Source organism: Anopheles coustani, chromosome X (assembly GCF_943734705.1).
Source record: "Anopheles coustani chromosome X, idAnoCousDA_361_x.2, whole genome shotgun sequence".
Classification (NCBI taxonomy): domain Eukaryota; kingdom Metazoa; phylum Arthropoda; class Insecta; order Diptera; family Culicidae; genus Anopheles; species Anopheles coustani.
The window spans coordinates 8,349,245-8,404,852 of NC_071290.1; the positions used below are offsets into that span (position 1 = coordinate 8,349,245).

General features: G+C 47.3%; 4 protein-coding genes across 6 annotated transcripts; 2 read left to right on the top strand and 2 right to left on the bottom strand.

Annotated features, from left to right (window-relative positions):
- Window positions 1–681: 681 nt before the first annotated feature.
- Window positions 682–4,450, bottom strand: LOC131268709 (rab GTPase-binding effector protein 1). 3 transcript variants are annotated; one of them, XM_058270967.1, is made up of 5 exons: window positions 4,355–4,450; window positions 4,085–4,278; window positions 3,723–4,000; window positions 3,518–3,625; window positions 682–2,803 (listed from the first exon to the last, which is right to left on the bottom strand). In XM_058270967.1, the coding sequence occupies exons 2-5, from the start codon at window positions 4,242–4,244 to the stop codon at window positions 1,421–1,423; spliced, it is 1,929 nt and encodes a 642-aa protein (XP_058126950.1). In that variant the 5' UTR covers window positions 4,245–4,278; window positions 4,355–4,450; the 3' UTR covers window positions 682–1,420. The 3 variants fall into 3 exon arrangements, with proteins under 3 accessions (XP_058126950.1, XP_058126948.1, XP_058126949.1); XM_058270965.1 differs by having other exon boundaries at window positions 3,506–3,625; XM_058270966.1 differs by having other exon boundaries at window positions 3,506–3,625; window positions 4,085–4,275; window positions 4,355–4,422.
- A 399-nt stretch (window positions 4,451–4,849) lies between these two features.
- LOC131269793 (histone deacetylase 4) lies at window positions 4,850–31,298 on the top strand. The gene is made up of 12 exons (XM_058272308.1): window positions 4,850–5,518; window positions 22,254–22,384; window positions 22,553–22,660; window positions 22,746–22,877; window positions 23,095–23,165; window positions 23,244–23,383; window positions 25,131–25,283; window positions 26,661–26,914; window positions 26,994–27,431; window positions 27,522–29,396; window positions 29,912–30,216; window positions 30,297–31,298. Exons 1-12 carry the CDS (start codon window positions 5,500–5,502, stop codon window positions 30,355–30,357), a joined length of 3,687 nt encoding a protein of 1,228 aa, XP_058128291.1. The 5' UTR covers window positions 4,850–5,499; the 3' UTR covers window positions 30,358–31,298.
- Window positions 31,299–37,060: 5,762 nt separating this feature from the next.
- LOC131269582 (exportin-6-A) lies at window positions 37,061–43,703 on the bottom strand. Its single transcript, XM_058272028.1, has 6 exons — window positions 43,491–43,703; window positions 42,162–43,412; window positions 41,653–42,098; window positions 39,840–40,500; window positions 37,808–38,632; window positions 37,061–37,745 (listed from the first exon to the last, which is right to left on the bottom strand). Exons 1-6 carry the CDS (start codon window positions 43,491–43,493, stop codon window positions 37,641–37,643), a joined length of 3,291 nt encoding a protein of 1,096 aa, XP_058128011.1. The 5' UTR covers window positions 43,494–43,703; the 3' UTR covers window positions 37,061–37,640.
- A 1,010-nt stretch (window positions 43,704–44,713) lies between these two features.
- Window positions 44,714–47,729, top strand: LOC131269587 (ubiquitin carboxyl-terminal hydrolase 30 homolog). The gene is made up of 3 exons (XM_058272037.1): window positions 44,714–45,092; window positions 45,249–46,746; window positions 46,849–47,729. The coding sequence occupies exons 1-3, from the start codon at window positions 45,011–45,013 to the stop codon at window positions 46,958–46,960; spliced, it is 1,692 nt and encodes a 563-aa protein (XP_058128020.1). The 5' UTR covers window positions 44,714–45,010; the 3' UTR covers window positions 46,961–47,729.
- Window positions 47,730–55,608: the final 7,879 nt, after the last annotated feature.

The window sequence follows — 55,608 nt, forward strand, 5'->3', positions numbered from 1 at the left end:
AAGATAATAAATTGCTCATGTTCGAAAAGGGCAGAAGGATCCTGGCTCGGGCTGAGCTGCGTTCGCTTAAAGCAAAAAAAAAAACTGTCGTTTGTTTTGGTGACTTCCGTCGTACTTCCGAAAACCGCGAAACATATATAGTAAACTGGCGAAAACTAATCTAAAAGAACAATTTGTTGAACTGTTTTATCTTTATTTACTCCTTTGCAGATTTACGGCGAAGAATTGGTTAACAACAATTGTACTGGAAAATGTGAAAAGGGGAATTAGTGTTTTCGCATACCCAGACAAATGGTATAATTTGTAGAGAAAATTTAAAATTCACCACGTAAAATTTATCATCGCTTTTCAATACCCATAAAGCATCACATACCAAACTATTGGTACTTTTTTGTTATCGATGTCGAGCCTTCTTGTGGGTTTCTTTAAAACAAAGTGACCAACAGTAAATAACTGTCGAAATGCTAAGAACTCATTGGATAGAATGGAAGGTAATCTACAATAAAAAATGCGATTTTGTCAAGTTTGGCATGATCAAGATAAATTTAAAATGCTTCAGAAAAGCCCAACTCTAAACGCGTCATGAGTTTAAATAAAACGTATGACTTATCTCCAGGTACGCGTCTTGGGTTTTAAACATAAAGCTAAAGAGGGGAAAGTAACACAAGGTGATACACGAGCTATGTCTCACGGATGAAATAAACTGTCTTTATTGGGCGACTTATATAAAAATATAATTTTGTTCTTCACGGGACTAAGCGTACAGTGTTTTTGTTCCCCCGCAGTTGTGTTGCAGATTAGCCGCAATCCGCCTTTTAATCATACACAAATATTGTTACTGGTGTGAAAAGTAATTTAAGAATCGTCAAAAGCGGTGCCTTTTGTGAACAGCATACTCAGATGCTAGAAATGTAAATCTTAGAAGTATATGCAAAAGCAACTGGCTAACGTTAGATAGCCAAATATTGAAATAGTACGTAATACATAGCATAGAAAATTATTGCACTTGTCATCATCAACTGTTGGGATGAAAATGTGTGTGTTTGAGTAAAAAAAAAACTATAAAAACGGGTTGCGGAAATGACATCACACAACTGCTGGGAAGGTGCTGTAAGCCTTTGTCCCTTCGCTTCGCGGGATTTATGCACGAACTCTGGCTTGTATCGTCTGCATGGTGCAATGCAATAAACCCGCGAGTTGTTATCACTCAGTGGATCCGGCCCCGAGCAGCGTGCGATTGCATCTCTCACACGCTGCTATTGGGTGGCACCGAACGTGTTGCGGCAGCAAGTTGAACTTTCTGTCGCACGTTCCGTCTCTCCCACCTACATTTCCTAACTTAACTTACAAATTTAACAATTTCAGCGTACGAATAAGGTTGTGGGGGAGCAGGGAAGGAAAGGGATGAGACTACATCAGCTTAGGGCGACTGCGGTGGTTCTCGGCTGAAGTAGGGCGCGGTGTCCTGTACCAGCAGCGTATGGCACACGTCGCAGACGCGCGCCGGCTTCCGGTTGGGACCGGACGGCACCGACTTGGATAGACACGGCTGACAGTAGATCGTACCGCAGTGCCGACAGTGCTGCTTGCGGCGCGTGACGGTGAACTCCTTCTTGCAGTTCGGGCACTGGTCGACGTCGTCGTCGTCCTGCCAGCGCACCTGCGTGTCGGCCGAGCGGATCTTTTCGAGCTGCATCTGCAGCGACTGGGACAGCTTGACGAAGTCCTTCTGCACCGCCTCGTTGTTGGCCAGATCCTCCTGCAGCACCGTCATCTTGGTGCGCAGGTCACCGTTCTGCCGATCGAGCCGCTCGTTGGTCGCCTGCAGCTCGATGATTTGCATGCGGAGCTCGGAATTCTGCTTCTTGTGCTCGGCGTCCGCCCGCTCAAGCTCGTCCCGCTGGCCGCTCAGCTGCTGGAAGTCGTGGTGCTGCCGCTTCAGCTGCTCCTGCAGCTGGTAGTGCTTCTGCATGTAGTGCAGCTCGGACTTTTTCGCTTCCCGGTCGCGGCAGTGCTGCTGCTCCTGCAGCAGCGTCACCTCGTCCTGCATGCTGCCCGCCTTACGCTCCGCGAACTCGCAGCCCGCCTTCGTCACGATCAAGTTCTCGTGCAGTGTCAGCACCAGCTCTTGCAGCTCCTCGATGCTCTGCGGAAAGTTGATTTCCAGGTCCTTGAGGGCCACCGAGTTGGCGATGTACTTCCCCGACAGGAACTCGTTGTCCTGCTGCAGGCTGTTCAGCTTGTAGTAGACCTGCTCGCGCTCTTCGGTCAGCTTGGCTACCTCCTCCGACAGGTCGACGTTCAGCTGCTCGAAGTCGCGGCGCAGCTTGTCCAGCACCGCTTCCGTCCGCGCCGCCCGATCGGACACTTTCTGTACCTCGTTCTTGTGCTCCTCGCGCTTCTTATGCCACTGCACCTCGAGGTCGGCCCGCAAGGCCGCTTCTTTGGCAATTTGCTCCTTCAGACGCTCGACGCTCTTCTCCCACGTGGCATTCTGCTTGCGCTCGCTCTCCAGCTGCTGGGCAAGCGTTGCCTCGAGTGCCGCGCAATTTTCACACGCCACACTCGTTTCCATCTCGGATACCTGTTGCACTGGAACCGTCGTGCTACTGCTGCCTATGCTACCTGCTGCGGACACCGTCAGCATGCCGATCAGAGCGGACTTTTGCACATCCTTCTTGTCTCGCGCAGCCGTGAACGTCTCTATTTCCTCGTACGCCAGCCGTAGCTTTTCCTTCAGAGACTTTATTTCCTCCTCCAGCGGCACGACCAACGATCGCAGCACTTCCGCATCTTCCTGCGCCTGGCATTTTACAAAGCAACCGGATAAAAAGAAGAAGTTCTAATTAGCTTATCATTATTTCCATCATCGACAAAATCGTAAGCGTTACGGAGTAATGTGGTACTTTTCTTTACACCGAAAACAGTTTAAAAAAAACATAAAACCAGATACTGAAAGGGTTCAGTTTCATCAAACACGAAAAATTAAAAAAAAACACGCTGCAGTAGTGATGTTATGAGCATATTTACACACACACAAGCGCACATTCAGATTGGCAAGCCACCTATGCTTGACGCACTCTCGTTTCGTAAATGTTTACGTATCCGTCTTTACACCCATTGGAAATGTTCAGCACGCGTTTGTGCACTCTATTGTTTGACACCATTGGTTTGTTTTTATTTTACCACACACAATCACACTGCACTCTTACCACGTCCACTGTTGCCGAGGGATCCATGGCGAACCTGATTTAAACAATTATTGCAATGGTTTCGTATTCATACTGCACGGAATCGCCCGCACTTGAGCGAGGGAAGCAGTCGAGATGCTTATGACAGTTCGCCAAAAGCACAGGATCTGAATGAAGGGTGTGGTACAGTGGTTGATAAGCCTGACGTAAAACCTTCATGCTAACATGGGCACACTAGCATGCTAATGCAAAAAAGCGAAAGTGCCTCAGGAAATAATATACTAAACACTTCGAAAGCATAATGACATACGTACATATTTCTTTACCTTCCGCATTGATTCCTCCAGGTTGTCGCAGCTGCCCGAATCGGCGGCTCCGAATTTGAGAATAATTTTTTTCGCCTGCTGTACCGTTTTGGCAAGACTGGGCGAAACCTGCAAGCCAGCAGTAAGCAGAAAAATAATCTTATGTGCTGATGGTTACCCAACCGATCACGTTGCTCCGCAAAAAAGGGTTGACCAACATTCGTACCTGATTGGAATCGGCAAGCTCCTCCTTGAGTTGCGTTATTTCCTCCGTAAGCCTACTGTTTTCGTCCTGCAGTTCTTTCAACGACTCGCGCATTATTGACGACTCGTCCAGCGTTTCGTTGACCAGCTGCTTGAGCGTGCGAACCTCGTCCTCATTTTTATTGCTGTGCTCTTCCGCATCCTTCTCCCTGCTGTACTCCAGGATCATAAACTGGGCCTTCGTTTCTTCCAGCTCCTTCCGCACAGTGTTCGCTTCCAACGCCAGCTTTCTGCATTCGTCTACAACCGGCGAACCAATTACATTTGCAGCATTTTCAAACACGACGAGGGTGAGTGCTCGAGTTTACGAGCGGTAAGACTTACTTTCTTTGGAAAGGTACAGCTCCTTCATCCTTGCCCGCTGCTGGTTAAACTCTTCCCGCACTCGCAGCAGTTCCTTCTGGGCATTTTTCAACTGGCTATCAATCGCTGCACTCTCCTCGGCGACAGCTGGTTCCGCCGCGCCACTGACCTCACTTGCCATGCTTATGAGTCCGGTTCGGTGTCCAGTGTGCCTGCTAGAAATAAGTTTAACCACATGCGGTGATTAGGGCGGTATGTAAAATTTTTCTCATTAAGACCACCAATGTTTACCAATCATCCGAAACCGGGCAGGATTACAGCAGGGTTGCAGGGTGAGCGAATGTTGAGACAGTTTTTTCGTTATTTTTTTAACGCTCGCATGTCAAACCTGGCCCTGGCTGATAATGACGTTCGTGTTATGCTACAAATCCTATAACTACAATGCTAAGGCTGTGTATCTCCGTGCAAACGATCGCTGCAGCACAAAAGCAAAGCACCCTCGAGCTCAAGCATGAGATTGATTTTAAGGAATTTTAAAAGTATCGATCGGTTCAAGCGGTGCCATCCAATTTTTCCTCGTTCCGCCTGAGGGTACTGGAAAGGCAATGGTAATAATAATTATTATTTTCCTTCGTTCACTGTAATATGTGGCCACCTTGTGCGGTACACCTGGAACTGTCGTAGCTTGACACCACTTGTTGATTGTTGTAGTCACCTTGGGTGGCCGTATTGACAAGTCAGTTTCTGCGCTCACGAAAACACTTGGATTCTTTTGATAACAAGCAGTAGAATAAACAACGAGGCAAGATATAATAATTGCTGTTGCGAAACGGAGTTACTAGAGTTGTGAGAAAGTGTGTTCGCATATTGTAGTTCTGTGAAGAGACTCAGTTTCATCATTCAACCACCCCACCCCCAGTTGAAAGTGTGTTTGTTTGCCAGCTAAGTAGTCAACTACTGCATGAGGGGTAGAACAGCAACAACAGCTTACCCTCCGTGGTAGCGCTACTTATAGCAGCTAGCTCCAAAAAAGCTGCGCCTCCACAGTATCGTCTCTTTTTCGGAACGTTTAGCTAGAGCATGCAAAACATCTAACAGGCGCTAACGACGCGTCTCGAGCACGGTACACGCCAAAGGCTCGCCCAACATGGCGCTAGTACCGTAGAAAATTTACCCATATAGTGTGTACGGTGTGGCCGTAGCCATCAAACGCGAGCCCCATAATCCTAGTACCAACGTGTTTGCACCATACATCGAGACGGTTGGCGTAGACAAAAAAACAAAAAAAAGGCAAAGGATCCACGAAAACAATATCTAGCAATGGCTTTGGAAAATGGCGCAACTGTGACCGTGCTGGGAGCACACTAGCACCAAGAAAGTAGTACACAGTCGCTAGGCTTTCGGCAGCGTCGAGGAGAACCAATCGCGAAACGACGATGCACAGCTTTTACAACGGTGAGTAATGCCAGCAGATTAGCGAACCATTTACGAAACGGGGCTCATATTTATAAAACCTTTGTCATACGTGCCCTGGAAAGGCGGATGTTATCTTGCATTGCGTGCGGGGCTGAGGTGGCAGGATTTTTTTTTCCATCCTCAATAGTCCATCCCAAATCCAACGGCGGTTGCGGATATTGGCTAAAATGTTACTTAGCAATTGGTAAATATAGCCAGGAGAAAGACTTTTCACGTGCAACAACATGCGCAACAAGCAGAAGAAGTATGGAGCGCTGTATGGGAAAAATAACCCACGTACCACTCGCATCGGAAGGTGTTTCGGGATGGGTTGTACGTATGTGGAGGGGGCATAGCACTGCGGCACACGGTGGTGCAAAAATGATATTCGCAATATACGTTATGAAAAAAATGCCAAAAATAGGGATTGTCGAACGAATTGGTTCTCCTTCTCCCCTATCTATATATACAACTCACTCTCTTTCTCTCTCTTTTAGCTTCCCTTTCCTCCCATGTGCTATTTTTAGCCCGGCTTGGCAATAATCAGCAAATAGTGAGATTCTAAATTTAGCCGTGGCCGCTGTTTCGTCGCCTAATCTTGCTGTGCGGTTGTATTTGAAGCACTTCTTCGATAAACATATCTTACGAGCATCCGTATGATTGTTTTGTTTACGCTCAAGGGAACGGTCGAGGGCGGGGCAGCGTTGGAGGGGCCGGTAGAACCACGGTTTCGGCACTTGTCTTAGGCTGGTTAATATTTTCCATTCGCGCTCTCCATCATTCTTTCCGGGGGCCCCACACTGCGGTAGTGATGGCGGTGCACAAGCACACATCGTTAAAATAAAGACAAAACCTGATAAGATGCCAGTCGAAATCTTGCAAAGTGTTCCGCATCCGTTTCTGGCCATCGTGCCGCATTGCCGGTTCCGATGCTGCTGCTGTATGCTGCGAACTATTTTAACATCCAACTCAAAGTCAAAGTCAACGCCAACAGTGGCTCGACCTCAGCAATTAATTGAATTATTGTTGATAAGAGGTCGCTTGTTTCGTGGTTGTAAAATTCAAAGTAGAGCACCAACGTCCGGGACAACGAAACCGACTGGCATTCGCGACCAAACATCTCCTGGCGCAAAATCTACCGAAACGCCAATGGCGTATGGCATTTCCCCAGGAGCCCATTTTAATGGTTTCCCGGATTAAAAATGTACAGCTTGTTAATTTTTGTTTATAAACCGGCAAACATGCTGCCTCCGGTCAAGTGGGGAGGGCGTAGACTACTTGTTTTTGCGCCGTTGCAGATAATTGTAGTTGCTTACACCGTTTCGATGATCGCTCTAACCAAGGCTTCCGATTTACCAAAGTACATGTTTCTAGCAAATGTTTCCATTCGCACTGCCCACCTACCTGCCCGCCTACGAGCAGCAATTTAAATTAAAAAACAAAAGTATCCTACCAATCGGAACCAGATGGGTGGGTCTAGGTATTTTGTCTTGGTGGGATGTTTTTTTGTATGTGTTTGGAACGGTGAAAAAATAACATAAATTAAAAACTAATTGGATTCACCGACGATAATAAAATACCAGGTACCTATGGATCCCGCCGATGATAATGATGCGCCGGCAAACATTTGTTTTTTGTTTAGGAAAAGACACACGCCCATGTACTAGACACATACACACGACATTCAAACGCTAAGTATGTCGTGACTAGAAGTGTTGTCTTTTAGCAATTTCTGTAGGTTCGATGGGTTGTTTTATTTCGTCTGTTGGCCTACTCTTTGGTTCACAGCTTCTCTGGTGAATGCGGAACGTCACAAGTCGTCTCTAACGGCGGACTCGTTCCTTCCTACAACGCACAACTTGCGAATATAATAGAAGAAGGTGCAGGATGTGTTTCATTTCCGGTTTCCGTGGCGATTTGTTGGCGGGCGTAGATCGTTCTGCCAGGGTATAGGGGGAGATGTATTGGACGTCCAAGCAAGCTCCAAGGTTTCCAAGCAAGCAGTAAGGCAACTCCTGGTTGTCGCCCAGGAAGAGCGCTATCGTAGCCAATTTTAGAAACCGGGAACGCTTGTAAGGAAGTGTCGAAATGCAGTCCAGTGTAAGGCTGAAGAGGAAGAAGGCAAACCCGGCGAGTATATGGCGGATAGCACAAGGCAGGCAGGATGTGCCCACAATGTGCCGTGTGGCGTCTTGGGCTTCGTCCGCGCCTTTATTCTAGACGCTTCGGTGTTTGCATATGCAGCAGCGCGATATCGGCAAAAGCAAACGGGAAGAGGAAACGGGTAACGAACTTCGCTTCTCGGTTGGCGGTAGCGGTTCCAGCCTCTTTGCGGCGGGGCAAGATATAAAATCAGAGAGATGTTATATTTATAAATGACAACAAGTGCGCAAACCGATACGGCGCAGTAGCTATTAATAGAAATTTTCATTATACATAGTATTCATCACACAGCCATACAAACACGCGTTCAACACACGGGTCCGCCGGTCCGCCATTAACGAGCCCTTGCCAGCGGCAGCCGGCCGAGCAAATGAGAGGACCGTGTGTGTGTGTATATGTGTGTGCAAGCGAGATGGGGGAAGAAGAAAAGTCTACCCCCGCTCCCGATCCGCCACAACATATATCATGAAAACACAACACCACTCCGCAGGTCGCGAGGTCCTATCCGATTGACCGCGGCCTACAACCGCCATTGGAGTTCTATTTTAGCATTCCATTTTCCGCCGCTGGAAGACCGACGGGGTCGACCTCAGAGCGTAAGTTATTCCTCACCATCGAGAACAGTATAGCACGTAACACTGCAATATACTGCAGGTACAAACAGTTGGCGAGTGTAACTCCCGATGTAACTTCCCAAACAATGTTACGACAATAGCATCGCTTACTTACTAGCTTCACTTGGAAATACATACATTCCATGGGGAATAGCACGTTCCCAATCCCGGGAGGAGGAAACCCGTTAAAACCAACCGCAAACCGTCTGGGGCGGTCGTTTGATGTGTGTCGCACGGGGCTCGCAAACGTGGGGCCAAAACTTTGCATTACGAAACGCTTCGCCACACATTCCAGCTGCTGCCAAACACGCCAAAGTTGCTCCGGTACACACGCTCTACGTCACTGGTGACATTTAAACTTTTGCCAGGCCGCTTCGTACCATTGCATCCTGACAATTGCCGAAACTTTCCTACGGCGATCTTTGTCCCGTGGATGTGGTTCCACGGAAGTCGTAGAAATCAAAAAGTTGACCCTCCGGACGGGGCTCTGCCCCGAGTGCACAGAAGTCCTCCAACGGGGAGGACTTTGTTGGGAAAGGGTTTCACTCGCCCTGTTTACGTCGCCCTGGAAAGTTATGGAAAAGCAAAATAACACACTGAATGTAGTAGAACTTGAGAACTTTCAAGCAAATATGAACGGGAAAAGTGATTCATCTGTTCCATCCTTTTTTTCTTGTTGTCAGCAATATATTCGAAGATTGCGTATAATTTGTGTTTGTTTTTATCCTAAAAGCAAGCATGTTTCCTAGTTCGTGATAAACTTATTTTTTATTTTATAAGTTACGTTGGGTTTTTCGAAAAGTTACTCATCTGAAACCGAATCCTGTCTTGCTTCCTCCAGAGGTTATCGAAAGGGTGACGACACAAAAGCAATTAATTGGGAATGTTTTTATTATTACAATAAAAAAGTAAAACGGAGAAGTTGGTGCTAAAATGGTGCTCTTCTTTTGATAAGATAAGGTATGCTATTCTTTTTATGTTTGTTGTAGGAACACTGTGAAATCTAGTTCCTTTTCATATTGTTGATTTTAAATAGGTCAGTTAACGATAAACGGTTGAATTTGATGTATTTCACCTTTGTCGAAAGTTTATCTCCATTTATTTTTGTCATGTGTTAACTTCACTCTCTTGTTTTGTTTTTCGACTAACTGTTTTTGTTGGTTTTGATTTCACTTCGTTTTACTGTACAAGTGCGATTAAAATATTTGAAGTTCGCTCTAAGGCAATCAGATAAACAGAAAAACTTGTTGAAATAGTAGAATCGATCGCGATCGTTGTTTTCCACCTTTTTACGATAAGCAGCGCATCCAGTTTAAAGCGTTATTACAGTTGAACGGTCCGCTATTGAAACTTCTAGATCCGTTATCGAGATTTTGCAATACCATTCAACATGTTAAACGTTCCGCTTTTCTCAGCAATAGTGTTTATCTGCTGCCAATGCAACGAAAAGATAAAAGTAAAACTCATATCCCCCTCCCCACCTCTTTACATCCTTCCGCCAGTGAGCTCTATTGGCAAAAGTAATCGCGGTTAGCAGCATGTTGCAACCAGATGAGCCGTTAAAATGTTTACCGATCGTAGAAAAATCATTCACGAAAAATCAACACGAACGGAAAGATCTTTAAAAAATAACCGTGATTCAACTTTTTTAAAAACGTTTGCATTTTGGTTGTGTTTGCTGCGCAGTGCACAAAACAGTTGGTGACCACTTACTTATTTGAAAAAATAAGAGTGAGCAGTTTGTTGAAACAAGGTGTTCACGATGGTTTCAAACAGTCCAGATGTTGTGTTATACAAATAAAAGGTAGCTGAAGCTAGGCTAGGCATCTGATTTGGCAGCCGTTGGTCGATAAACCGTTGGCGTTGCTGATTGCATACGAGATCAATCTGAGAGTCGCTTGGAGCGTTGAAGAGTATATATAAGAAAGTATTGATATGAACAATACAACATCTCTGGTTGCGTTTGAATACATCTTGTTTTGAGACCAACTGTTTTGTGAATCGGACGTTGACAACTTCAAGTAGTTTTCTAATATTATTCGACTTACACTATCAGCATTATTATTACCACCATTGCCACTACAAAGTTCGGCATCACTTTTTTTTGGTCCCAAAGCATTTAAAATAGTGACAAATTACAAGCACGAATTCACAGATGATCGAATTATTACGTCTCGGTTAATGAGTAAGCGATCGACTGGATCACGTATATTTGGTGCTGATAGATGTTGGATGTATTCTGCTGAGTGGACGATAATAGGTTTGCCGTAGGACAATAGATGGACAAAGTTCAATCAGATCAAATTGATAAAATTGCCGATCCTATGGTTCATGGAGTTTGCGTACTCTACAATCAAACTTCGGTTTGTATGTTTTACAAAATGCTATCGATGTGGTTTTCTTTTGGAAACGCTTAACGGTGTGTGCAACTTTTCGAGAAGCTGAAACACGATAATCGCTGGAATCAAACTATAAGCGAGATTTAAGAACTAATGTTACACCTACACTTTTTGCAATGATCTTTTCGGCAGTACAAAAATGAAATCATCGAAAACATTTTATATCGCATTCGAGCGATACCGGGGATTTTTGAATCGAAAATGAAGGATCTTTGATGTACCATTGGTGTTGGTTGACGATGCGAGGTTCCATAAAAGAATCGTGGATAAGCTCGTGAGTGTACAAATGGCTGAATAGCTTTGTAGCAAAAGTGTACGTATAATGGATTGGTGACGGCTGTCGATAATGGAAACAGTGGACCATTTTTTGAAAACCATTCCTGATAACACCGGCTGTGACAGGAATACGATCATAAAATGGCACCCCGTTGGCTATACTGAAAGGTATAAGAACGCCACATTCGGCACTAAAGCTTCCGTTACACATGCAAATTAATGAAACACCTGTTAGCAAGACTTCTAGACATCAGTTATAGCCAAGCTATTGAAAACTTAAAAGAAAATTGTTTGGGAACACGTACTTTAAATTGTAAGTACAAGTACTTTAAATTGTAGATTGTAGCCGATTTTCGACGGAAAACGGTCGACGGTGTTGAACGTGTGTTTCAGGTAATCATATTTGTTGTGACACATGAAAACTCTTACGATCGACTATGAATATGCCAAGCTCCCTTTCGTCAACTCATTTCAACAAAAAATGAACGTATGTGTGACACATGTTTTTTCTTAGCTTTGGCCTAAGTTATCGACACTACGATTTGTTGAGTGCACGAGCAATTTCACCTGCCAAAAATACCGATGGTAATGACTAACACTGGACAATACAAAATAATATTCCGGCAAATTTGCGCTATATACAAATCAATAGAGGGTCCGCGACAGCCGAGCGGTAGCGCCGGTTAGAAAATCGGTCCATGAGCGCCGGGGCTCACCACCTCGACGGCGTGGGTTCGAATCCCAACCGAGACCGCACCCTCCCCTGTACGAGAGGACTGACTATGCACGTACAACAGGGAAACAAGTCTCGTAAGCCCTTCGCGGGCAGGCATGACCAAGAGGTCGTTATGCCAAGAAGAAGAAGAAGACAAATCAATAGACCGTGTTGAAAATGAAATCCAAGCCATTGGTGTTTTTAAATTCTTTGGATTTGCCTGATATGCCACCACATCATTTGCGAATTAAACTTAGCAATATTTATGCGCCGAAACTGCGTATGTGATAGTGGCCAGCATTTTGGAAGAGGCTAACAAAAGGGACAGAATGTTTTATTCCAAATTACAATGATATTTAAGGAATTGCAATCATAAATATTGGCTTTAGAAAAAATTAAAAATGCTGAATTCACCATGGACGAATGTAAGAAGTGTAATATTGTTTAAGGTCGAGGATAGTCATTGCAGTTTTTTTTTATGTGACACAACATCATCCCCACAACATCCTAGTGGGACAAGGCCTCTGAAGAGAGTTATTGTGCCCGAAAGACGGTGTATTATAGATCAGCTGTTCGTAATACCGGACGGGTGCCAGACTCGAGATTCGATCCCCCACCTGTGGCGTGATGTTTCCTCGCACTACCGCTGCGCCATGGGCACCTCCCTTCTCTTGGTTTTTACTATACGCAAAAGTTCACAACAAACCGGATGGAAAAAGTGACAAAACGGGTTCAGAAATAAGAGATCAGAAGGAAAATGTCCCAAAACATGTGCAATTAGACAAAAAATATGCTGTACTGAGAAGAATTAATGGGAATGGACCAAAGTGGAAGTTTTAAGGTGAATTGCAGATGTGAAAGAGATAGGAATTTCACTGCCGACGAATCTGTGTTGTACGAGAGATTTTGGTTGTGCGAAATGATCATGCCTTGTGTAACTTCTTGGAGGCTGGATAACAACACTTTTTACAAGAACTTGATCCACCGGACGATGTTTCGCAAGATCATCTGGAAACAAGGTTACGGTACACCGGGCCAGAGGTCAGGCTATTGGTGCAGGTGCGAGATCAATATTGTTCGCATATATGGGCACGATACAGATCATCTTTTTCGAACGATTCTACACCTCGGTGGAGAGGCTCCGGGGTAATCAGAGCCCGCTGGCGATGTACTTTAAATCGTAATGATGATGATGTAAAGGAAACTCGCTAATGAGAGAGACAGTGAGCAGCCTGTCTGGGAAGCGAACGGCACGGGGAGATAATGTAGCTGCTGTTCTAGAGAGCCGGAACGAGAGCGCTGACATTTGCCCGCGGCCCGCACGACGCTGCTGGATTGTCTCGCGGTTCGCGGTTCGCGGTTCGGCGAACCAACAGCGAGATCCGCTCGGAGAGCAGGAAGCGCCAGCGAGAGATAGAGAGAGATGGAGACAGCGAGCGAGCGTTGCCTTAGCGGAGCAACTGGCGGCTGGATGTTGTGTTGTGCGAAATGGCCAAACCGATAGTACAGCGGTGGTTGACGAAAGTGCGCGCTAGGGCCGCCGTCTCTCTGTGTGGTGGTAGTAGCGCCCCGCGTAGGTTACACTCCGACTAGCGGCCTGCCTAGTAGCACAACTCTTTCCACCTCACTGGCGTGTCCTGCGCGTGGACACTTTGCGCGGGATCGAGGCCTGTCGCTCTGTGCCTGCCGCCGCTCAAACGCTGTCGAGCAGGCAAGGTGAACGGTTCGTTAGTGTGGTTCGTCCGTCCGTCCGGCAGCCCGACGTCGTCGTCGTCGTCGTCGTCGTCGTCGTCGTTTGTTGTAGTCAGTCAGTTAGTCAGTCGTTCAGTCAGTCAGTCAGTCAGTCAGTCAGTCAGTCAGTCAGTCGGCCACCGGGAAACCCGCGACATGCCGTGTAGTTGCTTCGGCTAGTGGTAAGCGGAACGTACACACATCCAGCCTGCGTCGGGCACAAACAGCACACGTACGCGCGTCGCCAGTGGCAAAACAAACCCAAGTCAAAAAAACAAAAAACAAAAACCAAACGCACAAACAAAGTGGTAAATATATTTGGATTTACTCGCATTAAATTCATCTATATGTGTGCACCTCGTGCTCCACCTCCTACTTCCATTTCCCCACCGTATTCTCACCACCGTGTTGCCGATACCGCGCGGTATCCACACACATCCCTTCAGCTCGCGGTCGTGTACTTGGTGCAAAATGTTATTTGCAACGTCGTATCCGAGATCTCCGAGTTATCTATCCGGGAAGAAAGGCCACCACCAACCAACCCTACCCCTCCCCTACGGGGCCCGTTTTGTCTCGCTACTTCGATACTCGATTGCCAGCACTCCCTTTGGGTTCGCGTGCAGTGTTAATGGCAGAAATTCAGAGGACGTGTCACGAAAAGGAGCAGTCCAAGACACCGAGACCCCGCGAGTTTCGTGAATGTGTGTGCGCGCCTTTCGGCGTGTTGTTGTTGTTGTTGTTGTCGTTGTTTTTTTTTTCTCACGAGCTTCCGTGCGTAAGAGCGCAAAGTACGGGCCGATTTGTTGTTGTGGTTGTTGCTGCCGCTCCGTGTTTGGTATTTTTATTTTTTTTCCACCGTTGCCTTCTGGCTCCTTATCGTGCTTTCTCTTCTTGCGAGAGGCTGCGTCTAGTAGTAGTTATCGCCGCCACCGCCGCCGCCGCCACCGACACCGTCTCCGTCGTAGGTCGCTCTAGTGAAAGGAAATAATTGCGTTTGCGGCACTGCGAATCTTCGCTTTCTGTTTTTGTTGTGTGTGGGATGTGGTTTTTTTTCATCTTCTTCTTCTTTTCTTTCTTGCTCTCCGGTTTTGCATTTTGGTTTTGTTGCACCGATTAGCGCGGTGTACGTTAGAGGCGGTGGCGCGCTTGTCCGGATCCGGATACATTCCTGCCTCTAAGCGGGGGAAACCATCAACCGTTGCCTTTGCCCCAGTCGTATCAGGTTGAATCATCCGGCAAAATCGGGATCGAGCTGACACAAACAGCGGGCTCCAAACAAATATCGAGAGATTACGAACGCGAAATGCCGGGCGATGCTCGCGAATGCATCGGAGCTCTGGCACTTGGATGTCAACTGTTGCACCAAACGTTGATACCCCGACAAGGGATGCAGACTGTTGAGGCGTTGCATCCGCTTTCAGATAACAACGAACGAGATGATGAAACAGCGCTAGCAAAAACAAAAAAAAACCTCAATGCTACCGAACTTGTTTGGTTTCACTGTAGCGATGAGATAGGAAAACTCTTACTGTTTTTAAGTTATCCTGCGTTTCCTGTTCTTTCGGACACTGGAAAGGCTTCGAAATGTAACTTTAATGCAAGCATTTTTGTAAATCATATCTGGATCCAAAATACTCTCAACAATCGTGGTTACAATTTCCTCTTCCATGTTGTAGTAACGTTATTTGACTAGATCCAAAGGGGGGCTGAAGAGCCATCAGACACCGGGCCAAGCGATTTTAACCGGCCAAATTCCGTCACTTTTCAGAACCCATGGCAGGGAATCGGGTGTCTATGTAGGATTTCCTTGTTGCCAACAAAACGTAGATAATAAAAATAACCATTCTGGTTTCCAGGCTTTCTGTTGTTAGTCTGCCCGGCTGGCGCCCTTTGCTCGCCCTTCAGTGACTAGGGGTGGGGAAAGGAATGTACATCTGCCCAGGGCGCGGACAGGGTTGTATAAACGCGCCGTAATCTGATAAGAGCGAGTACGGCGGTTTCGACAACAGCGAAGGAAATTTATTTATTTATAGGGGAAAATGGGGCGCCGGGCATCTTGATATGGGGTAAAATGTACCGACATGTTGCTAGCACCTTTTTAAACAAAATAAAGTAACAGAACCTTCATTAGCGTGTCTGATGCATCCTTAATGTAAGATTTCCCCGCCATTGTTTAACTTTAGATACCTGTCAAAATTAAATATGGCTATGTAGCAGACAATTATCAAGCAGATCAATACATAAATATTACCTGAAGGCTGCACATATTCTGTATCCGATGTAAACTTTGCAACAACAAAACAAAATTTGAAGTTTGAGTCTACCGTGTGTTGCAATAATAGTTAAAACAAATGCAATCTCCATAAATAGCCGTAGTGAAATAATAATTAGCGGGGTATTTTCTGTCCTACTATCTGGGTCTTGAGTCCTCTAAACAGTTTAGAAACATAAGAAAGGATAAAAGATCGATTTGTTTCTTGAATGGAAGGTAAGACATCGCTTAAGAGGTGCATCTTGCCTCACTTTACCTTAAATTTGCTTACAATTGTCGCCACAACGTATAAGATAGGTGTAGGCCACAAACGGGCAAAACATTTGGCCAAAAGGAGAAGCTATTACGACTCGTGACGTGAGTTTTATGCCGTGTCCCCTGGTGTGTTTGTTTGCATCTCGCGACCGCACAAGAGGTGGTCCCCATCCGGTGCATCTAGCTTGCTGCTGGCTCTTGCACCGCCGGTGGGTTGCTGTTGAAATGGGGCGGGAGGCAAGCGAGGCGGAGATCAGCATAACACAGCGCTATCGAAAAGGCCACATGAAACCGCACAATTTTGGGGTGCGTGGAAAAAAGGTCCATGCTGCTCCGACACTTCTAACCGACAATGTGGAGTTGTACGGAATGCGGCTATATAGGCTAACTGCGAAATGACACGAGCGAGAACACGATGAAAGTGGAACCGGTTTATTACGCGATCCCTCGCGCCCCTCCTCCCACCACCCTTCCCTTCGCAAGGCGGTGGGGGGGATAGAACAACCATTTGCCGCGGAGCCGGCGTGTAAGGTGTTCGCCAAACCGAACCCTCTAGGTTGTAGCTAGGCCAGAGTGTATGTCCCCGGGGTTTCGCTGGAGAGTGTCCATTTTCGTCCGGTGAACTTTTTTGTTTTTGTTTTATTTCTCGCTTGACTCGAGATTAGATCGATGAAATGATGGAAAAGCGGTGAGGTTGGGGATCATTCTTTCGCGCAAGAACGAGAGCGATTGGTGGTATCAGCCGGAAGATGGAGAAGCAGCAACGAACCGGCCGTCGAACGTCTACGCGACGAAAGAAAGAAAACCCTAAGCGTGTTGACTTGCGGTTTATTGTGATTTTTAATGTCCCCACTATCAACTTCAACAACACACCATCAGCAGCAGCAGCAGCGGCGGCAGCAGCAGCAGCAGCTGTAACACGATCGACAACAATCAATACACTCACTTCAACAAGCAATAAATACATCGTTTGTTTATAGCGAGCTAGCAAGCGAGGGGTAAAGCGTTAGAAGAAAAGAAGCGGAGCAAAAAGGTGAAATTATGGCTTGCGGTATAACTTTTAATCTTCCGTGTAACTTCGCGATAATGTGGCTCGCCAGTAAAATACGTTTTGTCTCGTCTCGTTGGGTACTACGGTCGATGGATGTGTAACGCAACGTCTAGCCGACTATGCATACTCACACACACACACACCCGCGCAAAGACATCGTATCGGTTTAAAAGGTCCCTTCTTAAAACCCGGGACATATGATCTAATGGATCTTTTGTTTTTGTGGCGAAAAAATAAGAAGCAAACTGGAGAGCCGAGAGCAAACGATGGCTAAGATAAAAAGGGAAACGAAAACCGCGAGCGGATGCCGCCCATAAAAGAAGCCCATAAGAACGGAAGTAACCACTACAGGTGTTTTAGTAGAGGCGAGTTTACTCAACAATTTGCACCCCCGTGTTTTTCTTTTTTTGCTTTGTTGTTTTTTTTGCGCGCGCGCGACTCCAAGCGGATCGAAGACGGCCATACTATTTGCCTGCCGTTGTACGCGCAATACAACAAAATCCCGTGGCGGGTTGAACGTACCTACACATGTGCAGATGCCGTGGCCGCTTCCGTTTCGCCATACGGTCGGGGCTATATATAGATTCGGCCAAACAACAACGCGCGGACGGTATGGAGTTTGACCTTGGGCAGGCCACGTACACTACGGTATTCCGCGTGGTTCCATCGTCCGGATCATCCGCACTATTATCATTACTATACTCCCTTACCTTTTGCCTAGCAGGAAATTATTTATTTTACACAAGTGTATCTAATCCACTCGCTGGGCTTTGCGCTACACGATTCGGATGAACATTGCTTTCATCTATCAGCATGTGCAAAATTGTTTTCTTTCCTTTGCGAGCCGTGTGTTTTCACCTGCTGCTCCCCGATATGTTATTTTCCATCTTTCTTTGATTGATAAGCTTGTATATTTTAGTACACATGTTCGCCTTCTGGATGGAATCTGAAGCTGAAAATTCTTCGGTGCGCATTTTTAATATCGACTTCCCGATTTTACCAACACCCTATCAACGATCCTGAGAAGATTTGCATCCCGAAACGCATTCCCTGCACACTACACAAGAGAAAAGATTTTTGAAACGTGTGCTCATCCAACGTATTGAAGCTTGATCAAACTTGCTTCCTAATCTGTTGCACTTTTCCTCCTACCATGAGTTCAACATACCAAGCATTAGTTGGTACTGGCATACCTTTGAGGAGATTTTATACGATTTCTAGTTTTCAAATTTGTTAAATAAGCTTAAAGGTTCTTTGTACGATAATTAATTCAGTGTGGAATGAATAATTTAACTTTTGAGGTATGGACGCACAACAAAACGTTGTTGTGCCGACGACTAAAACTGCTGGATCGAATTAAACCAGTTGCAAGAGGTGTAGTTTGGTAATTCTGTATATTAATATGCTAAGTGAATGTATTCTGTCGCAGGGAAGAAGGAAATGCAATTTTGCTCGAAAGCAAATCGACATTAAAAAAAAGGCAAAATTAAGGAGTTATATGCAGTTAAAATGTTTTGTTTTTGTATTTGCGGTAAAGATTATTTTCAAACAAATGTAACAAACGGATCATCACCTTAGAGAGGTTTCAGCTTAAGATTTTGAATTTTGTTATCAAAAGTTTTGTTTAAAAAAAATCTCAAACAGAGATTCGATTCCCATAAGAGTCTTACTGGGGACCTACCTAGGATTCAAATTACTTCTAACAACTCATTTGTTCTCTTATTCACTCTTTTGGGACTCGTTCCCTTGTTAAGGATTCAAACCTCTGTGGTGACTAATGACTCATTTTTCACGTTTTAAATCACAAAAGAGTAACTAAAAGATTTGAACCATCGTGATGCTTGTTTAGTTTGATTCAAATTTCTCAAACGAGTTGTTATTATAATCGCTATGAAATTAATCACTTTAGGGAAACTCTTTAACACTGTAATTGATATTTATTCCGATACAGTCAAATCAGTCAACCGTCAAAACTATCTCAAAACCTGTTTGTTGTCACAACCAGCAATGCTTTCTTTGATATATTTAAATATTGTTTGTAACGTTTTTAATTTTTCAAAACGTTAAAACCTTTGCATCGGGCAATAGAATGCAAGTTTCCAAGCCATGTATAACGAAGGGTTAGGAGGGGGTTTGAAATTGAGGAACTTAGTATCGGTTCATATAAAATATATTGTTATAACTTTCAAAAATTAACTACCTGATTTTTTCACTTTCACCATAGATTACAGTACATTTGTTTTCTGGAAAAGCTTAGCAGAAGCAAATCGATAGTGATAATTCGACTTGCCTATATTTTTCGGTCAACTACGCTTCATTCCGGTGTAAATAAGTTCTAGGTAATTTGATCCACCGTGAGTCGCTTCCTAGATTTTCCTGCCCGTACGGCTAAGAAAGCTTTGTTCGTAGACCGAATTCGAGGATTCAAGGATCAAAGGGGGCCCGGAAGGAGCGGGGACGCGCTGGCTCTTCGCTCTTCCTCCACAGAAGGGAGGAAAACCCTAGCCTTGGTTAGAGTTAGGGTTTTCCACCATTACATCCGGCTGGAAACCCCGGCAAACGGGATGTAAAACACTCGCCAGGTGTTTTTTGGGGCGTCCAAACCCCATGAAGGTACCAATAAAATAACGGTACCAGTGTTCTGCACCGACTCGGCATAATTTTTAAAGCAACCTTCTCGAACGCCTTCGGGTTTGCGATTTCCAAAACGCCTGCTGCAGCGCCCTTTTGTTGCAAGTTTACCCATGTGAACGCATAATGCAACATCGTAGAAAATTGATTCCTGGTGCAATTTTCCGGAACAAAACGAGGAAGAGAAGGAAAACACACAGGCACAGCGCGCGAAATGCAAATGCTGAGGGGCCCCAAAACAACAGTGATGTCACATACAGCGAAAGCAACAACAACAACAACAACAGCAACAGCAACAAAAAAGACGTCCAATAACAAGTGTCTCGTTATGCCGTTTGCCGTAACCCTCCCCTACCTGACAAGGTAAATAAGGGTTAGCTGCGGTGAGGGTGTGGAGAGAGGGGGGGGGGGTGTTTAGGGGGTGGTGGTACCACCCCACCGTCGTCGTCGTCGTCGGTGGTAGTTCGGTAGCTGGAGCCGCCCGTAGGATGTGTGTTGGGGCGTAATTCACTTTTTTAAAGGGCAGAATCTATCGATTTGTCTAAAAATAGCCTCTCCAGCTAACTGTGTGTTGTTTTTCTTCGCCGTTTACGTGTTGTTACTCGCCGCCTCGAGCTTGAGGAGCCCAGCAACGCCCACACACACACACACACACATACACCAACGCACGCGTGGGCACACACACACACACACACACACACTCACACAGGCATGTCCACACGAGTGTGTGGTACTTATCTGCAGCGGCACCGCATAAACCACCCTCTCCCCGCCCCAGTTTTTCCACCCTCCATCACCTTTTCGGCCAGGCTAGGCGGTGGAAAAGCTAGCGAAAGTAACGAGGGAACGCTGTTTCGCGTAAAAGAAATATCCCTCAGCTTCCCCCGAGCCTCCTCCTTTCTCCCGTTGAAGCCATGCGGGTTTTTTTTCAGTTGTGTTTTGTTTTGTTTTTGTTAGGTTAATGTTGCTCTTGCTCTTGCTTCGGTTAAAAATTCCTCATCGTTTCATCCACACGGCTAAAGGGGTGTATGTACCATACATAGAGGCTGGTTGTGTTGCGTGTGTCCGTACGCACCGGTTCCGCGAACGGTCCAATGTGTTGCCCTTGGTGCCGTCTCGCAAACAAACGAAGGCTCTACACACAAGGCACAGTGGGCACACGGTGGGATGAATTTATTTTTTATTTTCCTACTCTATCATTGTAAATCGTGCAATTTACCTTCAAAGTGTACCTTCAAACAATTGGATTACGAAGCCCTGTTCACCAGTCGTTGGTCAGTCGTTAACAACACGTTACTGAAGCGAATCGTATGTGAAGGCGTGCTTGCTGTACTTATGTTTTATCAAATGTTTTGTTTTGTGAAGTCTTTTACATCAACGCAATTAGATAGACGTTAAGGTTCAATATATGATTGCCTAAAACTAACTTTTTAGATGAAGAATCAGGACATGATGGTGACCTTGATGATAAAATATTTCTTCTGCATGGTTCGTTGCCCCTGACTGACGATGTGCATTGAAGCCTCTCTTCCTCAGGATTATCAGCTTTTGATTGTTGAAGCATTTATCCCGAAAGCAATAAGACTGATATAAACGGCTCGCAAGTACTTTTGAAATATGTTTCCAGAATTTGATTTCCCTCGAATCCTTGCATACGTGTTCTCGTTTCAAGGACCTGGAGATTTACCCATCGCTCGGTAGCTTCTTTGAACAGTCATCTCATCTGCCTCCACTTGTGCATCGATATTGTTCAATTTTTCTAAACATATTTTTCCGATATTTGTTTTTATTAAATCTTACTCCTATCACCGTTTTTTGGTATAAAAGATCAATCACACGGCTTACCATCTATTCAACTAAAAGCAGTTCGAACTGTATGAAAATAATGAATTTTGGTCTTGGAGGAAAAAAAAGCTTAATGTAGGAGTCACTTTTCACGATGGAGACGCCTAGTACCTGTCGATTTTTCCATGAAGGTTTAGTAAAATTATTTTAGTATGAAAAGTTGCTCAAAAGTTGTCAAAGTAAAAGCTCCATAGTAGATATTATAGTTTCCTTTCTAAAACAGTAATGACTATAAACATCATATCCAAAACAACAACAACAAACAACAGTGATAAACACAAAGATGCTAATTTTTTTTTCAATATTTGAATTTTCAAATGAATATCACTGTGTTGAGATTCAGAAGCCTTTGGACCTTTTCTTAGATGGAGCTTGTAGTTTGAAGGCATAACTGTTGGTAATACGTAAGTTGATATTCTGATTTTCATCCCGGCCAACGTCTATTGTGCAATTGGCCAGCTTGGTGCTAGAATTTGGCAGGAAATCGTTGATGGAGGCGATAGGGCAAAAGACCAAACAAAAATCATAAGGCCCAAGGGTTTGGTGTATCTTTTTTTTTTTTTTACGTCAATAGACACCAACAATGCACGCTCCCTGTTGCCCGATTCGCCCCCACCCCACCACCTGGCATACCTGGCGGGAAAGAGCATAAATTTGGGGCTCCCGTACGCCCTTGACAGGAGCGTTTTCGTGCTCGCGTTCGTTCTCCCATTTGTCACCCTTGGCCGCTGGCTTCCACTCCCCCCCACTAATGTGTGTATCGGCTTCCTTTTGCCCTTTCAGAAGAAATGGCACGTGATTCGACGATGGGCAGAGACCGAGTGCTAGTCGTACCGAACGCCGGCATCGCCCTCAACAGCGGCTCGTCGTCCCAGATAACGGCCCCGGCTGACATCAGTCAGCAGATACTGGAGGTGAGATTCCGTCGGAGAGGAGGGAGGGGGGGGGGGGTCGGTACCACATGTGTGCGTCATCGTCGCGCCGCAGACGAAACTTATCGGCACACACCGTTTCCCTACCATGCTGCTACACACATGCGTTTGCTATTTTTCTTCCATTTTCCCACCCAATCCCGCGGGCAGCTGCAAAAGGAGCAGGAGCTAGAGAAGCAGAAACTGTGGCACGCGTTTCAGGAGAAGAACAAAGAGCTCGAGATGCAGCACCGCCAGCAGTTGGAGCACAAGTTTCAGGTATATGCGTAAGGTTGCCGTTGTAGCAGGAAGCGTTTTTCTAACTCGTCTCTCTCTCTCTCTCTCTCTCTCTCTCTCACCGTAGGAGTTACGCGACCAAAGGATAGCGGAGGAAGCCGCCCAGCAACGGGAAAGGCGCGAGCGGGAGGCGATCAAGCGCAAGGAAAAGCATGACTGCAGTGCGAACGCCAGCTCGGAGGTGAAGCAGAAGCTGCAGGTGCGTGCTGGAAGCCCCCCCCCCCCCCCCCCCCCGAGGATCCTTTGGGTTCCTTTCTTTGGTGGCAAACGTTAACCGGTCACATGACGTAGTTGCCGTTGCTTGGACGAAAACGGTGTGGGCACCAGGGACTCGCTAAAGAACACCATCATCTCACCGTGTTTGCGGGATAGTGCTTATCCGGTTTTTTTTTTCTTTTTCTCTCCCCTCCCGATAGACATTTCTAATTCAGAAAAAGCAGGCGGCTGCATCGAACGGTTTGACGTCACCGTTACCGTACAGAAACTGGTAAGTGCACGCAAGCCGTTTGGCGGTTTTCGGCGGCATGTCGCAACTCACTTGGTTTCCCCCGTTTCTTGCTTCCAGGGGCGTGGTAAAGTCATCCTCGGGCGAGTCGCTCCCTGGCGGAGCGGTTGCCGCCGCGGTCAGCTCGCATCCGTACAAAATCCCACCACCGCCGAGCTCGATCGCCAAGTACGATGCGGACTTTCCGCTCCGCAAGACCGGTAAGTACGAGGCGCAGCTACGACGCTCCAGCGGCGGACGGTTCTCCGACGCTGGTGGAGGAGCCGCCGTTGGTCGCGCGCCCATCAGCATTTCCATCCACAGCCTTCTCGCCCTCCTTTGCATTGCTCCCACCACTCCACCGGCGCTGCTGGGTGTTTTCCCAGCGGCCCGCAAACGACCCTTTCGTCCCAAACCCGCGACGACCGCCATCGGGCGTGAGCATCGCATAAAACGCGACACGACGAAACCAACCTACTAAACGCCGTTTTGTGCCCGTCGCACGGGAAATTGTTGCCGCTTTTGTTGTTGTGTTGCGAATGTGGCGAACCGAGCGTACGAGAACGGCGCCATTATTAGTGAATCTCTTGCATGCCGAGTTTGTGCTCCGATTTGTTTCGTTTTTGTTTCCTTCGGTTCGATAAGTTTAAGCAAATTAACAAACGATATTTTGAGCCTTTTTTGCAGCTTGCCCTCGCTAACCAGGTTACTCTCACGCTCAGCCGAAGCCAAAGTGTATAGACGCATGCTCTAGGCCGCTGGCTGGCCGGAGGACCATAGGTTTTACACAGCGGGGGAAAAAACGTACGCGTATGCTCCAAAAAGAACTGCTCCGAGCGGGGAGAATACAGCAGGTTGCTAACAGCGGGATCATCCACCTCGCTGGCGTGTTTCTATCCTTCTCCTTACCCTTTGCCTCCTTTGTACAGTAGACATGGTACTCTTTTTAGATGGTAAACTTTGCTATTAATGCATACAATTGAAACATCTGACAGGGGGGGGGGGTGTAATAAGAGAATGTATAGTAATGTATGTATATTAAATTTTTGTTATTATGGTATTACAGGCGTTGCCATGTTTTAAAAGCCAATATGCTCTAACTGACATTGCGGTTCAGAGGGCATTGCAATGGATTTGAATATAATTTGTCCCTTTTTTGTTTCTGGTTCTGGTTATCTTCCTCCCAGTGGTTTTCCATTGCTATTTTTCAATACATCCCTTAGCGCAAGTGAAGTTCGTGCGGAATGGTGGAAGCGCTTTAAATTTCCTTCGTTTTCGAAGATGCGGGAATCTCCCCCCCCCCCCCCCCCCCTCCCCTGGAATGAGGGGAGCAATCACTGTGATAGGTAAAAATTGATAGAGAACATATGCGATTAGTCGTGTAGATTCAAAGACGTTTTCAATCGATTACCTTTTCGTCCAAAGTAGCATCGGTTGGTCGAACCAGGACACCCTACACTTCTCGTGTGAATGCGCGTGGCGAACAGTTCGCCAACGATCGAGCCGACAAGCCCTTTTTCCATCGATCGAATCAAGCCGAGAAGCGTCGATTTTCAGAGGCGGCTAGTGACAGCAAGTGAACCCGGAACGTGAACCCAATGAATGCCAGGATGGTACCTTGGGGTATACAGTGTTCTTCAGTTGCTTGCTGGCCATCTCTTTCTCTCTCTCTCTCTCTTTTCCCTCTCCATTCCAGTAAACCCCAGTCCTCGTTGTCCCCATGCTGTCAGTTGTTGTTTGATGTAAGCAAGCGAAAACAAACACAAACCCCGGCAATGGTTGCCGGTGCGCGCGCCGCGTATTTTGTCCTGCTAGTCTTGTTTTCCTGTGTTCGTTCTTTCCTTATTTTCCCTTCATTTTTCGTTTGGTTTTTTTTTGATATTTGCTGACGCACACCGACACACCGGCACTCTGCGTACACTGACACCGATTACTAACACCTTAACCACCCCTCCCGTACCGCCGCAGCATCCGAGCCGAACCTGCTAAAAATCCGCCTCAAGCAGCGCGTTATCGAAAAGCGTTCCCTCAATGGGCCGCTGGCCGCGCGCCGCCAGGAGCGCTTGCGCCGGCTACAGAAGCAGCAGCATAACCAGGCCGCCCTAACGCAGGCAGCAACAAGTACGTATCCGCCATTTCTGCTCCGTGCTCATTCCCACCGTTCATACTCACACATACACACACACGCGCGCGTATCGTCAGTCGCAAAATGGAGCGTACACTTACAACCATTTCAGGATGTTTGTTCTGAACTAAACCGATTTGTAAAACATGAGGCCAAAAGCACCATATTTTACATCGCAAAATAGAGCGTATAGTCATTTGCATGTTCCGTTCATTTAGGCAAATCGATGTCAAATAGAATGAAACATAACAATAGTGCTTGACATGATTACCTGAAACACTTGAGCACTTGTTGCAATAGTCGAAGCATCGATTCCACAACTGTTTTTTTTTTGTCAGCAACGACGGGACACTATCCCATTACCCTGTATCGTGGTTTTAGTTCTCTTTTCCCACCGTAAATGTGCTATATGGGGACTTGGGGACATTCAATAATATCAGTAGCGAACGACAAGACTGGTCACGGCTCAGAATGTCCAACTAGCCCATTTTGTTCATCCCGATATTAAAGTTCACCAGTTGGCATTAGCACAAACGTACCCTCTAAAGGTGTTAAAGGATTCCTAAGTCAGTTTTAGGATGCTTTGTTTTTAAGGCTCATACCTAGTTTCGTCCGCTGTCGGTAAGGATTTGCTGAGTCTCGTCATTACTTAACTTGTCCTGCACTTTCTTCTATGTACGACGTGACTATAACCGGGGTTCACGTTGTAATATTCTGTTGAGTATCAGTATTTAGCAAACAATACTAGTCGACGCACTGCTCAGACCCATAGATCATTGTTGAACAATTACGGAAGTTTCCGAAATCAGGCGATCCTTAGTAATGCAGAACCTCAATTTTGCAATGCAGAAAGAAACTTGTTTTAGCTTTTTTAATTTCGTGTAAAATAAATTAAACGAGTTAGAATAAAACAATTTGTACGTTCAAGGGATAACTTAATTTTTCAATGAAGGTACAGTATGTTAATGTTTCCTCAAATTATAATACAAAAAAACCCATCCTCCTTTAGTGTACGCTCAATATTGTGCCCGACTGTACACTCACACAGAAAGCTGTGTCCATCATTTTCTCCTTCGACTGTTTGCTAATAAAAAATTGGATGAAAAATGAGAAAAAGTTCGAAACAAATTTAAATTATACTTCATGTAGCTTTATCGTAGATTTGTATTGCGCTTATAAGTGTGTGTGTGTGTATGTGTGTGTGTGTGCGCGCCTGTGTGTGCGTTTGTGGTGTTATTGTGTTTCGTTTTCAAATAACATACACTGCATATCTATTGTTTATGCTCTAAAAGGGTTCGAATGTGGGTGAAGTTACGTGCGAAGATGTTTGCAAATTGACGCTTATCCAAATATCCTCTTGTGTGTTACTGCAGATTGCCCACCGGCGGTCAGTGTTGCCGGGACGACCGATTCCGGGCCGAACTCGCCGCCGACCGTCGGTAGCCGCGCGTCGCCGACGAACGCGCCGATTCAGGAGGAAAACGAGGACCCGCAGTACGGCAATGGGGCGGTCCGGTCGAGTATCAACGATCTGTCGCTGTTCAGCTCACCCTCGATGCCGAACATTTCGCTCGGCCGGCCGCACCTCGGGACGTCCATCACCCATTCGACCACGGTGGCACACCTGGTGAGGAATGGAACCAATGGAACCCAGCACTTCCCCGTTCTGGCATGCGTTTCTAAGCAAGCACCCTCTCTGTTTGCAGGCTATCAATTCGATGAGACCGGCACACCTCGGTCCCGGTGCAGGAGGAGGCCCGGCCGGCGGTCCGCCTCCGATGGGCAATCCCTTTGTCAACCCGATACTGGAGATGGCCGAGCAGCATCTACACCACAACCAGGCCGTCGCGGCAGCGGCAGCCGCAGCGGCGGCGGCCGCGGGCGTGGTCGGCCTCGATCGGACGCAGCTGACCGCCATCCATGCGGCCGGCAGCTCGGCCGCCTCGATCTACCACCATCATCACCACCATCACCAGCAGTCGATCACGGACGCGCACGTTGCCCAGGCGCGGCTCAACCGGCAGGGACATCGGCCGCTCGGACGCACCCAGTCGGCTCCGCTACCCCTCGGCCACCCGATGCTGGCCGGAGCGGCCGGCGCCGCCATGATGAACATCTCGCACACGCACTTCGAGAACAGCGACGTAAGCATGCGCGCTCTAGCGGCGCGACCCACACCACCATCACCAACCATCACCACCATCCCATTCTTACTTGCGTTTCTCTCGTGACAGGCCGAACGGCAGGCGTACGAGCAGCATCTGCTGATGAAGCAAAAGATCCGCCACACGGCACTCTCGCGCGCCGCCAACTGCGTCAACCGGGAGCCGCAGCTGCGCGAGGAGGTCGAGTCGAACGAGGTGATGGACCTGACGGACAAGAAGCAGCCACCGAAGACGGTGCTGGCGAGCAGCGTCATCAAGAGCACGTCGCACTCGCACCTGCTCGGACCGCCGTCCTCGCACGACGAGATTGGGCGCATGAATGCGGCAGCAGCGGCAGCGGCCGCCGCCGCCCAACATCACCACCAGCAACAGCAGCAGCACCAGCACCAGCAGCAGCAGCAGCAACAGCAGCAGCAGCAGCAGCAGCAGCAACACCAGCAGCACCTGTCCGAGCTGATGCAGCAGCATCAGTATCATCGTGAGCGGGAGCTCTTCATGCGCCGGTCGATGCACCTGTCCGTGCTGGAGGATCCGTACGCACATCATGTCATGGCCGGCGGCGGTGGCGGCGCTCCACCCGGAGGAGCAGCAGCATCCAGTCTGTCGCTGCGGCCACTCGCGCGAACCTCCTCCAGCCCGCTGGTGCACCTTAGCAGTGATGTAGGCGGCCAGCAGCAAAGCATGTTTTCCGACACTGGCCAGCAGCAGCAGCAGCAGCAGCAGCAGACCGGCGGACAGGGTGACGATGCACAGCCACCGGTGAACCTGACCGTGCAGAACCGCAGCCGCTCGCTGCTAAGCTACACGCACGAAGGCATTGTGCCGGCGTCGGGAGGCGATGGAGGCTCCGTGTCCGGCGGCAGCTCGCCGGGGGTGGCGCTGCAGCTCACTACCTCCGCGTCCGCGTCGGCCATCATCGGACACCACCACCACCACCACCACCATGAGAGTGAGGCGGTCCAGCAGAAGCCGGTACCGTCCTCGTCGTCGTCGTCGTCGCTGACCGCCGGCAGCACCGCGCTCGCCTTCGACAGCCTGATGCTGAAGCACGTGTGCGCGTGCGGCGACAACGCGAACCATCCGGAGCACAGCGGGCGCCTGCAGAGCATCTGGTCGCGGCTGGCCAGCACCGGGCTGGCGGCCCGCTGCGAGAAGCTGCGCGTCCGCAAGGCGACCCAGGACGAGCTGCAGTCCATCCACACGGAGGCGCACGCACTGCTGTTCGGCACGAGCCAGCTGAACCGCGCCAAGGTGGACACGAGCCGCGTCAGCTTCGTGCGGCTAGCTTGCGGGGGCGTCGGCGTCGATCTCGACACCACCTGGAACGAGCATCACACGGCAGCGGCGGCCCGCATGGCCGCCGGTTGCGTCATCGACCTGAGCTACCGGGTGGCGCGTGGCGAAACGCGCAACGGGTTCGCCGTCGTGCGCCCGCCCGGCCACCACGCCGAGGCGGACGCCGCCATGGGCTTCTGCTTCTTCAACTCGATCGCGATCGCCGCCCGGCTGCTGCGGCGCCGCCTGCCGCACGAGATGCGCCGCGTGCTGATCGTCGACTGGGACGTGCACCACGGCAACGGCACGCAGCAGGTGTTCTACGACGACGCGTCCGTGCTCTACCTCTCCATCCACCGGCACGACGACGGCAACTTCTTCCCCGGCACCGGCGGCCCCACCGAGTGCGGCGTCGGCGCCGGCGTCGGCTACAACGTCAACGTGGCCTGGTCCGGCGGCGTCAATCCGCCGCTCGGCGACGCCGAGTATCTGGCCGCGTTCCGCACCGTCGTCATGCCGATCGCGCGCGACTTCAATCCCGACATCGTGCTCGTGTCGGCCGGCTTCGATGCCGCCATCGGCCATCCGGCCCCCCTCGGCGGTTACGTCGTGTCACCCGCCTGCTTCGGTCACCTCACACGCGAGCTTATGCAGCTTGCTGACGGAAAGGTTCGTACCAGGCCGCCGTAAACACATTCCATCTCCTGTCCGGTTGAACATTAACATCATCTCAAACCAGCGCAGCATTACTTCAAACATACCAAATACCAAACACCAGCTGCTCTCGTTTACACTGAAAGAGTCAGAGGCATATTGTTTTTAAGAAATATGCTTAGATTTCCCGAATATGTGTGCAAGGCGAGGCATTGGGTTTCCTCGTCAAAAGTTGATTTTTAAAAGAGTTGACCAAATGGTAACAAACGAGTTAAACAAAACTGATTTTGTAAATTTACGATGATTTGCCTCGTGATTTGATTAATTGAATATGGCGATTGGCATAACAGAATGCATTGCGCAAACAGCAAAGATAAATAGTTCTGTCAGTCAAAGTAAATTGTTAAATGAAATTGGATGCTAAAACCCGTTTCTGGTACTGAGAAACCAGAATTATTGTACCTTTGTTGTTCAAAACATAATTTAGTGTGTGAAACTGTCAATCAACTGTTCTGTTGCTCCTTTTCTAGCTTGTGCTCGCCCTCGAGGGAGGTTACAATCTGCCGGCGATCTGTGACTCGGCGGAGGAGTGCGTGCGAGCGCTGCTCGGGGAGAGTACGTCCGCAATCGCGCCGTCGGAGCTGGGCCGCGTCCCCTGCCCGGCGGCCGTCGAGACGCTACAGAAAACGATCGCGATACAGGTGTCGCACTGGCCGTGCGTCAAGCGGTACGCCCACACGGTCGCCCTGTCCGCGCTGCAGGCACACAGCAGCGAGCGTGAGGAGTCGGACACCGTGACAGCGATGGCCGGGTTGTCGATGCAACCGTTGAAACGGTAAGCGTGGGTTGCGTCACCCACCCCAGTTGTTTCCGCTGCTAAAACTATCTTCTCTCTCTCTCTCTCTCTCTCCGTAGCACGTCCGAGGTGGCCTGCAAGGATTCGGAAGAACCGATGGAACAAGACGAGTCGAAGTAACCGATCGTCGGAACTGGACGTGCAGGAGGAGACAAATTCACTAACGAAAATGGGAGAAGAAGCTAGCTGCCTGCCAGCGGAAACGTGAGCTTGCTTGGTTAATGTTTACACACACACACATACACCGTACATGGAGTGGAGTTTTTGGACGGGTTTGGAGGGGGCGGGGGGAGGGGGGAGGGGGCATCGGCTCCCGGTACGTAAGAAAAGCCGCGCGAGGTTTGGGTAGTTTGTAAGATTGTTTTCCGTTTTGTTTTTTGTCCAACGCGTTTACGAATGCGCTCTTTGGCATGAGCAGATTATGAACATAGACAGAGAGAAAGCGTGAAAGAGGAAAAGAAATAATTTTATAATCCTGAGATGCAAGGGACTGCGTGAAACTTTAACGAAAAGGAATGCATGATGAATTGATTTCAGTCTGGGAAAATATCGCGCAGAAAAGGAAGATAGAATGAATTACAGTTTTTGTTGGTTTTTTTTTTCATTTACAGATAAGCAGATCGCACCTTTGCAGCCAAAGTAAAAAAAGGCGTTCGGCATGTATTTAAGGAAGGAGGAGTGTAATTGCGTAATATAATTATTGTACGCGTGAGCAAAGGAAAAACAATAACCGAAACTACGTCAGATGAAAGTCAATGGAAAGACGTCGAACGTAGTTCCGTGTCGCCTCGCCAGGAGATAATGGGAAAGGATAGCTGCAGCCAGTAGGGAAATGAATTATTCACGAAAGATATAGGAATCAAGAAAAAGAAAGTTAACTACTTACAGTTAACTAATTAGTTGACTCACAAAAAAAAAACAACAAAAACAAATAACGAACAGAATCAACAAAACAACGTATATATTATTATATATGCATTCAAAATGCGCGCGCGCACAATTAGCACCGACCGTTTGTTTTGTACGAATATAGACAGCGAATGATTGATGTGGAAACGGAACCTTTGTCTCTAATATTTTTCGTATCAAGAAAACAAACACAAACAAATCCGCGGGCAGAAGGCAAGCAAGCAGCCGAGAAATGGCTGGTATATTTTTGAAGGAGGAGAGATCATTGTTGACCATGACACAGGATTTGGCCGGGCCCACGCACGCATGCATAGTATAAGCAAAAGAAAAGAAGAAAAAAACATTCGATGGTGTGGTTGCGAGTACCTTTTAAAGGATATATCCTCCTGAAAATGATGATGCTGCGATCAGCAGAGTGAAATGAGCGAGCTTTTCCTACTATAACCACACAAAAACACCGGACCGGAAAAAAACACTTTCCCACACAGACAGACGCACGACCGGAGGAGGTGCAGATGAATTCATATCCCCCCTCCGCCCTACCCGCCACCTTATGCTAAGCCTACCCCCTGCCCTTCGGGTTTTTTATTTCTTGGTTTCCAATATTGTGGAAAGGAGAATGGAGGGAGTGGTTTGGGTATCGCACACTTTTAACGAACTTGCTTGGCGAGTGATTTTATCGCGAGTGTAAGGAGAAAAAAGGGGGGGGTGGGGTTGTAAGGAGGCCTCTGATTTGATGACAAGAGTTGATGAACAGTAAATGGCAGGCCTACTGGGAGGGATGGGTGGGAGTGTGTGGGGGGTCTAGAGGGTGGTTCGTCGGGGTTGTTGTGGGTGGTGGAAGAGCGGAGGGATTGGGGGGAGTGTGGGATGGAAGGGGAGTCGATGTTGTTGCAAAGAATAAGAAAGTAAAACAAATTACTGGTGTGAGTTCATCAAAGCTTTAGCTATCAACGATTGATGGTGATAAAGATTTATAAAAAATATATATATATTAACAAAAAAAAAAAAAATATATATATATATATAATATACATATTATATCGTGTGGCGAAGTTATTTCGTAAGTTAGCAGAAAACGAACACAGAATTGATCAGAATACTACTATAAATAAAACAACGTGGGGGCACAGCAACCGACTTTGTCACGAAATATTCCGTCTAAAATGTATCTAGCAAAAAAACAAAGCTGTTTAAGATGTGTCGTTGGGCGTACCGTTGTGTTTGAAATTCATACCAAGAGATGCGGATTTAATATTTAAACAGAGAAACCTAGTTTCAACGATGTTCGCGCGCGTGGGGTGCGTAGGCAAAAATGGCGAACATGGCAAAACAAAACAAACACATTAAATTAATTGTAGAACGAGGACGAGGATCATATAAAGCGCAAGCGGAAGTTGCAAATAACGACTAACACAGGGTAACGAAAACGGCGAGGAAGAGTTGGCGGACGATAACCTTTTTAACGCTTCAGGGACTCCCGGACGTGGTCCGATATCGCGCGGATAGTAAATTGTTTTTAGCTAGCGGCCACGAACGGTGCCACCTCAAAACCTACCGGCCCTGCCGCCCAACTCACCCCTACCCCTCCCCTCCCTCCCCGCCTTCCCACACCCAAAACGAGTGGGGAAGGGATGGGGCTTTTTTAGACGCTATAACTGGATTGCTCAAAACGAAGGATAAGTTGACGTTGAGGTTTAAGAGATGCGCATGATGTACCTATCTGTGTCCGCTTCCATCGCTGCCCGTGTGTACCTTCCCCCAACCCCCCCCCCATCCCAAACCCTGCTCACCTACCATGTCTGTGCTTTAGCAATTAGCCTTCTCCATCCGTTGCGTGTATGTGTGTTGGAGTGTTTGTGAGAGTGAGTGTGTGCACTTAGCCAATTAGTAAAAGTGTTTTTGTGAACCGGAATGGCAGGTTCAAACCCTGATCCTGATCCACTTCCCCCCCACCCTCAAACGCCCGTAACTGTTAACAGTAGCACCGCAACCAATACAGCTAACCACTACGCGCATAGATTTATCAGATATTCCCAGTGCTCTTGGGAGGTACGGAAAACGGGGCGGCAAGAAGAGGCAAACAGCAGGTGAAGAGCGTTGGGTTTTTAGAAGGCTTCCCCGTGCCAGTGATATGACAGTTTCAGGGTAACGCAACGTACAAAACAAAACAAAACTCAAAGAAGAAAATAGGAAACCACGGTGTGTAAACGTGTAACGCTTACATCGTACGGATGCAGCATCCCAGCTTCAGGAAGGACAGAGAAAGGAAAACACGACGGTGTAGATTCTTTTACAATTGCATGGCAGGGCAGTACATGCAATGGAGGCGCCCAGTCACCGTTAAGCAAAACAATTACAAGAAAAAATGAAATAGGTAAACCAACTACACATTGCAAGGCGATGAAGTCAGGGGGGAAAGGAGAGAAAGAGCGGGAGGGAAGAGGTAAACAAACAAAAACTAAACGAAACGAAAACGAGAACAAACTTCGAGGAAGGAAATGGTGTAACTTTCATTTCAAGTGTACAACTAATGTGATTGCGTGCGTGTGTGTGTATGCGCGCGTTTGTGTGTTGTTTGGAGTGCAATCCAAGAAGAGAGATGACGAAGATATTAAGCAGCCCAGGTAGTTTCCTTGGTTTTTTGTATGTGCAACAGAAGCACACATAAACACATTCAAGCAGGAAATTAATTAATTCGTAGGTCCGTGGAGGAGGTAGGTTTGAGAGAAGGATGAGGAAAATTAGTGGAATTGATTATAAGTGAAGATGGGGAAGGGGGGATTGAGGGGGGGGGGGGGGGTTGTAAGGATTGGGAGAAACACAAACCCAGATACGAAAACAGTAGATATTAAGGAATGGAAGATTCAATTAAAGAAGAAGAAAAACATTTTAAAAACTTTTCCTATTGAACTTGTTACAGGATAGAAAGATGGAGAAAATGGAGCCAGATAGAATCTGCTAGACTTACTGACACTTGCATCGACACGCACACGCACACTAACAAACGTACACACGCGAGACGCGCATATCCTTTGGTAAATTTCATAAACCTCCACTACCACCCGGAATACGTACGGGCGATCGGAGAATCGGAAAAACCCTCCCTGTCTTGCCTGCATGACACATTTTCCCATCATCCCCCACCCTCCCTTCCTGTCTCCGCTTTCCCAAGGGGCAGGACACCTGCGGCTAATACGGCTACCAATGTCGCACGGTACAGACTTATGCATTTTAAATAGAAGAGAAACGAATATTTTTACTAGAATAGTGCACAATCAAGGTGTCCGAATGAGGGACAGGGGGAGAGGGAAGGGGGGGAGGGGGGGGGCTTCAGGGCAAATAAATCGGAAGCGAAAGCACTACCGCTACAGGAAATCGATGCGAGGGCGATACCCCCTAGCGTAAGGCAAAATAGTAGCAACAGCTTAGATATATATATATATAGATATATATTCATATACTTTCACCTCGCTAGCAAAAGCGAGTGTGTGTGTGTGCGTGTGTGTCATGGACTTAAAAATCGAGAAAAAAAGAAAATCAAAAGAAAATGAAAATGAAAATGAAAACGAGAAACAAACAAAAAAAAAACATTTCAATGTTCAGTGTGCTCTCCATCACGAGGAATGTGCAAGTGGCTAAAAACATATTTAGTGCAAAAGAAAAAGATACATGTGCAAAAGCAAAAGAAGAAAACATAACAAAACAATGATGGTAGGCAGGAAACAGGAAGAGATAAGTGTGATGTTTTAATGGTACTATTATAACACTACTCCCACTACTACTACTACTACTACTACTACTACTACGACTACTACGACTACTACTACTTCTACTACTAATTCTACTATTATTATTATTATTGTTATCATTACTTCAACTCTCATTTTCTGAAAACTTGTCGGTGCCTCACCACACCAATATCTTTGCTAACACACAGGCACACACAAAACATTCATCCTATTTGGCAAGCGGGAAAGGTGAGAAAAGCGTGATCAAACAGTGCGTAGCGTGTAGGGTAGTAGTAGATGTACACTCTGTCGCTTCTTTTTTTTTGTTGTTGTTTGGTTTAAAAAAAAGAAAACCAACAAAACGAGAAAACAAATGATTATTATAAAACACAACAAAACGAAGAAACGAAAACAAAAAAACAATGCGATACTGGGATAAGTGCTGGCCACTTAGAAGAAAAAGATGCGTACATACATACATTACATAAAGATAAATGATATATTTTTTTCAAATATCATTGTCAGATGGAAAATGAACCATCCTGCTGCAGAGAGAGAGAGAGAGAGCATAATAGAAGGATAGAAACGAAAAAAACGGGCTAGCGTCGGCAACAAAATATTCATCAGAGATGGATCATGCCCTCAGGGTGAAATCGATCGAGTTGGTTCTGCTTCGGAGCTGAGGATCTGTTTAAAGAAAGTTGTGCGCAAACTGTGGGAAACTGTACCGGGCACTTCGAAGGACTCTCTTTCGATGTCAAACATCGTTTTGTTGTTTTTTTGGCTGGGCTGAAGAGAACGTTTATCTGCAGCAACACGGTTTCCAGTGCTCTATGGTACTACTAGCTGCTAATCCTTTTGACTTTTGATGTATGTGTGCGCGTGTGTGTGTGTTTATGTGTGTGTGTGTGTATTTGTTATCCCAAATTTGTATGCTCAATATTTTGCTCCTCCAACACGCGAGGGACACAAATCCCAGCTTTTTCCCCTCATCTCTCTCTCTCTATCACTCTCTCTAGCTCACAGTTTTGTCCTTACATCCCCGTACACACACTCATACACAAACACACACACCCGACGTACTTCGACATCGACATCGGTGTGTCCTATTCTGGGGGAGATCAAGGATCGGAACCGATCGGGGATAGGATTGTTTTTCCGCATTTTCCCACAACCCAATTAGGGGAAAGAAATGCGGCAAACCGGCTTCAGACGGATGGGAGTTGAGGGAGGTGGAAGTGGTAAGGGAAACAAATGTTTCGAAGCTGCGGACGCTATGCCATTTTGGAGGGAACTCCACTGTGTTTCGACCGTTGTTTTTGAGTGTTGATCCTTGATGGTATGTGTGTGTGCGTGCCCGGAACGAAAATCGAGTTGGGAAGGAACAAAACCTTTGCAACATAAACAAATGAAGAAAAAAAAAAAACAAAACCAGTAACGAACCAATTACAGCCGAACTAGATGCGGAGCGGAGTAAAACGGAGCATTCACAGCAAAAGGAGGAAAAACAAACAAAAAAAAAAAAACACAGAACCGGAAGCACACTTGCATGGAACAAGAAAACAAAACAATTATACGTCAGATATGTAACAAGTAACGCATACATATAATTAATCATCTTGAGACATTCCTATTAAACAAAAAAAAACAATGTTGTTATTCTAAGAGAACAAAAAGTATTTTATGAGAGAAAAGAGTATAATAAAATATGTTATGCATAAAAAAAACAAACAAAAGATCCTTAGGTTTCCCGACCAGAAACCGAGTTCCAGAATCCAATTCCGAACCGATTTCTTCGAACTAGTTGGAATCTACGAGAAAAAAAAACAGGTGTAAAAAAATAATTTCATTTGGACGATTGTAAGACGATCTCGTTACCAAACATCCAAACGAACATTCTTAAACATACATGTTAACAATGTGAGTTGCATTGTATTGATTATAAATTATTTGAATTGATGCTAAGGAAAGAAACAAATTGCTAAAGAGTGGGAGAAAGAAATTGAAAAGTTGTCCCGATGCATTTAACCCAACTTGTGTATGAAAATTGATAGCCCGATTCGATCGAAGTCGTTGTTGAGGCTGATTTTCACCTCACCAATACACGGATGAATTGATGCACATCCTTCCTTGACTTCTTCCTCCCCTTTCCTTGCCGAATGTCAATGGGACAAATATTTATAATTTGATTAAAATCATAGTTTTATTTTTTGAAACAGCTTTCATAAGATGTATGTCGATGATTTATACACAAAACAAGAAACAATGAGACACGTATGTAATGTAAAACAATAATATCACGGCGCCGCTAAATAGCTTAACTAATGGCCGATGGCGATGTGCCCGAAACCTGGTGGTGTCGCATGCCCCCAGCCCCGTATGTTGGTTGTGTAAGTATGTGTGTATGTCTTCTTCGGCTTCTTCTTCTTCTTTATCATTATTCTTATTCTTCCTTTTCTACTACTACTACTACTACTAGTTACGCTATGCGAGAACAACACATGTTCTTGCAATGTTGAAGCTCCATTGGCTTCGCCGTTGTGCGCTTTCCGAGGTTGACTGATTCGCGTATCGAGTTTGGTACTGCAATGTGTACGGTGGTGTAGCCCTAATCAGCTACATCCGGGAGGTAGATTGCGTACAAATGCGAGCTACACCACTCGGCCTGATACCCATGCGAATGTGTTATCCGTGTGTATGGTAGACACGACTTAAAGGTGTGCCACTGTGTCTGGTGATGGTGCATGTCTTCGAGTTGTAGGCTTAGAAGAGGGTTGAGTCGTTAGCAGGGCGTGCTATCGTGGCACGGGCCGACGAACGGGCAGTCAGCACGAACTGGTTCAGATGCTGCGTGAACGTCGGCAGATCCTGGTGGAGAGAAATGAGTTTCAATATCATAGCGTTCGGGGAAGCGAGACGAGAAGGCTTACCGTGCACTGGCAGAGCTTATCCCGCAGCTCCGGGGTGAGTGTGTGGCACACGCTGGTGAAGAGGAGATCGTAGAAGTGCCGCCGGTTGGCGCTGGCCAGCTCGAACAGCAGCGCGACCAGCAGCTCGTGGTGCGCCTTGCCCTCCACCGTGACGAGCAGGTTGAGCACGGCGTGCAGGAACGACGCGAGGTAGTGGCCGGCGAACAGTGGCTCGCGGAACAGCCGGCAGCGCTCGTTCAGCGCCTGCAGCGACTCGAGCACCTGCTGGACGAGGTCGCTGTCCTGGCTGGTCGTGATCACGCGCCCGTACGCCTCCACAATGGCCCGGTACTGACGTTCGTTCTCCACCGATGTCGGCTGGGCGGCGGCAGCTGCGGTGGCGAGCAGCTGCGCCTTCACGAAGTACCGCCAGCGGTCGCGCAGCAGGGCGTGGAAGAGCTGGAACAGGGGCGCGCTGAGGTTGTCCGAGCGGGACCCGAACCCGCACCGGTGCTCGTCGGCGAATGCGACGGGCAGCACGTCCTGCACGCACAGCTGCACGATGTCGCCGATCAGCGTCCGGTTGCCCGGCTGCTCCACGATCAGCCGGAAGATGCCCAGCAGCGCCTGGAGGGCGCGCAGGTGCTGCCGGCTTTGCGCCTCGGCCCGCGCCTGCCGCATGAACAGCTGGATCACCTGCTGCAGGAACGGTTCGCCGAGCTGCACCTGCAGCGACTGAATGGCGGCGTGCGCGAACTGCACCATCAGCTCCGGCGTGAGGCCCACCGTCTCCTGTCCGCTCACCGCCAACCCGTGGCCCTGCGTCACCTCGTACACGTGCAGCACCTGTAACGCACCGGGAAACATTTCAATTAGAGAGATGTGCATACCAGTGATGAGAATAACAACTCTTTTTAAAGATTTGAATCAATCTGAACAACCATCACGATGATTCAAATTGAGATTCGACTCTCTATGGCGCCTAGTAACTCTTTTACTCACTCTTAGGAATCGGTTCCTTATTTGGGATTCGAATCGCTACTTGAGATTCGTATCTTCACTTGAGATTCGAATCTCTATGGCGACTAGCAACTCTTTTACTCATTCACTCTTTTGGGATTCGAATCCCTGTTAAGGATTTAAATAAAAAAGGAGTAACAAAAACTATCCGTTAGGATTTAAATCAATTATTCATTAATAAGATTCAACTCAATCATTCATTCTGGGGTGAGTAGAATCTTATCACGGAATTGATTGATTTAAATCCTCACGGATATTTTTACTAACTCCTTTTTTATATGAATTTTTAAAAGGGATTCGAATTCTAAAAGAGTGGATAAGTAATTAAAAGGCATGCGAGTCGCCACACTACCAACTTTTCTACTTATTGTACTCAAGTGCTAGTCGCCATAGGGATATGAATCCCAAAAGAGTGTATTTTTGGGATAAATAAATAAATAAATAAATGTAGATGTGAGAACGAATGAATTATCTGAATTGTAGTTTGGTTGAAGAAAAGGTCACCAAAAAACAACTTTTCGCGGTTTTAGGATTAAAATTTAACAGATTGAAGAACTAACGTAGAATAAAGAGGTCAGTGTGAAGAGTTTATTGAAAAGAAAAAAACATTCTCAGCATAGTTTGAGGATTGTGGACATGGGTTAGTGAAAGTAACGTCCTGGACGTTTCCAAATATAGTAATAATGCTTAACATTCTACTAACTCTGTCTTTCTCAAATATTTGACCAAAAGTAGTTTTTCAGTTTTAATACGGCTGAAAGTTGAAAAATAAATTACTTTTCAATCGAATAACACTAGGGAAAGTTTAAGTTTAGTCTAAAATTGATTCCTTACTTAAAATGTGTAGTTTCGCACAGTATGTAGAAACACAATACCAGATTCTCAGACATTTGGATTGAAAGGTGAGCTCTTCAACGTCCATGAATTATTTGAGTGTTGGAGTCACAACTCATATTATTATTTTACATATTTTTACAATTATTGTACCACATGTTCTACTTAATATAAATGATAAAAAGTGAGCATATCATACCTTATCGATAACGTCGTGGAAGGCACCGGCCAGCATGCCCTTGGCGGCGGTGCCCAGCGACTGGAAGCCCTCGAGCAGCTCGGCCAGCAGCTGCATCTCGGCTGCGAGTCGCTCTACGCTGGCGCGCTGCTCGTGCGCCCCCCGCGCCCCCCATTCGGCTGGCCCGACTGCCAGTGTTTCGCTTGCCAGCAGGTGCACGTACTGCGTGAGTAGGGCGCAACGTTGTGCCAGCTGGCCCTGCGCCTCGTTCGGCGGGCCGGCGGCAGCGGCGGGGGCGACGCGGATCTCGACGACCGTCTCGTTGGCGTGCAGTAGTTTGCCGTACCACGGCGACAGCAGGCTGTGGATGATCGCTAGACGCACGTCCTGCGCCGTCGGGTGGTCGAGATGCGTGAGGCGGGAGACCGTGAGCGGGCCGTGCAGCAGCTCGTACAGACAACGGGCGTTCACCAGCTCCAGCTTGGCCACGTACAGCAGCGTGTTGGCGGACGTGCGCGTCAGCACCTTCCAGTCGTCCGAGCGAGCGTGATCCGTCGGCAATAGCTGCTTGATTATCTGCCCGAGCAGCTGCAGCAGCTGTGGCTCGGTCACCACTGACGGCACGCTGGACGCCGCATCGCTGCCCAGCAAGCTGCGGAACGTCCTCAGGATCTGTGCGGTGCTGCGGGTGAAAGCAAAGCAAACAAACGGAAGGGTTAATGCATGCATGCGTTAATGAAGAATAATACAATCAAATCAACTGTGCAAGTTTCTGGTGAAGTATGTTACCATACGAACAAACATTCGGATTGCGAAAGTATTATATTAACTGAAATAATCCATTATATCTAAGATTTATTAGTGTAACGTTTGCATTAAAAAAATAGACAAATTTTAACGACTTTTCATGCGAAAACGGAAAACTCTAGAAACTTTCCGTTAAAAGCAATATAAAGAGTAGCATTTGTTTTACTGCAAGAAAAAGTTTGACAACTGCATCATTTAAATTGAATCGGCCGTAGCCAAAACATTAAATCAACTACGTTTGATTGTATGTTAAAACATCCAGCTTTATCGCGGACCACGTGACCAAAGATTATGTATAGCCAGACGGCGACAAGCAGTAAAAACCCCTGGTACATTACCTTTGAAGCTTGTTAAAGTATATTAAAAATGTTTTGGGGTTCCTTAACTCCCATAGAACGCCCTATCGTGGCTGAAAACCAGCGAGAAAGGTTTGCCTGTCAAGACTATGGCGTATGGAGAGGTGTATAGTGTACACTGCCTTCCGGAAGTATGCAACATTATCAGAAACCATAATAAAGAGTACGATTCAGAGGTTTGGATACACCTTGCTACAGTAAATCATGTCCAAATATCATCGGAGGTATTGAACCATTTACAACATTACAGGTAGGACCTATTCCAACATTTTAAAGTCCAAACGGAGTAGCATTTGTTCATGAATGTTCATGTTAATAACAACTGAAAAACATCCTAACATGACTGGTTTTGTCGGCTATCGGCGGAAGTTTCAGCCAAGGACCGTAAGGCCGCTTTACTGGCCCTCGGAATACTTTTTGAAAGTACTTGAAAGATGTATCTTTACAATAAAATTTACTTCATTCAATTAGCTTGGTTAACTTTTTTCTTATCACCGACGAAAGTTTGTCTTTTTTTGTTAATGCCCTGATTTTCACCTCTACATTTCTATTTAAATAACAAACATGTGCTTATTTTTGACAAACAAAAGAACACTTGATCTAGCTGATTTTCGTGTTGACCAAAGTGTGTAGTCATAATACATCCGATGATAATTATTCACTCTACTTACGCGGCAATCAAGTCTTGCGCTAGATCACTAGGCAACCGGTGGTAGAGCCGATCGGCCGGGTGCATGCTTTCGCTCAGCAGGATGAACAGTTCCATTTGCTCCCGCGCTAGCCAGCCCACCATGGTCACCATCGAAGGAACCTTGGTGAACAGCATGGGGCACAGATGGCCCAGTATCTGGTCGAGCGGTATGAAGTCGCGAAAGTACACCCGCAGCCGCTGCTCGTCCACCTTGGCACGCAGCTCCGCCAACCCGCTGTCCGGCGTGGTGGCGATGGTTTTCAGTATGTGCAGTCCCTGCCGGTACGGGCTACTGTCGTTCATGATCAGCTGCGACAGCACCAGGTCGTGCATCTGCTCGGGCGCAAGCAGTGCGGCCAACTCCACCACGTTCATGCACTGATTATAGTAGTACAGCATGGCATTTTCTGCGCCACACAACGAGGCCTAAAACAACCGAAAATGAGGTAAGGTTTGTGGCGGTGGTGGTGATGGTTATGGGCATGTCACCTCAGATCCTTCCAGCTCCTCGTCCATCAGCTGCTCGAGCTGGTGCTGCGTGTCGTTCTGATAGAGCATCCTCTCCATCGTGGCCATGGCCAACTTCACTGGGATCACGTCCGAGAGCACCTGCTTAAGCGCTGGGTTGGCGCTGCTCACCAGTCGGTTGCTGTACATCGAGAGCAGAAAGGACCAGACCTTGAGCCGGGCAATAAACGTGGCGGGGACGGTCGCACGAAACGTGTACTGGTAGAACCCGTCGAAAAATTCCTCCCAGTTGAGTGTACTGTTCATCTCTAGGCCCCGGGCCGCGCTCCACTGGGTCAAATCGTTCAGCTTGTCCTGGTACAGCTCGTCGTCCAGTGGCAAATCAGGCTGACTGTGCAGCTCGGTCACACCCTGCAGTACCAGCACGAAGGTGGCCGGTGCTAGCACCTGCTGGCGGTAGTGCAGCTCTGTGAGCGCCAGCATAGCCGAGATGGACACGTCGTTCGTCTCACGACCGGCTCGCACCAGGCTCAGTCGGATCAGGCACTGCACCAGCCACGGCTCGACGCTGCTCAGCTCGATCCAAGAGAAGTATTGTTGCAGCATCTGCAACAGCTCGATCGTGCACTGCTGCAGAGCGATCGGCCCGAACGCTGCAGGTGGTCCGTTGCAGTCGCTGGAAAGATAGTGCATACAGCAGGGTTCGAGTGCGCGCAGCAGTCGGGGAATGAAAGGTGCCACGTTCGATTTAAACTGCTGCTGTTGCGCGTAGGACACGACGTACTTCTCCTGCGTAATGCTGTCGCCTAACGCCCGCGCGAGCGCAAGCCCGATCGGGAAGCGCTCGTTCAGCAGCTGCAGGATGTGATCGATGTACTCGGGATACTCGGCCGGGAACTGCAGGCTGGCGACGAGCGACAGGATTTGCGCTACCTTATCGCGCTTCAGGGCGGGCGTGTCCAGCGGATAGTTTGACAGCAGCTTGATTAGGCCGATGCGTAAGCGCTGCGTTTCGGCCGCGCTGAGGGATGTGTATTTGTGCAGCGCCGACTCGAGCGTGGACGAGCCGAAAAACCATAGGTACTGGTTCTGGAAAGTGTTCAAGTTGTCGAGACAATACTGCCAGTTAAACACCGTGTCCCGCATGTGCTGTAGATCCGCATCGAGCTTTCTCTTCTCCGCGTTGGTCGTGTCGATTTGGTAGAATCGGACGAGCATTTGCTCCACCTCCTGCCGCATCCTGCCATCCTCAGCGGTGTACAGTTGCTCGGCCTGTGTGACAAATTTCAAATGCAACGGAATCACACCATCGTACGAAGAAAGCCGGGTCCTGCCTACTAAGTCTCTTACCATAATTACTGGAACGTGCGACCTGGGACGTCCTATGAATGATGGAATGGTTGATTGAATACTTTTATCCGTGGCATTCGGATACGAATGATTTCTAGACAACTATTCGCCGCTTTCTAATGCACATCCACTACGAGCGCATCCTCCACTTTTCTCTACTCCTGCCGTTTACTATCACTTCTCTTTTCGATGCCGGTAAACTCTTCCGCACGACCGAACCCGTCGCGACATACCAACAAAAGTGATTCCGCACTCGTAGAGTTCAAAATGAAGGTTGGGTTTTAACCAAGATCGGTTAAAGAGGGAGGTCACCATAGCGACTGGGAAAATTTGACAGTTAGTTCAAATGTTCATGGCTTCGCACCGAAGAGCGCTCTCAATAGTTTTTCGATAAAATGCACGGTGATCCAGAACTGCCATTTTTTTAAATTAGTTTTGAACTAACTTTCAACAGAACGATTTTAATGATAATAGGTTTGCGCTAACCTCATTCCTTATCAATCTTGGTTTGTCCTATCAAAAAATGTCGAAATCGATTATACAGGGTGCCTCATTTATCAGATAGGCTTTCACCTAGCAAAAATATTAAATTTAATTTAACTTTCGGTAAAAGGGTAAATGAGGCCTCGGCCTAGATCCGCGCCTTTAGGCGCGGGATTTGCGCCTTAAGCTATGCAAAGGGCGACGCATGTATTCTTTTTGATTGTTTGAACGCTAACGGCTTGTTAAAAAAATAGTTAAACTAATTATGCAGGTTGGATGCAAGGTAATTTACTTTTACATGTTAGTTAGCCTTGTAATTTATACTACACAGGATGGACAACAGGAACCAATGAGTTTAGCCGAAGACAATTTTTGGCGACTCGCTCTAGCGGCTCGTTTTACCTTCCCTTCTTGGGAACACACAGCATTGGTTTACCTTGGGTATAGTACATTGACAACTAGATTGAATCTGTTATTCACACATCTAGGCCTACGACAAACAACATGGCCTTCACGCGGAATGGAATGATCAGGTTTACTTACTAAATTATACTAAACTTTTCGTGTTACAAAATGAAATCTCAAATTCATTATTCTGAACTGCCCGGCTGAAATAAATTCATAGGACATTGAAAAACCTGCCAAGGTTTATATACCACGGCCAACAGCTAAATCGTCATAAAGAATGTCACTGTCATTTGAATAGAAAAAGAAAACAACACACTAAAAAACAACAATCACACAAAAGTTGATCGATCCTGCTGGCGTTCAGTGAAAATTAAGAAAGGTTCAATTATATCTGCATAACTGATTGCTCGGCTGCGGTTTTTCGGTGAAAAGATTTGCCAATTTTTGATTTTTCATCAAATACAACACGCTTTGGTTGGAATTTTCGTAAAGGATGCGGTTTGCCTTCGGAGCAAAAAGGAGTGTACACACATCGCGTTGAAGGTTACGCCGAACGCTGGTGGGAAAAGCATGCAAATAGTTTGGTAAACGGTCGATCATGAGTGAATAACGTACAGAACAGAAAAGCAATGGAAAGTGAAAAGTTACTGATGGCCGCCGGTGTTACCGCGGCCGTTGTTGTGGGAGCATTTGTGTTCTGGGGACCCTCAGGTAGGTGTGCTCAGGATGGAAAGGCACAGGACTACATCCACAGGAAGCGATCGATACGCGTCTCTACCCTCCTGTGGATTAGTATTTGTCATCCCCAAGTGGACTGGCTGGTGATGGGTTGGGCTAATGTAAATGTCTTTTTTTCCTGTACCGCAGGCTCGTCGAAGCTACGGCAGCGTCGCGGCCAGATAGCGGGGTTGCATAATTTCGGAAAAACCTGCTTCTTGAACACGCTGCTGCAGGCGCTCGCCGCCTGCCCCCAGTTCATCGCCTGGCTGCAGCTGCACAACACCAAAGATAAGAAAAGTCTCGTCTCGTCGTTGCAGAACGTGCTGGAGGTGGTCAATGGCACGCATCCGACACTGCGCGGCGACCCGTACGCTCCGGGTGCCGTCATACGCGCCCTGCACGCCTTGGGCTGGGTGATTTCACCCGAGGAGCACGATGCCCACGAGCTGCTGCTGGTGATGCTCAGCTCGCTCGAGGAGGAGGTCTCGAAGCCGCGCAAAATTGGCTGCCTCTCGGATGCGCTCGATGATATAGGCGGTGCAGTACGGGGTCCTGCGGGTGATGGTATTGGCGGGGGCGATATTTCTAGTGGTTTCCACCCGATCCCGGCCCGACCTTCCAGCGCGATGCTGTCCGACTTTTGCAACGCCGAGTACGACGAGTCGACGATCCTGACGCGGTACACCCGCTCCGAAGCTCACACGCCCGACTCGCCGCACTCGGTGTGCACGGAAAACGAGGAGCAGTCCCAGGATGGGTCGCTGCTCGAGTTCGGTGCGTCGCCGGCGCACACCATCAGTGCGGCGTTCTCCGGCGGGGTCAGTCGGCGGTTCATCGACGGCAGTCGGGTGGCCATGCCGCCACCGCTGCGGCAGGCGGACGCCGAGGCGAGGGCTGAGCCCGGCGGTTTTGCCGGCAAGCGGCATTCCGCCTCGTACCGCTCGCTTGAGCGCCTGAATCGGGGGCCCGGTCGGGTGTCGGTGTGGGGTGACAAGCAGCACCAGCAGATACCGCATCCGTTCCGCGGCGGCATGGGCAGCCAGCTGCAGTGCGGCGGCTGCGGCTACAAATCCACCGTGCGGTACGACAAGTTCGACAGCATCACGCTCCCGCTGCCCGAAACGGCCGCCCCCGGGCTCGGCATCGGCAACCTGCTGTCCGATTTCATCCAGCCGGAAATGCTCGACGCGGTGCAGTGCGAATCGTGCCACGAGACGACGACGCACACGAAGACGATCACGTTCAGCAAGCTGCCCGCCTGTCTCTGCATTCACATCGCCCGCACGACCTGGCTGGCGAGTGGGCGAGCGCACAAGCGCCTCGACAGCATACACTTCCCGGAGACGCTCTCGATGGCGCCGTACAGCTTCGTCCAGCCGGGGCTGAACAGCAACATCAGCACGCCCTGGGGCTCGACTACCTCGCTCTACACGGCCGGCCTAGTTAACCTAGGGCAGACTGAGGGAGGCGACTGTGCAAGCAACGAGGGAGCGTCCGGCAGCTCCATGACCTTCGGTTCGTACACGTTCGGCGCAATGTTCCCGCGTAACCTGTACCGGCTGCTGGCAGTAATCGTACACTCCGGGGAGGCTAACGCAGGCCACTTCGTCACCTATCGCCGGGGTGCACTGCGGAATTCGTACAAGTGAGTGTTTGCCAGGTGGAAGCAACAATATGCGCTTCCACTTATACCGGTCGATCGGATTTGGAATTAAAAAAACCCCCCTAAATTGCCCTTGCCTTTCAGATGGTACTACACGTCGGACACCGTGGTAAGGGAGGTTCCCATCGAAGAGGTGCTGAACAGTTCCGCCTATATGCTTTTCTACGATCGTGGATCGTCGTCGAAGTACCCGTAAGGTACGTAGGCGTTGGTGTTGGCGTTGACGTTGGTGGCGAGAGATACAGTGAGAGGGGCATCGCTTGTTTTTTTTTATAACTTTCCTTACTCATTGCTTTGACCCGTGATTGTGATGTGTACAGTGCAGTTAGTTAAGTTAAGAAGGAAATACTGTTTACCGTTAGATACTACTTGAGAGACATTTAAGAATTGTTGTTCGTGCATTTCGCCTTCTTTCCTAGTTTACCATTACGAGGCGCTCCACAGCCACCACGTCTAGCCTGGTGGTAGAGCAGACTGTCGAAACCCAACCAGGCGCGAACAGCGACCGCTTGATCAGGAGCTGAAGTCTAGTTGTGTATTTGTGAACAGTTATCGTAGACGTTTTCATCCTGTTGCGGAGCGATGGAGTAGCAAAGAGAGCTAACGCAACACCGCAACACGAAATGCGGTGTGGTGGCAGCCCCGGTACTGGTAGCACAAAACGCTCTCAAGGTTGTAGCTTGTACGTGTTTTTATGTAGAATCAACTCGTCGTCGTACGGTGCGCTTTCCTCATGAAGGCAGGAAGTCACGATTTGCTCGGAAGGAAAGAAGCTGCCGCGCGGCGCCTTGACGCAGAACCACTTTCCCAAACGAAGTCCAATACAGCGCGCACCGTTCGTAGCATTGTGCAGCTTGTGCAACGCACCAGTCAGGTTGCACGTGTCGCTTTCTTGTCTACTATTCGCTGCTAAATATACATATATATATATTTCTCTAACTAATTCCAACTAGACGAGCGCGTTAGTCTATTTATTTTCGATAGATATTTTCTTTACTATTCGTCGGTTCCATAGGCAAGCTGCTTTGCGCCTGTGAGAAACATTGTCGTAATAAAAAGAAAACAGTAAACATCGGTGAAAGGATAAGTCACAGCTGGCTGGAGGAAGGAAACGGTCCCACGTTATTCAACGATATCGATCAAGTTAAGGTTAAATAATAAATGAAGCAAACGCATTGGCGTCCTTCGCTTCAATAGGCCGCAGCCCTAGACCGAACGATATACTAGCAACCGTGAGATTGTGAATGACGAGCGCGAAATCTTGTCCGTAACGTAAGGTGGAACAGACATGGTTGTTGATGAAAGCGACAACGGGTCGACTTGCATTCCCCAAAACCGTTTCTCAGCAGCAGCGAATCTGTTCCTCAAAAGATGTTGTAGGTAAACCTAAAGGAAAAAAACCAACAAAACAGACAAGAATGTGCGGTTCCCAAATAAATATGTCATATTATTGTCAAGTGACTTATTGGGTCTTCTACCTTAAATTTCTTAGTCGCCCACACCGATCAAAATCGAACACACACATTCACACCGTGCTGTAGGCAATGGCTTTGTCGGGCTTCCAAAGATGTGAAATCTAATTTCGAAAACTGCGACCCGATTCTGAAATATGTTAATGAGACCTGTATTTTCGATTGGATGGTATTTTTAGTGTGCTTTGGGGGGCTGCGAACCAGGGAAGAAAAGAAGAGAGAAAGAGAGATAGTAACGGGTGAATGAGACGGAAGAAGGAGATGGATGTAGAGGGAAAAAGATTTCATCTTCCGAAAACAAACTGGATAAGGAAGGTTGGGGTGCGGTACAGATATCTTGGTAGCAGGACTTTTTATGCTTGCTGTGGACCTGCCGCTCTCCTGTTCCTGTTTCCGCGGGCAGCCGGGATTTGTTAGCTGCTGGGAAACAAAACCGTACCGCTCCAAAGGCCAGTGAGATCACATGAGCGAGAAAAACAAGTGCAAAAAAAAAGACAACCTTTCAAAAAAACGCTGCATTACGGTCACCGGTCCGGCGATTCCCTATTTAGCAAAAGTAAAAGGCACCTCGCACCGGCAGCATATCAAATCAGGGCATGCACACGGGAGGACGTTCTGTTCGTCGATACATTGAGCTGCTCCCGTTCTTCCACTGGTTGCGCACCACATTTCCGTACCACAACGTTCTTTGGCCCATGGTCTTTTGGCTTGCATTCCCTTCTTCCTCGGAAGGCGCGGAAACAGGAACCGACAGAGAAGGAGCAATCGCGCCGTACGCCACGGAACGAAACAGGTAAGGAAGAGGCTGCTGCAGGGGTCGCCACAGTTTGGTGAAATCCTGATGGAGTCGGGGAATGATTATTTACTTTTTCAACGGCACCTTCGGGCTTGCCAATTCCAGGGACTAACCTGAGCGGAATACCATTTTGTAAATACCATAGCAATTGAATGCAGAAAAAACGCCAACTTCTGGTCTACAGGACGAGAAACTTGCTGAGCCTGTAACAGTGGAAGAAAAATACTTCTAGTTACTTAAGGTATGGCCATACCGGTCCATGCATTGCACTTAGCAAAGATATGAATGTAATAAGAAAAACAAAAATCACAGATAGATTGATCAATCAAATAAAACTCGTGATCTGAGCATCAACACTATACACGCGCCGTTTCACAAGGAATCAAGGTGAAAATCCCTGTGCACGGCGTGGGGACCAGGGGTCGCCAAATATTTTGACTGACTAGCATTTGCATTTGCTACTAAGCAATTTTTCTGCGAGCGAAGCTGTTGATCCCCGAATCGTGGATTACCGGACTATCGGTAATTGTAATTGCAACACATTCTTGATCGACTCTTTCTATTATTTTACAAGCGAATACACTCCATGCAGTGAATTTAATTTACTCCAGCCATTTGTTGCTATAAAGTCATTTGTTACTGAGCAGTGAAAATTAATACAAAACAATTAAGTTGAATTGAAAATGAATTTCGAATCGTGGACTGATTTTCTGGCGAACCCTCGATACTCCTTACTAGTTTGATTTAATTAAACAAATGGGTATGCGGTGAACTAATTTGAGTTGTTTTTTTTACTTTTTTAAAGTACTTTCTAATGTTTTCGATAAGTTGTTACATCTTCTCTTAAATACATAAGTTAACTGCATAGCATCATCAAATGTCGATTGCACAACTACTTCATGCACTGCTATTGAAAGTAACCGACACCTACTTCTCTAATTCTAAGCTGAGATATGTTTTACGGTTTTGCGTAACAGTTCTTTTGCAATAAACCAATTTTGCAAATGAATCTCTCGCTCTATTTAATTTTTACTACTTACTACTGTGTTTATTTACTTATTATTTTTATTACATTATGTTATATATTGGTGGTGTTTTGTTCTATTCTATTTTCAACATTTATAACGAGTAGCAAAAGGCCTAAAGAATAACACCACTTACTGAATTTTATTTCAAATCTAAATGTCGCTGTTTCGCGGCTCGATCCGAAAAAAATAGTTTGCGACCGCTGGTATAACCCTTTAGTGAACCAGGAAAATTCTCTATTTAGTGCATATTGCAATATTCTAAATTTCGAAATAAAAAAATTGTCATTTCATTTGTCAACGGTGTCTGCTTCCGTGCTTCCTATTGGCTCTTCTAGATCCCGTCGGCCCTAGTTGCTGTAGTTTGTGTCTGCTCCCAAACGGATTAATTTGCTGATAAGGGTAATACTTCCAACACGGGAGCCCGGTGGTCCCTCCATCATGCCGCACCGAGCGCAGACGCTCCGGGATGTACGGCGAAAAATCGCCAAAACGATGATCGCCTGGCCTAAACCTGTCGACAGAAGAGACGAGGGAGCAGACTATAAAACGAACGCTTCCCTCTCCTCCCCGCCGCACACCGCGCCGGATCGGGATGTTCGGGATCGGCCGAAGGGAAGGGGGAGCGAAGGCATGGTTGGTAGATGCGGTGCGCAGGCGAGGAAACCGGGTGGTGTAGTATCGGCAAAAGGATTGGCGTTGCGAGGAAGGGGAGCAATCGGCCGGGAGACGTGGGCGGGTGGGGGGTAGTGATCGAAAAAATAAAGACAGTCGACCGGCTGCACGAATGGATCAGTTTAAATTTTGCTATCCACGAGGGAGGCTCAAAACGGGCGCGAGCGCGCGCAACGAAAAAACGAAAATCCGACGACACCCAGAGTGGAGCTGCGCGGCACGGGGACGCACTATTCGGTCGGTTCGGTGTGTTTTACTGGTTTTGCTAAAACATTGTTCGCTGTTTTCATTCACCTTTTTTCCTGCGCGGAGAAAAAGACAATTTTCGGCAACTGGCCATTTCGCTAACGGTCGCGCGCAGCTTTTTCCCAACGCCAAACTTCGCCGCGCTGCGTCAAGCGATGAATCCTCGGTGAATCCTTGTGTAATGTGATGCAATTTCATTTCCGCCCGCCTGTTAGTGAACGCTCTGGATAATTCTAATCGATCGATTTCGGATCCACTTCAAACCGGCCTTCGGCAGCGCTTGGTTACTGGTGTGCAACCGTGGTGCGGCAAACAAAAGCCCCGATCCGATCCAGTGTGTGGTAACAAAGGTATGCATTGTTTGTTCGTCCTCGCTTCGTTTAGAATCCTTTAGATCCATCGGCGTCCAGTGCCTGTGTGCAGCAGTGTGTGATTCCGGCGTCGCCCTCTGATTCGCACAAATCAATCGTCTGCAATCAATCAATCAAAAAACGTTGGCCATCGTTTTTGCTGGTGATGTTGCTGTGAGATAATTTACAGGTGGAATTTGAACTAGATTCGTTTCTTTGGCGCTGCCTGAATATATTTGATCAAGCAAGAACCTCAACCGGGAATTTGACAAGTGTAATTCCTCTCGCAACCAATCAAAATGATTGATGGTTTATCGTAAAAATATCGGATTGTTGGTTCATGTTTTAATTTTTGTTTTTTGAGCTCTCTTTATAGACGAAATATCCCCTTCGTTAATCGTAAAACTATGAAATTTTGTAGATAAACGAGCGTTATTCATTCTTAGCGAACCTTTTTTGTTTCGGGCAAAGGTCAAAAAGTCAAAAAACAAGTTTTTAACTCCTTTTTAAAAGTTCGTGCAATTTCAAATGCAATTTCAAATCTCAGAGATTGATAGTAAGGAAAATTTTGAAAACTATGCAAAATGTACAGATTGACTGTTTTTTTATTTTTACCTTTGAGGTATCAAACCGTTTTGGCGATATTCGAAGATAACACTGAAATGTGCGTAAACTGGTGCTAGTGGTCAAGTTTTAGGTGTTTCGCCAGTCGCTTGCAATGTGCACGATCGTGCAATTAGCTCCTGCTCTACATATCTCTAGGATCGATCGTCGTTGGAGCTCATCGCAAAATCATTAGGGGTGGCCACCTTCGTCGTCGTCGTCGTTGTCGTCCATCGATCGAACGATCGATTCGACCGTCTGAGGGCCATGGGCAGGGGATTGATTTACGAGGGGTGGCTTCCTTCGGGCCGCGCGGAGGAAGCACCGATATCCTCCCTCCCACCGCACCGGTCCCGGTGCGGGCGGAAGGTCCAGCCCCACGAAACGATGGGTATGGTGGTGCAATTTGATTAAAATGTACTCGGCGTACCGACACCGACCCTGTTTCGGCGTTAAACTAACATTAACCATTGCGCCAGTGTAGTGGCATTCCATTACTGTCGAGTGCCCCTGGGGCCGGGGGCGGGGTAGTACCCGGCCACGGGTAGGCCAGGCTAGTAGAAATAGTAGTACCGACCGCTGGACGGTGCTCGGTTTACTCAGAGTTCAACATTTGAAACACATCATCGTACATTTCAAAGGCATCGGGCGTTTCAAGACGCACTGCTGGCAGGGATGACACTGCCCTTCCCTTGTGCGTGAGCGTTGATGGGAGTGGGAAGGGTGGAAGAATGGGCTACTGACGATGGGACAGCATGGTAACGGCCAATGCAACGAAACGGCCGTGCCTTGTGCGTGCATTTATTTTCAAGTTTGTGCTCCCTTCTTGTCCGGCTAAACCTCCTCCGACGGGAGGTTTTGTTTTTTCGTGGGATGGGTGGCGCCCCTGCCCCGTGTGCCTCCCCGCCCACTGTGACACTTCATAATTGTTTCGCCTTATGGTGGGGGGTGCGGCACCAACTTCCCATCATTGCCCGCACGGGCCGGGCGGTCGGAAGCGACTAAATTAATTACTAGCGAGTACTTCAAAAACAATTTCTAGCCGGAAATATGTGCGGCAGTATTGGGAAATCGGCAAGAAGCAACTGACCACGCTGCTGCTAGCGCCACTTTCCCCATTTTTCGTGACTCGAAACAAACTCGAAATGAATCACACACAAATTTGGCATTCGGAAATTCCCAAACAGAAGGGGAAAGAAAAGGTTTCTTCAGATATTCGTAGAGCTTTTACAAGCGTTCCCATCTATGCAACTCATTCTGTAAATTGCCGTAAACCGTGTTGTGTTACCAGAGGATTACGCATGCGTTCTTAACACGACCCTAATTTTCAACATACCTTCGGCTTTTAGCTTTCTGCCATCGACATTCGTGTGTAGGCAAGAATTTTCTCACTGTGACTCATGAGCCACAGATGACTAGCAAACAAGAAAATTCACAAGATATTATTTCTAACGCTACAAAATGCAAGTGATGATATGTCACCCTTTGCGTACCGTGAGAAGTTAGTCAGGGTCCTTTTGGAACAAGCATACATTGCTTTGGAATCTTGCCGATCATCAAAAGATACTCAACAGCAACCATTACATTATTTGAAAAAAATGAACACAACAACCTATCATTTAGTTTTAGATTGTAACAGAAGCCCTTTGTGCTGCTGTAAAACTATACAGCTGTTTTCGAGCTTCTCCAAAGGAAATGTGATTGTGTACCGGTTGAATGGGCACCATTTTTATTCTTTTGTCCAAATGCCATATCTTTGCGTTTATAATATCGCCGATGTATCCTGTATGTATCCGATTCTTTTTTATAAATGTAATGTATGAAGAACATGAGTTTAGAATCGCAACCGCGTTCAGACCCACCTCTGTACGAGAGTCTAGCAAGCCCAATAAGGACAGGAGTGACCGAAGACGGTCGTTGTGACATAGCAGTAAAACGTTAGTAAATTGACCAAATGACATTAATTAAAAAGAAAAAAAAAATATCTTTGCTATTCGCATTCGTTCTGTAATGATTCACCATCGTTGGAATTAAGTAGCGTTCATATTTAGTTAATTTTGCATTTATAAAACCTACTAAATTTTGAAAGAATATTTTTAGCCTATTCAACGCGTTGTTAATTTTACATTATGGTTGACGGAACAGTCCTTTTGTGTTTCGTTAGTACTGATAAAAGTATTGTTTTAAATAAATTTATTTAAAAAAACTCGGTATGCGATTTCAGATACCAAAATATGGCATTTGTATTGAAATGTCTTTCCAACGATATAAAATATGCGATAGATTTTTTTTCCTAATGCCTATTTTATTCCTAATGCAAAATTCATTTTTAAAATGTTAGTTTTCTTTACGCATTTAAAAACAATCACTCTACTCTCAAAGTCTATTAAGTTTAGAATTTTTTAAATGATTCAAGACCATTTTTTTTGGAAATTTACCATCCCACGACCGATTTTTCTTTGGCATTGGAAAATCAGGAGATTTTGAAAATCAGTTTTATGAAATGTCAAACCAAAGGACGCTGAAGCGACGGAGCGGTACAAGTGCAGCCTGCTAAGTCTGCTTCCTAGTTTTACCGAAGTCCCGAAGAAAAGAACGTATCGGATAGTTTCCGGAAAGCGGCACGAGCAGCAAGGATGCGTGCGTGCGTGCGCGCGTGTAACTGTGCGTGACTCACGGAAGATGAGTTTCGTTCTCGGTCGGCGAGTAACGACATTAATGTGACCCCAAACGTTGTCGGGGAATTGAATTGCATTTAGAATGACATGGGATCTGGGCCCTGTTTGCCCGGCTTCAACATTTGCATTCGTTTTTGTTTATTATTTTTCTGTCTGTACCGATTTGTTTGGTCGCCTTCTTCACACGCAAAGTCGAAAAATCGAAATCGAACGACCGAAGCGTCAAATGGTGGTGCACGTGACGAGCCGTCACGTCTGCTGGCGTACGCGGGCGCGTGTGTGTGTGTGTGTGTGTGTGTGTATGTAGCACGTTTTATGGCACACACCGAGGCCGTGAAAAAAGACCGTGCGGAAAGAATGAAAGTGACAAGAGGCGAAGAAAACCGGGTGCGTGCCGTGCGGCTGCATCGATTGATCGTGATCGTGGAGACAACGGACACCCTTGGCGGAACGGGGGTGGGGGGAGGTGGTGTAGAATGCCGATGATTAATTTCTCCCGAAGGGCACCGAACTCCCGGCCGATGGCGTCGAGCGTTTGGCATACGGTTTCATTTCCGGTGGTGCGTTCTTGTTTGCTGGCGAACAGCGACAGCTCACCGCACGCCAAACAAACCAATAAAGCCGGCCACCAGCATCATATGATCTCATAGATCGTGGATCCGTTAGAGTGCCTCGTGTCCGGCAGTTTTTGGGGGGTAAATATAGACACCGGAGTAAAAGCTCCGGGGCGCCGGAACGGAACGGGGCGGGACGGGCTGGCTGTGCGTCACGAGCGAGTGTCAAAATCCTGTAAAGCATATGCAAAGCCCGCGGAGAAGCTTAAGAAAATTTACATTCCAGCTTGCTGTTACATTGGATCGGCGATCGCTCATAAAAAGCTGACACTTTTTGGCCAACCGCGTATGCTTACCGTTTACCAGGGTGTTGGGGTGTTGCCGGGCCTGTCTACCCCACAACCCTCCTCCCCCCTCCGGACCCTGCGGACACCTCAGGTGGTGG

Bases quoted from the DNA above. Each gene is read 5' to 3' on its own strand.
- LOC131269793 (XM_058272308.1), top strand. The intron at 22,385-22,552 runs GTGAGATTCCGT...TCCCGCGGGCAG, and splicing joins TCAGTCAGCAGATACTGGAG to CTGCAAAAGGAGCAGGAGCT. The intron at 22,878-23,094 runs GTGCGTGCTGGA...CCCTCCCGATAG, and splicing joins AGGTGAAGCAGAAGCTGCAG to ACATTTCTAATTCAGAAAAA.
- LOC131268709 (XM_058270965.1), bottom strand. From the start codon at position 4,244: ATGGCAAGTGAGGTCAGTGGCGCGGCGGAACCAGCTGTCGCCGAGGAG. The intron at 4,001-4,084 runs GTAAGTCTTACC...CGCCGGTTGTAG, and splicing joins GCTGTACCTTTCCAAAGAAA to ACGAATGCAGAAAGCTGGCG. The intron at 2,804-3,505 runs GTACGTATGTCA...GTAAAATGCCAG, and splicing joins TGCGGAAGGTAAAGAAATAT to GCGCAGGAAGATGCGGAAGT.
- LOC131269582 (XM_058272028.1), bottom strand. The intron at 42,099-42,161 runs GTGACATGCCCA...CGGTTGTTTTAG, and splicing joins AGGAGCTGGAAGGATCTGAG to GCCTCGTTGTGTGGCGCAGA. The intron at 38,633-39,839 runs GTATGATATGCT...GGTGCGTTACAG, and splicing joins TCCACGACGTTATCGATAAG to GTGCTGCACGTGTACGAGGT.
- LOC131269587 (XM_058272037.1), top strand. From the start codon at position 45,011: ATGGAAAGTGAAAAGTTACTGATGGCCGCCGGTGTTACCGCGGCCGTT. The intron at 45,093-45,248 runs GTAGGTGTGCTC...CCTGTACCGCAG, and splicing joins TGTGTTCTGGGGACCCTCAG to GCTCGTCGAAGCTACGGCAG. The intron at 46,747-46,848 runs GTGAGTGTTTGC...CTTGCCTTTCAG, and splicing joins GCACTGCGGAATTCGTACAA to ATGGTACTACACGTCGGACA.